We start from the raw sequence: 70454 nt of genomic DNA, 5'->3' as shown, positions 1-70454 counted from the left end.
TTCATGATGCTGGAGATCAGACCCAGAGCCTCACCCACGCTTGGCAAGTGCTCTACCACTGAGCCACACTCGAAGCCCCTGGTGGCCCATCAAAAGTGCAGGTTTAATTTCATGGCTGTTCGGTGGTAGGATTTAAAATCTTTTTTTTAGTTATACATGGGCACAATATCGTTATTTTGTTTATTTATTTTTATTTTTATATGGTGCTGAGGATCGAACCCAGTGCCTCACATATGCAAGGCAAGCGCTCTTGTCACTGAGCCACAACCCCAGCCCAGTGGTGGTAGGATTTTAATATAAAAATTTTTAGATTCTATAAAGCTGTAGCCATTACCTTATACTTATTCGAGAATCATTGTATAACTGGATTGGATTTTGTCCCTGGATTTCTAAAACTTGTCTTTAAGGAGCTAATATGGGTCTTCCTCTCATGCAATAGGCTCTAAACACTGACGCCAATGTAACATCATGGAGATGCATGTACATCCCTCATGTTGGGTGCTGGGGGCAGAAGATCCTTGGTGGTGGGGGAGTTGGGGAGGCTGGAGGGCCATGGCAGACCTTACAGGTGACTGAGCAGTACTTCCAGTAAATTTGTTTGCAGGTTTCTTTTATTTTTAATTTTTTAATTTTTAAATTTCTTTCTGGTGCTGGAACCCAGACCTTGGACATACTAGGCAAGCAAACTACCATTGAGCTATACCCTAGTCCTTAGTGGATTTGTTTGTTCAGGCTGTAGCCTTGGCATCTTTTGAATTCTCGCACAGTGGGATCCATTCCCTCTCTAGTTCTGCTGTTGCTCATAGGCTTGGGAAGGTGAGCCCTATTATTAGCAGAGACACATACTGGAGCTTAGAGTTTCAAAACCCGAAGCCAATGCGGGAACACCAGGGCTCTATAAAAAGCATGCCTATGTGTTACCGAGCACTCACACATGTTGAATGGAGCTCTCCTGAGTTGTAGACGTGCCTTGCCCCCTCCACACATAAAGTACAGCAGATCCTGCTGGAATGGGGAACTGTTTCTCTTAAACTTTAGGAATGGTTCCCCTTGTGTGTCTCTTGCAGAATAAGATGGACTAGATATGTTTGAAGTCAGTTCTGTGATGCTCTTTGGGTGGGGAGGTGGAATGAGGGATCATAGGAGTTAATGAGTTTGAAACCTGATTTCCTCTAGGACATAGCATGAGTGTTCCAAGACAGGGAGGGGGTACAAGCAGGACCATCACTCTCCAGACATTGGGGACACCACCATTTTAAACTGGGATTACATGCAAGTTTCCATTTGTAGAATCGGAATCCTCATTGCTTCTATCATGGGATGGAGGGTTTCACATCTTTTTTTTTACCCCTCTCCTGAGAGAATCATTTCTTGGAACGGTTCATACGATTCTTCTGTTTTTCCAGAGAGGTTTCTTTCACCTGGATTTTGTTAAAACTTATTAAATCTGACCAAAGGGGCTTGTATGCGTTTTCCTGAAGTGAACGTTTCACCAGAGCCAAGATGGGTTTTAGCTTTTCTGACAGCTGATGGATATTTTTCAAGGCAAGTGAGAGCCTCTAAGCACCTTCTGAATATGATATACACATGCTGGTGAGAGGAGAGCATACGGGCCAGGTGTTTGGGGAACAGTTTGTTAAAGCCAACGAATTTCGCAAATGTGTTAGAGGAGGAAAAGTTCTCAGCTTTTTTCCAGTGGCAGTGGTCAGGGCTCTGTAACTGGAGGAGATCAGCGTGAGAGAACACTTTATTTTCTGCAGTTAAGTCCCATCCATATGACCCCAAGCAACTGGATAGAAGGCTGAAAATGCTGATTCAGTGGGTCAGTTTTAGGTGGGACATTTTACCGATCCATCAGAACCAACTCTGGTTTTGGGTTTCAAAAGCTGGTGACAGGTGTCAGAACTTATTCAGATGACTTGATTATACCCATAGAAATGGCTAACTTGTTTCCCTCTCTCTCTTAGCTATGGTCTTGCAGCCCCAGGATCAGCTTCTGCCAAATAATAAATGTACTTGGTGGGATCATTTCTGGGCTATGTTGCCTCTGGCTTTTAAAGTTTGCTTTGGGCTTGCTTTTAGAACCTTTGATCTCTTATCGCTCAATGTTTGGACTTTCTTGAACACTAAAGAGCCCTCATCATCTTTTGAAAAGCACATTAAGAATCTCGAAGGTGGCTGGGTCTAGTGGCTTAAGCCTATAATCCCAGAGATTTAGGAGGCTGAGGCAGGAGGATCACAGGTTCTAAGCCAGCCTCAGCAGTTCAGTGAGGCTGTAAGCAACCTAGTGAGACCCTGTCTCAAAATGAAAAGGGCTGGGGATGTGGCTCAGTGGTTAATTTAAGTGCCCTTGATTTCAATCCCTGGCATCCACAAAACCAAACAAAACCAAAACTCTCTAAGGCTTGCTTCTTCCCTAGAAAGTCCTGAAGAAGATCTATGGCTATTTCTATTCTCGAGCCTTAGAGTCCCTTCTCTCCCCATTCCTCTGAGCTATGTTCTGAGCTCTGCACTTCTTCAATGTCAACACCAGGCCCTGTGTGGGCTTTGGGGAGTCTGTGGATGTCTGAATTAAATATTTTACCTTCCTCTGAAAATCTGGCTCCTTTCTCAGAAGCCATCACATCCCATTGGCCTCATGGACATTCTCGGGTCCCCTTTGGACCTAGACATTGGGGGCTGTTCCCAAAGCAATTCACTTGCTTCCTTCCAGGCATTGCAAACTGAGCATTTGTGAGATCCCTGCCAGCAGGGGCTCAAGATTTTCCCTTCTCTAGAGTGTCCTGAAGTTTCAGAAATATTGGTATTCTCCATGGTTTCATTTTGAAAAAATTTCCAATTTATAGAAAGGTCAAAAGAATAGGTCCATGAACATCTGTATCTCTTTGCCTCGTTTGCTAACATTCTGCTGATTTGTGTTCTTTCTCCATAAAAGAGTTGTTTTTTATCTTTCTTTCTGAGCCATTTGGAAGTAAGGTACCAATACCATGAAAGTCACCCCTGAACACTTCAGCAAAGATCTTCCAAGAATGAGAACATTCTCCTATGTAAGCAAAGTGTTATCATATGGAAGAAATTGAACACTCGCTTGCCTAATGTACAATCCATATTCAAATTTCCCCAATTGTTCCCACATGCCCTTTATGGCTTTCAAAAAAAAAAAAGTCTAGGATCCAGTCAAAGTTCACATGGTTCATTTGGTTTGATATCTCTTTTATTTCTTTTAACGGAGGAAGTCCCCCCTACTTTGCTTGCTATTTTCTCTGGACTCTTGGAAGAACCCCTATCAATTGTCTTATGCACCACTGTTCTACAATCTCTTTGTCTGTTTCCTTCTGATTAGACTCAGGTGAACCATGTTGGCCATTTCTATAGCATTACATGTGGGGCACACACTTGGCCTATTGTCCCTGCCAGCTCTGACTATGGACAGGCAGGGGCTACCAGACCTCTCATTACACTCTTTGTCTCTGTAACTAGAACTCCATGGGTGAAACTCTTGAGACCATGCATTTTATTCCCCAGCAACCTTTCATCCAATAGCTTTAGGGTGATCCATTGGTGATTTTTGCCTGAATCTGTAATCATATTGAACGTTGAAAATGATTTACATATTCCCTTCTATATTTATCAGTTGGTTTTATTCTGCAGAGGTCTTTCCCTCCAGCTACTTCAGTTTTTGAGAGTTACTCTGGACTCATGGATTTTTTTTTTAAGTGCAGTGTGTCATAATCTCTTATTGTCAGTTCTTTTTGATGCTTAAATTGTCCAAAGTTGGTCCAGTGAGGGATGATGGCTTGTCCTTTTGCCATGTCATCATGATTGTTTGAGCAATTCCCTGCTTTCTGGCACAGGATGCTCCAGGCTGATCTTTGACTCTCCTTGCTCCAGCCAACCCCAGAATCAACCATTTTTAAAGAGGTCCTGCCTGGTCTCTTTAAAGTTATCAACAATAGTGGGAATTTTTTTCAATAAAGATTCAAGAACAAGAGGTGCTCACTGCAACTGGGTATCATGCTCTATGAAATTTTACATAGAAGACCTTCAAATCTACTAATACCTCCAGTTTAGATTCAATCTCACACAGGCTTCGTCTGTACTTTTTTTTAAATATTTATTTTTTAGTTTTTTAGGTGGGCACCATATCTTTATTTTTCATTTTATTTTTATGTAGTGCTGAGGATCAAACCCAATGCCTAATGCATGCTAGGTGAGCGCTCTACCTCTGAGCCACATCCCCAGCCCTTCTTCTGCACTTTATTCTCTATTTTCCATTTTCTCTGATTCCCAACAATTTCAATATGATTCTGAATTTCTTCTGTATTCTAATGAACACAGAATTTTTCCACTGATACCACTGCTCACAATGAACTCACCCAAATAAGTAAGGTTAGGGATTTCTTTGTGGTGCTTTTTTACCCCCAATTAGAATGTATCCCCCAGGATGCACAGGGAAGTGGATTCAAAAAATAATTGTTTTTTTTTTTTTTAAACAGAGAGTGAGAGAGGAGAGAGAGAGAATTTTTAATATTTATTTTTTAGTTCTTGGCGGACACAACGTCTTTGTTTGTATGTGGTGCTGAGGATCGAACCCAGGCCGAATGAATGCCAGGCGAGCGCGCTACCACTTGAGCCACATCCCCAGCCCAGCATTTATGTTCAATAGGTACTATAAAGGATCTAGAGATGAGTCAAAATATGGGAGGAAGTGTGAAGTTTCTATGTAAAAACTATTCCATTTTAAGGAATGCTTTTTTTTTTTTAATGCCAGGGATTGAACCCACCCAGGGGCCCTTAACCACTGAGCCACATCTCCAGCCCTTTTTATGTTTGATTTAGAGACACAGTCTCTTAAGTTGCTTAGGGCCTCACTAAGCTACTGAGGCTGGCTTTGAATTTGTGATCCTCTTGCCTCAGCCTCTGGAGCTGCTGGGATTACAGGCATGCACCACCGCTCCTGGCTAACTATGCCATTTTTTAAAAGGGACATTTTAAGGGTCTGAAGAGTCTGGAACCAATCTCCTGGGGATACCAAAGGAAGTTTTAGTCTGTGGTTGGTTGGCACCATGGCTTTTGGATCTGTGATGAGGCAGCATATCTTGGCAGGGAGCACACGGAGCAGGAAAATCTGATCATCTCATGGCACAGAGTTGAAAGGGAGAGAGGAAGAGACCTGGGTGCCACTGTCCCCTTCAAGGGCATGCCCTCAGTGACCTACAGTCTCCCAGTAGGCCCCACCCCTTAAAGGTTCCACCAACTCACAATAGCACCATGGGCTGGGGACCAAGCCAGATTCAAACTATAGCAACTCATTTAATTTTTACATGTATTTATTTGTTTATTTATTTATTTGCAGTCCTGGGAACCTAACCCAGGGTCAGGCAAGCACCCTACCACTGAGCCACATCCCTGGTCCAGTGCCTTTTATTTTATTTTTTTGTGATGCTGGGGATTGAACCCAGGCTTTGTGCATGCGAGGGAAGCACTCTACCAACTGAGCTATACCCCCAGCCGAAGTGCCTTTTGTTTTTATTAATAAGTGTATATGGTTTCGAAGAGATCCTCCTCATCTTTAAAAAATGCCTGCACAGCACTCCACTGTGTGGATAGTTCATGGTTTATTCGACCCGTCTCCTACATAAGGGCATCTAGGTCATTTTCAATATTTTGCTGTGTTTAACAAACAGTGCTGCAGTAAGCAGCCCTGTGCACGTGTTGATTTGGATTTGTAGGGGGTGTACCTTCAGGGTTAATTCCCAGAAACGATCACTAGGTTAAAGGCTCGACATCTAGAGCATTTTGTTAGATACCATCAAATCTGTTTTCGTGGCATTTGTGCCATTTTACCCCCCCCCCCCATGTGGTATGAGGATTCCTGTCTTTCCCAATGGTATTGTCAGGCTTGAATTTTTGTCTGCCTTGGAGGTGACAGATGGTTTCACTCTAGTTTTGATTTGCATTTCTCTTAGGAGTGAGGATGAACACATTTTCATGTTTATGGAACGTTTGTCCTTTTACTATGAACCTTTTGTCTTTTGTCCATTTTTCTGTCTCCTCTTCATTTTCAAGAGCTCTTTATATATATATATGTATCAGGAAGATTTCTCTAGGTCTTGATCCCAGCTCTCTCTGTCCACCCTGCCTGTGACCTTATCTAGCCCATATCACTTCTCACTTGGATTAGAACAATTAGCTCCTAAAACTGGTTCCTGGGCTTGGATGCTTCTCTGTCTCTAATCCATTCTCCATGTTGGGGCTAGAGTGATTTAAAAAGCAAATCTGGTCATGTCACCATCTCCATGGAAAGGATTCCCATCGTCTTTGCGATAAGTGATTCCTACTGGACACTGAAGGCTACCTAACCTGGCCAGGTGTCTTCAGGCCCAACTCTCACTTTTATGCTTCTCTTCCATTATTCCCTCTGCCCCATTCGGTTGAACCCCTCCTACTTGGTTTTCAGAGCTCAGTCTAAGCATCATCCCCTCAGGAAGGCCTTCATTAATACCACTGTGCCATCTCAGTTCCCGGGGAACCATGACTTTATCCTGTCATTCACTGATCTTGTTTTATCCCTAGCCTATACGCTCCCTGAAGGCAGAGTTTGGGCATGGGTCCCTGCAAGGCCTAGTAGCATTCATGCTGCCACATGGACAGGTTGCTGGGTACCAGGAAAGACAGGAAGCAGTGGCTGAATGAATGAGTAGTTCTGTGCCCCTTGGAACCAGTCCAGATTTCTGAAGGTGGAGTACTTACTCTGAGAATTATTCAGGTGCCATTGAGTTTCTTTATAGTGCAACCTTTTTATTCAAAATGTTTCCCTTACAATAACCAGAAAGTTTTGAAAGCCAGTGAGAGGGGGCTCCGGGGGATCAGAGTTATGTTCCTGCTGACATTTGTTTATTCAGCAGATGTGAATAAATGAAGCCGAAGGTAACAAGGTGGATCTTAGCTTCTCTGGGCTGGACCAGAACCCCTTATTGGATAAACGGTTCAGATTTCATTCCCAAAGTGCAGCATCACTGCTGCGGACAAAGGATGCTGATTAGCATTCCCTTTAGTCATTATCATGGAATTGGAAAAAAAAAAAAAAAACTCAAATTCAGGTTAGGATGGAGAAGGGAAGAGAAGACCGGCCAGAGACCCTGCGGGGAAATCTGCTGTAGTTTTTCAGAAAACAGGCTACGTTTTTTTTCTCTTGTTGTTTTGAGAGATGCAGAGTGTTCAGTCAGGCAGCGCTTTCTGATTTACAAATTGCTCCCCTGGCAGAGTCAACAAGCAGGGCCCATCCTATAGTTAAGTGGATTGGATTAGCCATGGGCAGGATCACAGAACAAGCAATTGAAACTCCACCGAAGGCATGGACTATGCCACAGCCACTCGTAGTTTAGTTTGTCAAATCCACTGAGAGCCACCTTGGGATAGAGATGGATTTTGTTGTGGTTTGTATCTGCTGCCATCCTGGGCCTCAGACAGACTTGGTTTAGATTAGGTGTTCAGTGGATCCTCTGGGCCTGGCTGTGGTTGGATTGTTTGGTCCATCATGGTCACTGCGATACTGTATATTCGCAAACCAGGGGACACCAGATAACTCAAATCACTTTAAATAGACTTTGACATAACTAGAGCAGGGTTTTGTATGGAAATAATCACCATCAGAGGGTTGGTTAGCTCTGCTGGCTTGGCCTGCAGAGGGTTAACAGTGATTACACTCATCCTGCCTCACCGGACAATTTCTCTACTGCCCTCCCCGGCCTACCCCCAAAAGGGTTTAAATCTCTAGATCACAGACTGGGGTCACCCCAAGGGCAAGAGAAAACCCTAAGTTTCCACCCAGAACCTTGTCTCCCAACCCCCTGCCCCTTGCTGCCATCTTCCTCATAGCCAAGGAGTTTCATTCCACGGGACATCTGTTTGCTTCTGTTACTTTATCCAGCAAGCTTACACTGACCCGAGCAGGGTGACTAAGGGAAACGGAGTATTTTCGGCCAGGGGCCATCATAGTTGCTGTATCAAGTATCTTTTTGGTGCAGTGGATTTCATGACAGGTGTGTTTTTATTCAGGAAAAATAATGCACTTAATTTAGAAGGACAGACTTCCCGTCCAGGAACACCACCCTTCCCATCCCCTGCCCCCACCCCACCCCACTCCACCAGGATCATCTAAAATGATGGCAGCCACCATTTTTTTTTTTTATTGTGAAGAGACCATAAAACCGTAAGCCAGGAGGCCTGGCTTCTGGTCTCCATGTTATCTTAGTGAATGCTCAGACTCGCTGAGCCATGGTATACTCCTCAGACATTAGCCCTGCCCCACCAGCCCCCAAGGACTGGGGAGGGGATTAGCGAGATGCAGCTGTGGCTTTTGGAAAGCTGCAGTGGTCCTGGCTCTGAGATCACAAGGTGGGCTGTGTCCCTGGATTGTGTAAGGTGCCCCCTGCTGTCTGAGCACTCTTTCAGCTCAGGGACATAAAGGACAAGGTGCAGAGTGGAAAGGGGTCTGGGATGGATATTTCCTAAAATTATACTTGCCGCACAGATGGGACATCTTTTTTTTTTTTCTGAACCCTTTTTACCATCTATTTGATAGAAACTGAATTTGTAAAAATTATTATTTTATCAAATGTACATGTACCTAGATTAAAAAGTCAAATAGTGCTAAAAAAAAAAAGAACTAAAAAAACTTAGGTCCTTTCCCTTCCCCATTCTCACCACCTCTTGCTCTGAGAAGGGACCATCCTTACCTCTTCTTTGCGTTTCCCCTGGTATCCATCCCTGTATTTCTAATTGACATTGCTTTATGTTTCTTACTCAGTTTTTCCTTTGTATACACCCATTGGCTTCCTGCCACAGGGGATGAGAACTTGGCTGTCCCACACAAGTGACCCCGTCACTTCCTTCCACTCCATCCCCCCACGATGGGGTCATATCACAACTTGGTTGATAGTCAGTGTTTACTTTAGTATATGACTATGCAAACAGTGCTCAGCTCAAAATGTCCCCCAACTGAACTCTGATCTTCTCCCCAAAAACTTACTTTTGGTTTTAAAACACGTCCATAAATTCTTTGACTGTCCCCCCATCGAGAGGGGGGAATCTGATCCCCTCCGCACTTCAACATGGTGCCCGGATTCTGAGCAATGGAATGCCGCTGGAGTGAGCTGGGCTGCTTCCAGGGCTGGGTCACAAAGGGCTTTGCAGCTTTCCTCTCTTTAGTGGAACCCGCCCCTTTGGAGTCCTGAGCCATCATTGAAGTCTGGCTAATCCAAAGCCACCGCGTCTCTTTATGTGGGGAGATCACATAAACAGAGAGGGTTGCCCCAGGGAGCCCCTACTGGCCCACCCCTGAATCTTCTGGAAGAGGCACCAGATACGTGAGGGAGGAAGATTTTTGAGACGATCCCTGCCACCAAGTGAAACTGCCCAGCTGAGCCAGTCAACTATCAGGGCCGTGACAGTGAATCAATGATTCTTGGTTGACATCATTCATTTTAGATAGATTCATCAATAGATTAGGGACACATCCTTCCAATCATGGTCTCCTCATCCTTCATGGCCATTTCATTCTTCTGGTTAGTCAGATCATTGTTATTTTTTTTTTTTCATATCTACCATCCATATGTCAAGAAATATTTTGACTCTGCCTTTGAAATATACCCAGAATCCAATTGCTTCTCACCACCTCCAATGCTAGCACCTGGTTCAAGCCACCCTCATCCAATTGGGCCATCATTATTGTCTTCCACCTTCTAACTGCAATACCATCCTCCTTCTACCTATTCCCTTCTTCCGTTTATTCTCAATACACCAGGAAATGCCAACAGGTAAGTTAGATCACATTACAGCTTTGCACAGAACCCTGCAGCAGATCCCGTCTCACTCAGAGAAAATGGCTGAGTTGTCCCAGTGGTCTGAATGACAGGCATGTCCCGGCCTCTCTTATCTCGGTGACCTCACTGCCTAGCCTTCTCCCCTTCCCAGTCAGTTTCGGGCCCTCTGCTCACTAGTCCTTGAATGAACTATGCTCATTTATGTCTTAGGCCTTTTGCAAGAGTTATTCTCCTTATTTCTCTCCTGGAATTAGTCATTGATTTATTTTTTATTTTTTGTGGTGCTGGGGATTGAATCCCGGGCCTTGTGCATGCGAGGCAAGCACTCTACCAGCTGAGCTATGTCCCCAGCCCATTGAGTTATTTTTATTTAAAAAAATTTTTTTGGAGCGGTAGATAGTCAGCAAGCTTTTATTTTATTTGTTTATTATTATGTGGTGCTGAGGATCGAACCCAGTGCCTCACCCATGCTAGGCAAGCGGTCTGCCACAGGCCCTGATTTATGTCTTTTATTTGCCTGGTCATCTATTAACAATTGCTCATTTTTCTCCAGACTACTTCAGTATGTCTGGATACTATTTTCTGTATCCTCAGACAAGTCATTTTCTTTGATTCCTTGGGCACCTCCCTCTTCACCCTGCTGACCTTTTTGCTTTCCTCTGTACTGGTTGTTTTCTATCTGTTCTTCTCTTGCAAGTTCCCTCTTCACTGCTGTCCTGGGTTATATCCCATAATTCCTAGTCCCACATCATCTTTTTTAGTTGTAGTTGAAACACAGTATCTTTATTTATCTATGTGGTGCTGAGGATCGAACCCAGGGCCTTGCAGGTGCGGGGCAAGCGCTCTACTGCTGAGCTACAACCCCAGCCCCCCCACATCATCTTTATTAGTTTACTTTCTTGTTTTGTTGGTGCACATCCTGCATTAGCTATTTAAGAGGATTAATTTTACCTGTAAGGAAAATTTGCGTTCGTGTGTATCTGAAATGCTTTTATGGCACCTTCATATTACATTTTTAAAAAATATTTATTTTTTTTAGTTGTAGTTGTCAATACCTTTATTTTATTTATTTATTTTTACATGGTGCTGAGGATCAAACCCAGGGCCTTGTACATGCTAGGCAAGCACTCTACCACTGAGCCACAACCCCAGTCCCCTCATATTACATTGATCATCTAGTTACAATATTCTAAGCCAAAAGTAATATTCACACATAAATTTGAAGCCATTATTTTCTAACTTGATTGTGGCTAGTGAGGAGTCCAATGTCATTCAATACCTGGTATTTTGTGTGTTACTTTTTTTCCCTCCCTGGAAGCTTTGAAAATCTTTATTCTTTAATTTATGTTGATGCCTCTTGGTGTGGATCTTGAAGTGAGTCTGGCAATTAGTGGAGTCTTTCAACCTGAAGAATTGTATTCTTCAGTTCTGGGAAATGGTATTGTTTTTTATTATAACTTCCTTCATCCTGCTTCTCTTTTTCTCTGCTCTCTTCTTATAGAATTATTATTATTATTATTTCTTTTTTTGGTATTGGGGATTGAATTCAGGGGCACTCAGCCATTGAGCCACGTCCCCAGCTCTATTTTTCATATTTTTATTTAGAGACAGGGTCTCACCGAGTTGCTTAGTGCCTCTTCATTGCTGAGGCTGGCTTTGAACTCACGATCCTCTTGCCTCAGTCTCCCTTGCTGCTGGGATTACAGGTGTGTGCCACCATGCCCAGCTTTCCTTATAGAATTCTTTACAGTTGGAAATTGGGCTTCCTGTATTGCCTCAATTATTATTACAATTTGAGCATTCCTAATCTGAAAATCTGAAATCTGAAATGCTTTAAAACCTGAAAAAATTTAAGCACCAACATGATACTCAAAAACGTTTCTGACTTGGGAACATTTGGATTAGGGTTGTTCAACCAGTAAAGTCTATGCAAATATTCCAAAATCTGAAGAACTCTGAACTCTGAAACATTTCTGATCCCAAGTATTTTGGATAAGGCACACTTCACCTGTATTTAAAAATCTTTACTATAAGATCTTTCTGTTAGTCAGCTTTCTGTTACTGTGACAGAATACCTGAAATAAAAAACTTATAAGGAGGAAAGGTTTATTTTCAGAGGTTTCAGTTCACAGTCACTGGACCCTGATGCTCTGGACCTCTGGTAGCACCGTACATCACGGGGATGTGTGTGTGGCATAGAAGACCTGTTCACCTCATGGAAGCCAGAAGCTGAGGAACAGGAAGGAGCCAGGGTTTCCAGATTGCCTTGAGAGATGTCCCAGTGACTTAACTTCCTTCCACTAGGCTCTGCGTATTGAAGGTTCCACCACCTCCCAATGGTGCCACGGACTGGAGACCAAGTCTTTACCACATGAGTCTTTGGGGAATATTAAAGATCCAAACTGTCACAGGCAGCAAACTGGCTTTTTAATTGGAGTTGGACTCCAAAATGGCAGAATTTGGAAGTTGGTCTTTGAGCCATTTAGCTATCCATAAAGAACATCTCAAGGCTCTTATGGCTATGGAGGTGGGGAGGGGCACAGGGATGGGGGAAAGGACCAGGATAAGCCCATCGACGACGGGGCTGCTGCTGGCTTTCAGAAGTGGGAGGAGGGGGTGGAATCACCCCCAGCAGGCCACCTAGTCCCCTGGTTTTGGTTCCATGACTCATTTTTCTTAGAGTCCTCAGGACCAGAATCTGTAAACCCAGTCCCCTCTGCTTGTTGTCATCCCCGTCTCCAGGGACCTTGGTAGCAAGCCGTTCCCAGCTCTGCTGAGTCAGTTCCCATTCCTCCTCATCTTCCAAGCATGCGTAGAACTCTCCATGTTGGTCTCTTCCCTCATTTCATTTCCTAATGGGTCCGTAAGTCCTCTGTGCCCGTATTGCCGGGTAGTGGTGTTGGAAGGGAGTTGTCTGTCACGCTTGCTCAGACTTCGTTGCATTCTAACAACCCAACTGGCTGTTTGCTCAAAGATGAGGGGAGGTGGTTAGAGAAGCAACCTGTGTGAGAGATTCTCACCCACGTATCCACACATGCCTTACATGTGGGAGCCCCCGTGAGAGGAGCCGGCGCACAGAACACACAGAGGGTGGAGTGACCATGAGAATGAGATGCTCCAAACCAAGGCTTAGCATAGAGCCAGGCATTTGAGTACTCCAGTGGTAGCAATTATAATTATGCTTATGATCTTGGGATGAATTTGATAATGGCTCCAGGGATGTAGGTGAAAATTCTATGTATTTTAGTCTGTGTTCTGAAGCCAGAAGCCATTTCTGCTGACTTCTCCTTCAAAGGCCACTAGTCATGGAGGTCTTTGATTTGAGGAAGCAGTGGGCCCTGGCTGCTCATCCCAACTCACCTGGAATATTCTTGTTTCTTGGCAGGAACCTATCTCTGCAATTACTGTCACATTGTATCCTTCCCCTTGGAGCTTCTAAAGTTTTCTTTTGTCCGTTTCTACTCATATATATCTTTTGCAACACAAATTTTGTTACATTAATTTTTAACAAAGAGGACTGGATTTTGGTTCTGTCTTTGCCACCAACCACCTAGAAGCAGCTCAAACCTGACATCTAGATTTTATTTGCCTGGTTCGAATCCCAATTCTGCCATTGAAGAGCTCTATCCCATCAGCAAATGCTCAATCCTCTAGGGCCTTAGTTTCCTCATCTGTCAAATGAGGATGATAATAATAGTGCCGAATTCAGAGCTACCATAAGGATTAAGGAGATAATCCATGTAAAGCACCCGGCCTAGTACTCAGAGTTCAAAAAAAGCTAGTGATGGCTGTTATTACCTTTCCCAATTTAACCCTCCTGCAAACTTGGTAGCTCCAGGCACAACTGCAGATGAGGACTCTTACGGGTAGGAAGCTTTTCCAAGGGCTGAAGCAAAGGAAATGTGATCTCCTTGATTTTGTTTGTAGCATCTACTAGATCACATAGCAACAGAGCAACATAGCAACTAAATGAGAGCAATTCCATTTTGTTCCAAGTCTGTCTACTTGCCTTTAAAAAAAAAATCATTTGGACTTAAAAAAAACAAAAACAAAAACAAAACAAAACCCAAAACTTCTTGAGTAGTTTTCACGTCATGCAGAGAAACTCTATAAAGTAAAGGTGGTATTTCTCATCACAAATTTAAAAACTCTGATCAAAATTCCCTTCCTCTGCTCTTCTGAGCCAACGGTCTTAGAAACAAGTTGCTATACTGCCCTCTAGTGGAACATGATGATTTCTCTGAGTTTAGGTCCTGGCTTAGATTTTAGACTTCCTTATTTGAACTCTAAAATCTTCCTTATTTGAAGTCTTATTTGAAGCTCCAGTATTAGGATTTGGATCTGGAATGTTCCCCAAAGACTCAAGTTGAAGATCTGGTCCCTAAGGCAGCAACGTTCAGAGGTGGGAATTTGGGGGAGTGACTGGATCATGAGGGTGTTTATCAGTGGATTAATCCATCAAGGGATTCACATTTGCTGACATTATTGGGAGGTGGTAGAAACTGTAGGCAGTGGGACTTACTTGGTGGAATTAGGTCACTGGGGTGTTCTCTGGAAGGGCATATCTCTTCCCTGCCCCTTCCTTGCTCACTCTCTCTCTGCTTCCCCTCTGCCATGAGACGATCACCTTTGCTCCACCATGCCCTTCCGCCATGATGTTTCTGCAATGGAAACGGCAAGTCAAACTAAATCTTTCTTCTTTCAAGTTGACTCTCTCAGGTATTTATCATAGCAACAAAAAGCTAATGCACACGGTTTATCTGTATACATCACAAGACCATTACAAATGACCTATTTAAGTCATTTGAACTATGAGATAGTTTTTAACCAAGATTCTGTCCCTAAGGAGTCATCCTACCTGATGGACACATCAATTGTTCTTCTGTAGCTTCCTCCAGAGGGACAAGGCCATTCATAAACCAGTTTACAGCAGTCAGGGATGGTGGGGAGACCAGGCCTCACCAGGGCACAGGCCAGACCTTCAGCCAAGGGTTGTGGTTAGCAATCAAAGAAACTGCCCCAAAACTCCCTTTTGTTCCAGCCTTGTCCAGCTTCTCCCCAGCTGGATGTGCTGATGATAATAACGAGGCTCAGAATACACCATCCTGAATGTGTCATACTGGCAGAAGGATTATTTTGAGCTATAGGCAATAAAGAAACAGATGTAGGGAAAATTTGCTGCTGTTCCCTGCTCTGCAGAATAGCAGTGCATAAATTCTCCTTTGAGGAAGATGCCCCTGTGTACTAGGAAGAGGAGACTGACTCTTATCTCTGGTGATGGGGAATTACATTGAGCTGAGTCTGCAAAAGCAGATCCTACCAACAGAATCCTTGTCTTCCATTAGTTCCATATATTTCCTAGGCACTTTTCTATAATTTATTGCCAATCCCCTTCTCTTTTTTTCAGTCATTTCTTCATAATGTATTACATTTTGTTAAAATGGTATAAAAGTCCCCAAGGCTCATCACAAGGTCAGCAACCTTGGCTCCACTCTCTAGAAGTGCATCTTGGAGTCGATTCTGCTCTTGACTGTTACTACTTTGTCAGATTCAGTAGCATCAGCTGCTGTGCCTGACAAATGGCAAAAAGACAAACCAACCACACAAAGAGTCCAGCATGCCCTTTCCCCTTTCTCATCTTGACTTTCAGGTGGCTTTATGTGCCTGTGAAATGGTAATCCTCAAGGGTGAAATCTAAGCTGGCTTATTCTCAGAGCCACCAGGGCCAGCTATGATGGTGAGCAAAGAAACACTGCATTTCTTCCCCTAAAATACAAGGGATCTATTCAGCGGACTCATGGTCACAGCACAAAAAGCCATTCTTGAATCAGATCAGCAAAGGAAACTGGTCCAAGCACAAAGGCAATTTTAGATTTATGTTCTGTTTCCTGTCGAAAAGTGAAACCCAAGGGCAGGCCACTGGGAGGAGAGGGCAAACACCCCTGAAGGTGAAGCATTTCTTAAACTCAGCTTCTGATTCAGCAGGTTTGCAGGGCAGCCTGGGAATCCATCCTTTTCACAAGCACCCCCTGGGGGGTTCTGATGCTGGGCGCTGGAAGGCTGCCTGCATTCTTAGAGACTTTGGGTGCTGTCTGCCAAAATTCAACAGCAGACACCATTAAAACTATGAGGAGACACGAGGCTGGGTCAAAGAGGAAGAGGATAAATATATTTTCATTTTCCAGGGTTCGGCCCAATCAGACTTGGCTTGGCCTACATCACTGCCAGATGATAGGTATTTACAAACAATAAATATGTGTTTAGCACCCTGAGCTGTACTTTTAAAATAGAACATTAAGAAACTGTCATGATTTGTGCAGTTCGTAATCCTTTAATTAACATTTAAGAAAACTAACAATTAACACATAATTTTTTACTGTGCAATTCTAAGTTTAAAAGACCTTTCATAACACCAGGGATATGGCCTTGTTCAAACTTTTGCAGAAAGTCTGGCTTGCACCAGTATCCATTACCAACTCCTGGAAACTGGACCTTCAGATCTTGTTGATGTGTCTGATAATTCCATCATAAAGAACAAAGATAACTCTATACCTGGACATCGACTGCCAGAGTGTGGAATTCTTCTTTGTGAAATCTGTTAAATACAATTTTTTTTTTTTTTAGTGAAAAATAAAAAGAAGAATGTTCTTCAAGAGAAAAGAAAGCCCTCAAAATTGACTTTTCCTGGAAGATTCCAATATTGGTATTAGAAAATTCAATCCAGTTTAGCATATAGTTTTAATTTATAGGCTCATTAATTTTAAAAAATTACTAAGTGCCCATTTTATGCCAGATCCTCTTCTCAGTATTGGCCTAATTGCATCTTTGGAGCAATTTTCAGTGAACGTACTTTATGCTGATTATATCTTATATGGTTTCCTGTGATTAATAGAAAATGAATATTTCTTTTTGGTCCCTGCTGAGTTCCGTAGGGGTGGCCTTCACACACTTGTGCCCTTGGATGCCCCAAAGCCCATCCTTCACCTGGTCCCTTTATCTCCGAGGCTTTGGAAGATCAGGGAAGGGCTGTCTCTGCCTCCAAGCCAATGTCAGGATCAGAATCATGGATAGAAGGCGCCTTCAGCTCAGCCTGTAAGCCTGTACCTAGAATCCTTTACGGCCCTCTCTCTATTTTTCTCATTGCGTTCTGGGATCCCAAATCTGGCTTCTCTTGGCCACTTTTCATCCCTGTGGGTCTTGGGAAGGCCTATTTTCTGTCTTCCCAGATCAACCCTGCCCAGAGAGGTCAGGATGGAACTACCTCATTTGGCAAATTAGCCCCAAGTCGGAGCATTGAATCACGGTTCCTATCAGACCAGGCATCATCTCTGAAGTCTCTGGAAATCCCGATCCCTCCATTCCTCAGCTGCTTTCTCAAGGGAGTCCCCACCCCCACCCTGCCACCCCTGCCCAGTCTCACTAGAGGGAGCTTTCCAAAGTTCTCCGCCAGGGAGACCCCCTTCAGCTGTGTGCATGTCCAAAAGCTTTGAGAAATGGAGATGAGCCAGAAACCTCATGGGGTCTGTCTCCCATGGTGTCCTGTCCAACATGGGGCTACCCTGACCCCCGCTCTCCCAGGCTGCCCACCAAGGGCTTAATAGGGCTAGGTCAGTCCCACATGGGAGACAGGTTAGGGCAAGTCTTTGTCAGACTCCATCTGCTTATGCAAGATAGGGTTTGGACTGCTGTCCCTTGTATGGGCATTGCAGACTCTCTCTCTCTTTGCTATCCAGGTGTGTCCTGCCACCTGGGCCTCCAGCTCCTCTGAACTTTCCAGAGCCCTGTGCCAAGCCCTTGCTTGGTGCCAGCACCTCCTTTCCCTCTGTCTCCATCTTCCCTGGAGAAGCCTGAGCCAAGCGTGACTCGCGAAGCTTTTCAGCACTACCCCTGGGTTCAGCCCGCCACTTTCTTTCTACAGCAAACACCATCTCCACCATCTTAGCCTAGAGAATCAGCCTGAGGGGGCTGGGAGAAAATATTGACACAGTGAGCAAGGAACAGCTTCTAGCCAGAAACCTCTGCTCCGAGAGCCCACCTTTCTTCATCTTTCCCATGGATGGCTTTCGGCTTGACCCTTCCGTCTCCCATGGGGACAGAATTCTAGGAGCACAATTCACTGATCTTTCCCTCCGTTTTACATTGCTAATAATGGATGTTAATCTTGAATCCTTCAGCATCTCTTCCATTGAATTAGAATGGCTTTCTCATAGATGTTCAATATACTAAGGCAAACCAGAAAAAAAAAAAAAAAGAAAATGGAATATTAAAAAATTATTTTGTTGAGGGTCATTTTAGTAGAAGTCCTACTTCCTTTTCCTTTATGCAGAGCAAATATGTTTTCCTCTAATCCTGAAGGGCAGAGACAGTGAGTGGCCAGGAGAGAATTCTTTCTCTTCATGAATAAATTGGAAAGCCAACATTATTCTAGCATCTGAAGGTCAGGTGGCAAAAGTGTTCTCATACCCTAATCGTTGCCACCTAAAAAGTTCAGGAGCTTGGCTGAGATCATACCCTTTAAATTATATGCTTACAGAATGAGGCACTGCAGAGAGATCCCAAAATTTCCAATTAAAAAATATGCAAAAAGGCATATTGGTGTCTTCCTATTCAAATCAGCAGAATATATGCTGTTCCCATTTACATTGGATGTATGAGATAGTTTTCAAATGATAAATTCCTAATAAAGGTTGAAATTTAAAACTGCTTGAACAGGGCTGGGAATGTGGCTCAGTAGTAGCTTGCCTAGCAGGCATGAGGCCTAAGTTTCCATCCTCAGCACTAAAGAAGAAGAAGGAGAAGGAGAAGGAGAAGGAGAAGGAGAAGGAGAAGAGGAAGAGGAAGAAGAAGAAGAGGAAGAAAAGATGTAATGAATAAAGGGTAAATGAATAAAGGGATTTTAAAAGATTTAAATAATTTTATTTTGTGAAGATTATTGAGTCTCGTTCTTTCTGCTTCACATACTGGCTCCAACTAAAAATTAAATAAAAGTGGAAAATATATATTTTTTTGCTTTGATGATATCTGTGATAAAAACTGGACATAAAGGAAAATATATTCATAATGAATGAGCAAATAGGAAATTTCATCAGAAAAATAGAAACTACTAAAAGAACTGAAACGGTGGAATTCTAGAACAAAAAAACATATAATATCTGAAATAGGCAATTTATTGGATGGGCTTCTAGCACAATGGAAGTGACCCCCTCCCCAAAGGTCAGTGAACTTGAAGACAGATCAGTAGAAATTACCCAATTTGAAGAATGCAGAGAAAAAAAAATTGTGAAAAATGAGACATATTTTTGGAAAATTTTTGGCCCTTGGGAGGGAAAAAGGAGCCAGGGGCAAGGAATAGGAAGTTTGCTTTTTATCGTATGTTATTTGAAACTTTAGGGCTGGGAATGTGGCTCAGTAGTAGAGTCCTTGCCCAACGTACAAAGCCCTGGGTTCAATCCTCAGCACTGCAAAACAAAAACAAAACAGAATTTTTAATCATCAGCATTTATAATCTACTTAAATAAGAAATAAGTACAGCCTGTATCCATATGCCTTATCCTTAACCTTGGTGTTCCAACTGAGTAAGTCCAAGAACTGTCCAAAAAGGTTTTCCATTGTTGTTGATATAAACTGCTGGTTAGGATCTATGGTCCTTTCCTTACTGGAGTGGGGCTCTTGGGTCCAGAAACTATGGAAATGAGATGACACTTGGAGGAACTCAAAACACAGGCAAGGTTGTACCCGGGCTTCTGCTCCAGCAAGAAGGAGATGCAGCTCCAACCAAGAATGTGTCAGGCTGGATATGGCCCCAGCAAAGAAAGGGACCAGTTTTTATTCCTGGAGGAGGAGGGCTGGAGTCTTGGAATCTGCCTTGGTTTGGGGCATGGTTTCAAAAGGTGTTTTCTTGTTTTGTCTATCATGGTCACTGGGACGCTGTATTGACATTCATTCTGACCTTGAGGAACGGGCGGTCAGCGTGGAGCCCAGAGACTGCTCATTCCCCCCATTGGTACCCCATCCTGCATGAACATCCTGGTCCTGGGATGAGGGTGAGTTGCTGCAGCTGGCAAGAGAGCACATAGATGGGAGTGGGAGAAACACAAATCACGTGAGTGACAGGTGACCGGCCCTGGGGATTGCCTTTAGCCCTTTGTGGCCATCCCCACAGGTTTATTTTTTTATCCTGTTCTTCCCGGATTCCTTATGGCGAGGGCATCCTGGCTTTAATGATGCACCTGGTTTTTGAGGTTGATATGATTGTTTGAGAGAGCGAGAGAGTTGGGGAGAGCACATGCCATACTTTTAAGGGGAAACAGCTAGGAGTTAGGGTTCTTAGAGTGTGTGTTCTCTTTATCATGGGGTCCCTGACTGTCTCACTATGATAAATGCCTTTGTATCACTTATTTGTTAAATATATGGCTTTTTGAAAGAATCCTCCAGAGCACACAAGGACACCAAACACTTTGCAGAGAAATGAAGGACGTAGAATAATTTTTTGAGCATCCATAGCCCTTTGCACACACGATTTCTTTTAATTCGTCGGATACCCCTGTGCTAGACATTGTTTTGACCACGTTTATGAATGAGGACACTGAGATGCACAGAGATCAGTGACTTGTCCACGATCTCACAGCTGGTGGGAGCCTGAATTGGACTTGAACTCAGGTCTGAGACCAGAGGCTGACCCTATGGTACCTATCCCAAAGCACCTAGAACAATACTATGCGGTGAGTGGGTTGAAGCAAGCATTTGTTGAATGAATGCCTGAATAATAGAAGAACTTCCTGAGATGTAGGCACTTAGGGATGGTGCGGCAAGTGTCTCCCACCAAGGCCCATTTGCTAGAGGCTTGGTCACCAGCCTGTAGCGGTATTGGAAGGTGGGGCTTGGGAGAAGGAAGGTAGGTCACTAGGGGTGTGCCCTTGAAGGGGCCATTGGGATATAGGTCCTTTCATCTCCCTTTCTGCCTCCCACCATGAGATGAGCAGCGGTCCTCCACCCCTCCACAGCCACAGGCCCAAAGGCAATGGGGTCTAAGGATCATGAACTTAAACCTCTGAAACTATGCACCAATTAAGACTTTCATCCTTATTTATGAAGCATGTATTATATGCCAGGGAATCTGCGAAGTGATTTGTAGATATTATCCCATTTAATCTACGTGATAACTGCCATGGTTGAATGTCCCCTGAAGACCAACATGTTAAAGGCTTTATCCCCAGGGTGGAGCTACTGGAAGGTGGTAGAAACTGTAAGAGATGGGCTCTCATGGGGGGAGTCTTTAGGCCTTTTGGAGGATGCCCTTGAAGCGGATGGTGGGATCCCAGCCTCCTCCTCTTTCTCACTTTTCTGAGGTGAGTGGTTTTGCTCTGTCACATGCCTCCTCCATGATGTGCTTGTCTTGCCACAGGCCCAAAGCAAAGGGGCCAATGGATCATGGACTAGGACCTCTAAAACTGTTAGCCAAAATAAAACTTTTCTCTTTATAAATTGATCATCTGAGGCATTTTGTTACAGTAACCAAAAGCTGGTTAATACAATAACCCTTTGTAGAAATTGAACAAACAAAAACATTCTTGTCATACCTATCTACATTTCTGACTTAGGAATTTACAAAAAACAAAAAAGTTGAGAAATATTTAATCAAGAATTTTTGGGAAGCAGGATTTTCATGCCTTTCTGGTTTCTGCTGGATAATTACACTTGCCTCAGCAATCCGAGCTCTAAATCACAAAGAAAATGATGCCAGTTTCTTATTTTCCCTTTCAAGTGTCTGAAGTGATTGCTCAAGAATTCAAGTTGCCAAACCTACAGACTGAAAGGAAAGGAAAAATAGCAATGTTTCTTAATCTATAGAAGGCTGCAAAGGGGTGTGTTACACAGTGCAGAAAACAGACCGAAACATGAAATATTCAGTCATTCGATGGAGTTGGTTGCGTGACACTCCTTAACCAGTCCCAGGATTTTTTCACTAAACTTATCCAATCAACCAAGTGTTTTGCACTCTACCACGAACCTTAGGAGACCTGAAGTCTGTACTAGCTTTTTTGTGTGACTTTGGATACAGTCCTTTACTTCTCTGTCTCCTTTTCCTCATCTGCAGCTCCACAGGGTTAAATGACATGATTTCTAAGACTTTCTTTCCTTCCTGATTTCATTTCTTAAAATTCAGTGTGGGTACTCTTACAGCAGAAGGGAATTTCTTGTCATAGAAACAGAAAGAACTTCTTGTTTTCAACCAGATCAGTTTTGAAAACAACAGTGGACTCTTTAGGAGCCCAGAATTGTAATCTGTGGGATTCCCTTCTAGAGTGGCGGTTCTCAAACTGGGACCTGAGTCAGACCTGGCTGGAGGGGACTTGTTAAATACAGGTTATTGCACCCCTACCCTGCAGTTTGGGACGGGGTAGTCTAGGTGGGGCCCAGGAATGTGCATTCCTAAAGAGTCCCCAGGGGAGGCCCAGCTGTTAGTGGGGCAGGGCTTTCCCACCCACAGGTACAAGTGCTTCTTGGTATGATATGGGTCCTCCACTCCTGGAGCTTTAAATCTTACTGTTATGTTCACTGGGACAGAATGGAATGGTGGTGTCCCTGGAATTAGAGCCGGCAGGACATTTAGAGATCAAATCAATTGCTTATGATGTGTCCCCCTTTTTTGATGTCATTGTTTTAGCAAAGGAACCTCTTTAGTTGTTTTTTTTTTTAATTGAAATCTTGTGTAAGACCTCAACGTATAAGAGAGATAAAGGGGACATGATGTTATTTTATAGAAACTCAAATTTATAATGTAAGAATGATGAAGCTATTCAACAAATATAAACTTTAAATGAACTTCATATTATAGGTAAAAATAATATTTTTATGAGCTCTATTGTGCCTTAAGTGCTATTGCAACTGTTTTATAAGTATTAATTCACAAATATTCATTGCTATCCTATGAGTTAGTGCTTTAATTTTTTATTTACTCTTTAAATATTTATTCTTAAGTTTTAGGTGGACATAGTATCCTTATTTTACATTTATGTGGTGCTGAGGCTCGAACCCAGTGCCTCATGAATGCTAGGCAAGCACTCTACCACTGAGCTACATCCCCAGCTCCAAATTATGCTCTCTTTTCCCTGTTTTGCCCACAGTCCTGCATTGCTTAAGGATGGGGATGTGTTCTAGGAAATGTTAGGAGATTTAATTGTTGTAGGAACACTGTAGAGTGTATTTATGCTAACCCAGGTGACATGTCCTACTACACACCTGGGCTATGTGGTACACACACACACACACGCACACACACATACACAGCATAGTCTCTTGGCCCTGTGGAGACTATAAACAAAACAACAAGACTGAACCAAGCACCAGAGAAGATGGTGCAGACAGGCACTTGGATGTAAGAGGCTGCTGCCGGCAAAACAAGGCCTAGTTTTACAGCAGACTTTTATTTTTTTTTATTATTAGAGATAAATTCTAAAATAATGATAAAACCATAGTGTGGTAAATACATACACAGTAACAGATCACTACCCCAGCCAGTTATGCAGCTATTATCAGAGGTTTCTTTTCACCATAAGTCTGCGTTGGTTCTACTGTTTCTTGTAGCCAGTGCCTTCCTCTTTCTGGATTTTTTTTTTTTTTTGATTTATTGTTTTCAAAGAGGGTATGCTCGACTTTTTTTTAGAGCCAGCATGCCTACAAACAACTTTATTTTGCTATATGGGCCAAAGTAGACTTTTCCTCCTCTAAGTTGCTCTTATTAGGTATTTTGCTCTTATGTAGGAGTTGTTTTGACTTGGTTTTATACAATTCTAGATTTGGAATAATTTCCACTCTCGAATTTTGAAGACATGATTCTAGCATCATTTCTTACACTCTCTGTTAGAGACGAAAATCTTGATATTGCTTAATTCTTTTTCTCCTTAATCTTGAATTTCCACCAGAATAGGCGTATGTCTGTATTTGTGTGTGTGTGTGTGTGTGTGTGTGTGTGTGTGTGTGTGTGTGTATGAGAGAGAGAGAGAGAGAGAGAGAGAGAGAGAATGAATATGAATTTCATGGGTCTTTCAGCCCAAAAGCTTGAGTCTCCAGCTCAAAGTGTACATTCCCCTCTTTCCTATCATCGTTTGGCTATTTTGTTGCCATTGGTAATGAAGTATCCCTCAAAAAACTTATGTGTTAGCTAACACAGGAATGTTCAGAAGTGAAATGATTAAATTATGAAACTCTAACCTCATTAGTGGATTAATCCACTTGATGGATTAATAATTTGAATGCATTACTGGGTGTTAATGAAGACAGGTGGGTGTGAGTGGAGGAAGTATGCCCCTGGAGGCATGCCCATGGGATCACATTTTGTCCCTGGCTCCTCGGACCCTCTCTGCTTCCAGGCTGCTGTGAGAGCTGAGTATCTTTCCTGCACAGTGCCCTTCCGCCATGATTTTCTGCCTCACCTCGGACCCAGAGCAATGGAGCTGGCTGGCCATGCACTGAGACCTCAGAAACTACGGGCCAAAATAGACTTTTCGTCCTCTAAGTTGTTCTTATCAGGTATTTTGCTCACAGAGAGGAAAGCTGACTAGCGCCATTCATTGTTGTTTTACCATTTTCCCCCTTTCCTTCTGGAAGTCCTACTGATACTGGTCTTGAGAGATCAGGTCCTCGCCCCACCCCTTCCCTGATGTTGAAGCTTAAATACCAGAGAAAGGCCGAGGCAAGAGTAGAAAGTAAATTTTATTTAAGGGATAGGAGAGAGAGAGAATCCTGGGACCCAGAGCTGGTGCGTGTGGGAGTAAAGGTGTCCTGCCCCTTTATAGATTTAACTTTTCCTTTCTTCTCCTGTCCCCTCCTCCTCCTATGTGCCTACTTGACCAAAAGGCAGAAAAGAAACAACAACAACAAAAAAAAAAACCCTGCTAAAAGCCTGGGGGATGGGGTGGGGGGGTGATCCCTTGTGTTGGAAAGTGTGATCCTTCTCCTCCCCAGGAGGTATTAGCAACCGGGTTGACGGTTGGGGGGGGTGATGTTAAATACCCATTTCCCTTCTTTGATAACCCATTATCTGTCCTTTGTCCCATCTCACTACTTTAGAAGTATTAAATCTCCTGCAGTGGTCTTCTCTGGCTTAATTTTTCTCCCATACTTCCCACCTCCCAGTAGATAGAGAGGGATTTTGGGGGTACTGATAGAGTGACCCATTCAGGCCTCCAACACAGAAGAAAACCAGTCATGGTGAAAGACCCCAGCCCCATAACCTAAGGCCTGATTATGAAAAGTAGAAAGTATGTAGTAAACAGGTGAGCTCACCACATGACCTGTTAGAAAGGGCACCCTGACCACATCACAGGACATGCTTGAGCAGACTGGGATCATAAGCGGGAACAGGGAGGAAACACAATGTAAACCTGTGAGATTTATGAGTTTTTCGGGAACCTATAGTGAAAAACAAGTTTACCATAGTGAAAAACAAGTTTACCCTTTAAGTGACGTGTATGCTGGATTCAAAAACATCTGTTATTGTACTAGGTGGAAAACAACTCCTTTTTCCCTATAAAAGATCTGTACCCCAAAGCCCGGTGTGCCAGTTCACCAAAGCTTCGGCTGAGGTTTTGCTGTGCACCCGCAGGCGCCTGTGTATTAATAAACTTGCCTCTTGCTTTTGCAGCCAGTGTGACGCTAGTTCTTTTGGACGGGGGATTTGAGGGTCCGGGGGTCTTTCAATGGAAACCTATACAGACTCTGGAGGAAACTCATTGTCGCTTAAATAAATGACTAAGTTGGTTTCCTGATTTTAACTTCCACTTCCAGGGTGAAAGTGTTGAGAGGTGAAGTCAGATTTGGGGTTCACCTTCTCTGGTTCTTCTATGCTTCCTGAACCCACAGGAGGATTAAATTTATCAGCTTCCCACTGGATTAAAAAAAAATCATTTTGATCTTTCTAAATAGGTTTACTAGTGAGTTGGGATCCTAGTACTGATAAACACCAAAACTAAAAATCAAGTGATCTTTGCCAACATCAAACCAAACATCTACGTATTATAAACAAGTTCATTCTCCTTACTGAGGAACTTGGTTTCAGATGTAAATTTTTAAATAATAGGTTAGGTTTGTCATTACTTTTGTTTCATTGTTTTAAAACAACATTCGATTTTATGTTGCTTTGTTTTATTTTATTTGTATTTATTTATGTGTTTTATTTTATTTCTATTTCTATCACACAGGTGATATTAATTTTCCATTTCCAGTAGTGATGCAGTCTCCTTTTAAAATAAATATGCTACATATAAAATGAGTGCCTTGAAGAATAACATCAAAATAATTTTACAGGTAGTGCATTGACAGGATACAAATCAAAGTTGGTGTCGGACTGGGAGTCTAGCTCCGTGATAGAGCATTTGCCTAAAGGAAAAAAAAATGGTATAAAATGCTGCCCATCTGGAAGCCTAACTATTCCAATCCACAAAAATCTCAAGATCACATAAAATTGAAATACACCTTGCATTTTTTTTTTTTTTTTTTACTTTGAGGAACAGCTTTAGCTGTATGCTCATTCATTTAGTAAATTCTAAGTCTTGTGCTGCATATCTGCTTGGAATCCATTCCTACCCACGTACTGGTGTTAGCTATGCATTGTGTATAATCCCACACCTGCAGCTGCGCTGTGCTAGGATCCCCCCAAGGTCCTGAAGCTTCCTTTCTAAAGTTGAATGTCTGAAGCTTCTTCTTCCTACCCCGTGATAACCCCAGGAATCTCCCTTGCCCCCTCCACCTGCAGGGCTGACTCTGTGGCTGGGTGGTCCTGCACCCGCTTGCGCCTGCGCTCTCCAGGGCCTGGCGGTAACACCCAGCCCGACCCCACTGTACACCGGGGGAATCCGAGACCTCGCAGGGACACAGCGACCCGAGGTGACCCAGAATTCGATGCTGGTCACTCTGAGTGGTGGATTGCGAGGGCCCAGGGTCTGCCCCCACGGCTCTCGAGGTCCGCTGCATCCCTAAGTCTCCGGCCCGGGGACGGTAGAATTCGCGCTTGCGCAGTGTCTCCCAACTCGGTGGGGGAACCCGCCCCCTTTGCCCCGGCGACGCGTCACCAGTTGTCATGGTGACCACCTTGTTTCCCAGTTTTGCAAGAGCCGGAAGCTCCAGTTGGGGTAAGGAGGTCCCCATCTCGAGCTTGTTTAATAGTTCTTTTTGGCGCTGAGGTAAGTAGACCCAGGCGGGCCCACTCCCCTCCACCCACCGCTCCTCGCTACTTGTACACTTGGGCCGGTTGGGGTCAGCCCTGATTTTAGGTCCCCACCCTCTGAGGGAGGGCTACCTAGACGGAGCCAGGAGACTTGGGGTAAATTTTGGGCCTCACACTAGGACAAACTTGGGAGAGGTCATAGGAGGGACTGGACTAGGGAGAAATGGAGAGACCCCAAGTGTCTGAGGGGCTGGGTGGCCTGAGGTGCTCAGCCTAGCTGAGATCTGACTTGGCTTCCAACTTTGTGTGAAGGATTCAGAAATCCAGAGGTCTCTGAGGGCAGGAGCTCAGATTTTGGGGGGGCTGGGGGGCACAGCCCAGCCCTGTTTGGAGAAGGCAGCTCTTAGTCACCCACAGCTGTGTGCTGAAGAGGCGGGTACCTTTTAGTCTTGATGTTGCTGCTAGAGATGGGTAGGGAGGGGGGAGGTAGGGAGGAGTTAGCTCAGTGGAGCATTTGCTTAACCTGAGACAGACCCTGGGTTCAATCCCCAGCACTGGGGAAAAACAATGTTGGAGACATGTTACTGCTGGCCTCTGCTGGCTGCCTTCCTTTGAATTTCCCTTCTTGTTCTTTGCCTTGGGAAGTTTTTTTATTTTATTTTATTTTTATTTTTTTGGTGCTGAGGATTGAACCCAGGGCCTCATGCATGCTAGGCAAACACTCTACCACTAAGCCACATCCCCAGCCTTCAATTCTTTTATCTGTCGAATAGGCTCGAGACTGAGTTGTCAGTTTACACTAATCACACTTATTCATTAAAAAAAAATTTTAATTGTAGATGGGCACAATACCCCTATTTTACTTATTTATGTGGTGCTGAGGATCGAACTCAGTGCTCCACGCAGACAAGGCATGTGCTCCACCACTGAGCCACAATCCCAACCCACATTTATTCATTTTTAAGGAAACATTTCTGGGCTCATCTGTATGGTAGAACTTAATTCCATGACTCAGTAATTTTAATGAGTCATAAAAAAGAACATATGCATTTACCAAAAGCTGCACATGAGAATAGTCATAGCATTCTCATTATACTATAAAGTGGAACAAGCCAAGAAAAAAGCAGTAGAAAAAGATGAGTTTTGATGTATTTATACAATGGCACACTACACAACAATGAGAAAGAACAACCTCAACTATACAAATAATACAGATGAATCTTATGAATATTGAATGAAAGAAGTCAGATGCAGAAGAATGCATAGTGTATGATTCCATTTATATTAAGTTTGAAACCAGAGGAATAATTTGTAGTATTAATGTTCAGGTTAGTGTCACCTTGTGGGGCTAGTGACTGAAAAGAGGGTTGAGATGTTCCTTGATCTGGGTGCTGGCTACACAGATGCGTTCATTTTGTGTGCATGGTTTGTGATGTATGCACTTTTTGATATGTCATACTTAAATAATAATTTTAAAAGGAAAAAAGTTGCTTTTTTAACCTAAAAAAATGTCTGCTTTTGATCAGGTTTTGGAAATCTCAAATGGCTAAGCTACTACAATCTCCACCCAAGTTTCTGCCCCCAGAGTGGCACATCTCTAATAAGAATCAGTACCACAGGGCAGAGGCCCAGAGGTCCCAATCGGAACGCCTGGTGGCAGAAAGCCAGAGGCTTGTGGATGAAATTGATAAGACCACAAGGAAATCTCAAAGTGATGTGAACAAGAAAATTGGTAAGACCTCCCATATTCAGATGAGGCTACTGAGTTTTGGCTATAGTGTCACATTCAAGTGTGGCAATGGAGCACTCTTGAAGTATTAGGTGACATCCTGTATATTCTCCAGGCTCTGTGTTTTAGCTCACTGCCCTCAGACAGACACATAGTAACTCTGTCTGATTTTCAGCCATCTGCCAGCCATCATTGATTTGGTACACGTTTAGAGATCTGTGGATCTATGCCCTGGGAATGATCAGAATCTCTGCTTTTTAGGGGCTCCTGGTTAAAGAGGAGAAAGATACAAAAGTTGGTGTTCAGACTATAACCAGATAGGTGCTGGAATAGGAAAATTAAAGTAGGGATGGGATAGGAACTGGAAAACTGGGAATGTTTTCCTAGAGAGAAACATTTGAGCAGGGTCTGAAAGGAAGAATAATTTTTCTCTTGACAATTCCATACTTAAAAATTGTATTTAAAGAATAGTACCCCTAAATAAGTAAGAACAAAAATAAATATAAAGCAAAACAAGCAACATCTCCTGAACACCAAGAGATGATAGGCCAGAGGCTACAACTCAAATATCTATAGTGGCCAGGTAGATAACAAAGGGGTTGTCCACCACGTGACCAGCACGCTGGCTTCATACAAGAGGTTCGTAGCATAGAAGTTAACTAGTGAGATCAAAATAAATACACAAAACTCAATTGCCTTTTTCTTTGACCAGGTCTGAGATGGCCCTCCCTCTGGCTCCTGCCTCAAACCACCCGGTGGGGCAGCAAGGCTTACTCAGGACTAGCGAGAGAGAGAGAGAGAGAGAGAGAGAGAGAGAGAGAGAGAGAGAGAGAGAGAACACAGGGAGTGGCCTTTTATTGGGGAACAAGAAATTCAGGGGAAAATTCCATCCAATGAAGGTCGAGGGGGACAGCATTCCAAGGTTAGGGTCAGTGATTGGTCTCAGGGTCAATGGTCAGTCACACCCCCACATGGACAGGTTCTCGCACCTGGAAAGGGTGGGGATTAGTTCCGACCCAGTTTAGCCAGAACGCCTCACACCCAATCAGGGAGGTGCCCAATCACGTGCGAGAATGGCTTCCTACAGGGTTGGATGTAAGACCATAGTGAGTGGTGACAACTGATTTTCAAGCTCTAAATTTTAATGTCATTGATTCATTGAATAATTTAGAAGCTTAGCCATTTATAGTGTCATTAAAAAACATCAAGGGCTGGGGGATGTAGCTTAGTGGTAAAGCATGTGTTTTGCATGTAGAAGGCCCTGGGTTTGATCTCTAGCACTGCAAAAACACAACAATAACAATAACAAAAATCACATGCTTAGGAATAAATCTAACAAAAGATGTGCAAGAGTTCTACACTGAAAATTACCACCCATTATTGTAAAAAACTAAAGTGGTTATAAATAAAAGCAAGGATATATGAGTTAATGGATTAGAAGAATCAGTATTTTAAAGATGCCAATTCTCCCTAGGTTAATCTATAAATTCAGTGCAATACTAATAAAAAAAAAGTCTCAGCAGAATTTCTGATGAAATTGGCAAACTGCTTCTAAATTCATGTGGCAATACAAAGGGTCAAGCATAGACATGACTAAGTTCTAGAAGAACACAGCTGGGAGACTGTGGATTATAAGACCTATTCTTATAAAGCAATGATAATTAAGGCAATGAAATATAGGCAAGGATAGACAAATTGACATAGGAACCAATTGACAAGGATAGACAATGAGACATAGTGGAGAGCTGAGAAATAAACTTATACATTTATGTTTATCTGATTTATGATAAAAGCAATACTGTAGTGTGATGGAAAGGGATCGTCTTTTTTAATATTAAAAAATATTTTAGATGTTGATGGACTTTTATTTTATTCATTTATTTATATGCGGTGCTGAGAATTGAACCCAGTGCCTCACACATGCTAGGCAAGCACTGCACCACTGAGCTACAACCCCAGCCCCAGGATCATCTTTTCAATAAATTGGCCAGTTGGACATTCACATGAAAAAATCATATCCCAAGCCCTACTTCATATCATGTATTAACAAATCAAATTGAGGTGAGTGCATATCTAAATGGGAAACATAAATTAATAAAACTTTTAGCAAACATCTTAATGATTTGGAAAAGGAAAAGATGTCTTATTTAAAAAAAACCATAAAAGCAAAAAATAATAAATGAGATTAAATTAAAGGGTACATTTGTTTATCAAAGACATAGGAAGAGCTGGTTGAACTTCATTAGTCATTAAGGACATGCAAATTAAAACCACAGACTGAATGTCATTACACACACACAGTGACTGAACTGAAAAAGCAGAGGCGATCCAAAAGAAAGGAAAAAGAAAAATCTAAGCATTAGGAAGGATGTGGAGTTACTGGAACTCTCTTCTGGTGGAAGTATAAATTGTTATGACCACTTAAGAATGCTTTGACAGCATCTACCAAAGTTGGACATGTTTAACCTTTCACCTTACCATTCCATTTTGAGGTACCAGAATCCGTCCATTCATCCATCCGTCCATCCATCCTTTCCTTTATTTCTTCATCCGTTAAATAGGTCCATCACACGCTAGATTTACCAGAGTATAAAGCTGAAGATAGACACATTTTAGTAATTGTAAGATATAAAACACAAAAGATGTTAATAAAATTATTCCATGTTAGCCTGGATTAAAGCAATGGTTGGAAAGATGAAAAGCAGACGTGGTCAATAATTAGCATGTTGGATCCGTGAATTAATTTTAACAATGGAAGTCAAGGACAAAATAATAAAGGCAAGATGCAGGTGGCATTTATGGGGAATGAGAAGAGGTCCAAGTTGTGGTACCGAGTACAGGAAGGAGAGCAGCCTGCTGGAGATGAGTGGATCTGAGTGGGAGTCAAGACTGAACCCTGGCTGAGGGAGACCTTGAATTTGGAAGGTTCAGTTCAGTAAGTAGCTATTTAGAATTTAGGAGGCAGCATTAGGAATCTAGAGACATCACCTTAAGACAGGAAGTAGACTACTCAAAGAAGATGTTGAAAGAGAAGAAAAGAGGGCAGAGAATGAAAAGGATTTGGGGAAGTGTTGGGGAATGAGAGCTTGGGTAGAAGAACAAAAAGATCAAGGTCAGGAAGTACAAAAGACGGGGGCTCTGTGGGCGAGGAAGTCTTGTGTTGTATCCAAGTCTGTCTAAATGTCAAGGAGGCGGAGAGTTGAACAAGAAGGAATCTGAACAGGTGACTTGAAGATTATTGGGGACCTTGGAGATAACAAGTCTAATAGAGAAGGTAGTGAAGGATGCAAGGTGGGGGTGGAGGTAAACTACAAAGTAAGCGGGGAGACTTCCTTTTACAGGGTGGATGGAACACAGGCAATGGTCTCCTCTCCCTTTTCAACTTCCAACAAAAGCAGTAAAAGATTCATGCAAGCTATGTCTCCAGAACAAGGAGATAGGTGGAAGGAAACAATAGTAGCCTAGTGATGAGAAGAATTTGGAAGCTAGAAAGCAATAAGTCAAGGGTGATACACTCAGGAATTGCAGAAGGCCAGGTGGGGTAGAGGAGAGTGAGAATGTTGCTGATTGGTGCTGCAGAAGCTCATTCAAAGCAGTCGATTTGCCAGGTTTCCATGAAATTGTTCACCATTGGATAGATCCAAGTTACTTCTGCAGGTGGAGCTTCAAGATAGAACCAGAAACCAGATGGGTTGAAAGTCTTTATCAAAAGCCCCTTCTCCACTCCACAGAAAGCTCAAAGCCAAAGGACTCAATGAGAATCTACTGCTGAATGGTGGTTCTTCCTGCTAGCTTCCAGGACAACGGTAGTGCAACTTCTTCCCCCAGACAGGGGAGACTGAAAGGTTTTTCTATGGAGAAAATAACTGGTCCCAAAAGAAAGCTCTACCAATGCTAACCTTTGGGCATTCTCCAGTGAGATTCCTGGACTCTGCCTGATCAGTTTGTACAATAAAGCATTCTGGTTGACAAGTACTGTCCTCCATAGGTGGAGCCCCTGGTTAGCCTTTTAGCACACCATTCTTAAATCAAATAAGGACCACTGTGCTAGTCAGCTCTTTGTCATTGTGATAAAAATACCTGAGGAGAACAAATTAGAGGAGGAAAAGTTTATTTTGGGCTCATGATTTCAGGGGTCTCAGACCATAGATGGCCATCTCCATTGCTCTGGGTCTGAGGTCAGGCAGAACATAATGGCAGAAGGGCTTGGTTTGGTGGAGGGAAGTTTTCAGCTCATGGTAGCCCAAAAGGAGAGAGAGAGAGAGAGAGAGAGAGAGAGAGAGAGAGAGAGAGAGAGAGAGAGATATCATAGATCCAGAGAGTGAGAGAGAGAGAGAGAGATCATGGATTGAGAGAGAGAGAGAGAGAGAGATCATGGATCGAGAGAGAGAGAGAGAGAGAGAGAGAGAGAGAGAGAGAGAGAGAGGTCATGGATCCAGGGACAAGATATAATCCCAGGACATAACCCCCATGACCTCCTTCCTATAGCTATGCCCCACCTCTTATAGTTACTACCCAGGAATCCATTCAGATTATTAGCCCATCAAGTTGATTAATCCACTGATGAGTTTACAGTTCTTATCTTTGCCTAAAAGTCCCACCTCTGCACCTTACTGTACTGGGTACCAGGTACCTAAATCATGTGCTTTTCAAGGGGACATTTCCAAATCCAAACCATAACAATCACTAAACGTTTAAAGAAAACCTCTTTCACAGAGCAGACACCAAAACAGTCAAGCAGATGGAAACTTGGGAAATTGATTGCATTGAACAAAACACAAAATATACTATAAGCTCCTTGAGTATCAAGAGAAGATATTGAGTTGAGTACAAGTTAAAGAATGGTTACTAATGTCTAGACGATCATTGTCCAATGCATGGAACAAGAAGAGGAATCTTGAAAAAGAACATTCAGTGAAAAGTTATTGGAAATTAAAAGCATGAGATCAGAAAAAAAAATCTTAGACATCCAAATAAATGTTGAAAGATAAAGTTAAAGAATCCTCAGAAAGTAGGGGTAGGAAAAGGCCAGGCACGGTGCATGCCTATAGTCCTAACTATGGTTGGGAGGCTGAGGCAGGAAGATCCTTTGAACTTAAGAGTTTAAGACCAGCCTGGGCAATAAACTGAGTGAAATTCCATCTCAAAAACAAAAACAAAAACAAAAACAAAAAAGTTTGAGAAAGTAGGAGAAAAAAGAAAGAAAATAGTTAACAGGAGAGGAAAGATAAAGGAATTAGAGGAACCCTTTGGAAGGCTTAATAATTAATTAATAGAAATTCCAGAAACAGCATAGAGAAAATGGAGGGGAAGAAATCATCTATGACAGAATACAAAAAAATTTCCCAGAACCAAAGGACCTAAGTTTTCAGATTAAAAGTTCATGCCTGGTGTCTGGTACAACTAAATAAAATTGGCACTAGTATGAAATTTTAGAACACCAATAAAACAGAGAAATCCCTAAAAGTTTTCAGAGTGGAGAAAACAGATTACATAAAAAAAGTCAGGAATCAGAATGGATTCAGACTTCTCAACAAAAACCCTAGGAAGTAGAAGAAAATGGAGCCAAGCCATCAGAATTCTCAATGGAAAGGATTTACAATCTATGAACCAGAGCATAGTCAAATATCATCAAAGGGTGAGAGTAGAATACATGTGGGTTTAGACTTGCAGGTTCTTAAAGATTTTAACCATAGAGGCATCCATTTCTTAGGAAGTTGCCAAAGGATGTGCTTCTGCAAGTTGAAAGGGTAATTCAAGGAGGAGGGAGGAATGCAATCTAGGAAATGGGAGTCCAGCTCATGAGAAGTGTGAAGCAAAGTCATAAGATGGTAATCCTTCAGAATGTTTTGGCTAGATTGCAAAAAATCACCTAGTTGATCTGAAGGCAGGAGACAGAACCATTTTTATTCACCAAATGGCAGTCTGGATTCATCAGTTGGAGGGCTGTAATGCCAGATTCGTGGGACCCCAACAGACCTCCAGGAGCCAAATCCGATGCAATCACACAAGAGTCTTTATTGCAAGCTCGAACCTGGACTCACAACCGTTTCCGACGCAGTGGTCCCTGGGAGTGAGTCCCGTCCTTTTTTCAGTGAGGATTTATAGTTTTTTGGGAGGAATACTCTATGCGTCACAACATCACACAGCAAATCATTCCATACAGAGGGAAAATCAAACAACAACTCTTAACATTGATTAGCACATTCACTGGCGGGAACAAATTGGGTAGGAGTGATTGGATAGTACAAGAGGGGGATTCATTTGAACTGATTGGTTTAAGCCACGAGGGGTATACGTGCCGAACTACAAGGTTTCCCAACATGTTATCAACCACCATAAACTACTGGGGGGTCATCTGGCATCCCAGGAATTTTCCCTGTCTCATTCTGATTGGTGGTTGGTAGGGGGTTGCTATGGATCCTCACCTAGCCTAACTGAGTCAGGGACACCTGGTGCTGCAGATGTCTCCTGTTATTTACAGACATACAACTCAGCAGGGTGGCTATCTGCCTAGAAAGGCTCTGTGGGTTTTTCCAAGGACAAGGGTCATGCCACCTTCCTTGAGATAGAAGCTGCTGTTATTTATTTTGAGATAGAAGCTGCTGTTATTTATTTATTTTCAAAAGTGGAGTCACATCAGTTTCTCAGGCCAAGGGGCAGGCTGCAAGTCTACACCCTTCAAACCCCTCTAAGGGTTAGAGTACACATTTATAGTCCCAAACCACATTAAGTGTAAGTGGCTGTTGCTATGGTTCAAGACCATAAACAAACATCATGAGATCTAAAATCATCAGCAGAATGGGAAGTGGGTCAAAATGACCCTAGTTGAGTACAAGTTAAAGAATGGTTACTAGCATCTAGACAATCATTGTCCACGAAAAATGGGAACCCAAAAGAGAACAATTTCATATTGTATAAGAACTGCCATTTTGTGTTGCCAAACACACTAGGCTAAGCAACCATTGATGGGCACAGAGGCGGGGTGTTGCCATGGGAGAAGCATTTCTAACATGACATAGAGTCTCAGGGTAAAATGGAGTCTGTTTAGTCATTGCCCACATAGCCTGGCCCATAACAAGAAAACTAGAGAGCCAGAAAGGGTTCTGGGAGAGATGCCTCCAAAGAAGAAACAAAATGGATTGGAACATATTCAGAGGATACTTAAGGTCCTGTCAGAAAGTTTGAGAAGTTAATAATAAATAAATAGAAAGTGAAACAATCAATACCATGACCATTTTGCTGTCTCTGTGTATCCCACAATACAGTGTAAACTTCAAATATACATAATCATATGTACCTAAGAAAAATAAGAGTCATTTTATAGAAAGGAAAATGATAGTTTTACAACCAATACATTATGAATTTACAATTCGAATACCAAACTGCTCATTCTGAACTCATTATGTACTATGTGGTTTTCCTACTATAATCAGTTATCTTTTAATTAAAGTGCTTAGTAAAAAAATGGAATATTGTAAGAAATTTATTATAGCACAGTATACTACATGATTCAGGTGCAAATGATATTTACAAACTTACAAAAATATGACTAGACAATAAGTCATTATTTAATTTAAAGGTGATGCAAATATATTGGGAGATGGAAGGATCATGTTGTTTGAGTTGGTTAAAAGCAAATCATGCCAGATGTGGTGGCACATTCCTATAATTCCAGCTACTCAGGGGTCTGAGACAGGAGAATCACCAATTTGAGGCCAGCCTGGGCAACTTACTGAGAACCTGTCTCAAAATAAGAAATTAAAAGGGCTGAAGATGCACCTCAGTGGTAAAGTATCCTGGGTTCAATCTGCAGTACATTTAAAAACAAACAAAACCAAAACAATCCCCCCCCCAAAAAAAAATCCCAAAAACAAAACAAAGAAAAGAAAATCAATATATTTCATCATAGGAAATCAATAGATTCAATATTAAACTGATAATGTATAAATATCAGTGTAGGCAAATGCTAGAAGAAATAATAAAAGTGTTTAACTTGGTTGCTCCCTGAGAGTGGGAGTAGGTGGGGATGGGTCAGAGAATTGTAATTTGTGATACTTGTTGGACTTTTCAAGCAATATATATTTATATCCTTGATAAAATGAAAAGTTATTCCAAACAGTGGGCATTGAAGAATTAGTGTAGAATGATAAATCTGATGTTTAATGTGGGAAGAACTGTCTTCCTTTCTGTTAATAAGCATCTGTAGCGATAAAAAAAAAAAAATGCTCCAAGAAGCACTAAGAAGAAATGAACATGTCTCAGGTGGTTTCTCAATAGGCCTCTAGGTTCGAAGTCAGTGGTTGGCTGGGGCTGGGGTGCAGCTCAGTGGCAGATTGCTTGCCTATTGCCTCACATGTGCAGGCCCTGGGTTCCATCTCTGCAAAAGCAGAAAAGCTCACAGCAGAGAGAAACATGCAAGAGAAATATACTACCCACTGTAGGGGGAAAGAAGAAAAGTGATCTTTTGAGAGTCCATTAACCCTGGCGTAACTTCTCTGTGTGCTTCAGAACAGAGACTCGAGGAAGTCAGGTTCTGGAAGAAGGAGTTAGATGACAAACTTGAGCAGCTTGTGAATGAAACTGATGATCTCCTCAATTATAAGATACGAGTGGAAAAATCCCTGGAGAGCTTTAAAGAGCCCTTGTTCATCACCGAGAGGTGTCTGGCTTACAGGTAGGAGGGGAGTTTCCTCAATGAGTCATCTGCTCTGGGAAGCGCCATGCTAGGTAGCAAGAGCTGATTGTGCCAGGTGGTGGGTTAGAGTGATGCAGACGAGCAGGTGTTCCTTTAGCACCTGCAATTGCCCATGGTGCTGGGCAGTGGGAGAAGTATTGGGTTTGGTTCATGTCTAAACTCTGCTCTCAAACTAACTTATTATAAGTTAGGACTAAATTTGGTTGTGAATATCAGAAAACTGTAAAATGACATTAGACTCAAACAAAAATAATTTCTGTCTTACATTTAAGTGGTGTAAAAGTGGTCCATTCAAGTTGGAATGATATGCCACAGTTTGAAGATTCCAGGCTTTTTTTCTATATTGTTGTTTCTCTGCCCATGGTCTTAGTTCCCCCAGATTACTTCATGATTTAAGATGGCAGTTGGAGATCCAGCCATCATATCTACACTCTCCAGCAGGTAGGAATAAGTAGGATTTGGCATTCACCATTTCTCCTTGCATGCCACTGACCAGAACTTAATCACACGGGCACACCAGTAAAAGCTAAGAAGTGATTGTATTTATTTCAGACAACCAGGTGCTTAGTTAAAAAAAAAAATAGGGGTTCTATTGCCAAAGAAGAAGGTGAGTACAGATATTATAGCTCCTGGGAGACAATAAACCTGCTGTGATCCAGGGAGCCACACAGAGGCACTTAGTAATCCAGAGATCACTATACACGCATACCTTTTTATTATTATTTTTTTCTTCTGTAAATCTGAGTCAGATGATCCTCTGACTCTGGGGAGATGCCAATTTCCAGACCTGTTCCCTGTTGGCAGCCCTAGCTGGAGCACCCCGACAGGCCTTCTAGCTTCGAGGATAGCCCCGTCAATCTAGCATATCCTCCACACTGGCTACATTTTCCAAATGGAGGTTTGTATAGGTCACCCCCATGCTTCAAACCTTTTAGTTAGAATCCCAGGCCCCAATGGCTTCAAAATAAAGCTTACGCTTCTTACCATATCAAACAAACGTCATCATGATGGGGTCCCCAATGACCTCTCCAGGCCACAGTAGGGGCTTAGGAGTGCTGAGCGTTTGCAGTTTCCCAAATGTACCGTTCCCTGTTCCCTTCATGATCCAGGCCTGTGCAGCAACAAGGCAGCAACACCGGCCTCCCCCCCCCCCCCCAGCCAGATTTAGAGGCATGTGAAACAAAGGTGAGTGGCAGCTGACCAATTTGCTCAAGCCCACACCCAATTTGCTCATGTCTAATCTAATGATAATGTAGAGGTTGTTAAATTTACTTAGGATGTACTTACTATGTGCCAGGGACTGTACCGTATGCTTTTTATCTCGTTTGCTCTTTGATATACCCCATGAAGTACTCAGAGTTATCCCCATTTTACAGAAGAGGAAACGAAGGCACAGTTATGTAATGTAATGAGTTATGTAATGTGCCTCAGGACACACAGCTGGTGGTTAGGAGAGCTTTCCTTCCAGCCATGATCATGCAGGATAGAAAAGAATAAAATATGAGCAGTGGAGTAGGTTTTGGGAATGAAATAGCACGGTGATTGAAAGCATGTGTAATGCCCAGTTTGTGACACTGGGCAAGTTACTTAACCTGTCTGAGACTCAGTTTTCCTGATCTGTACTTGAAAAGGTTAAGCAGGAATATTTATATAAAAAATCCAGTGCCTGTCACTGTGCTCCACTCACTGAGGTAATATTGATATAAACTCAATATTATAATAATATTTATTAAAATGTTTATTAAAAGAAAACATCTCACTAAATTCAATTCCTCGTCAAAGATGAGGATCAAGGAAAGAAACACATGTCGGAAATTCTAAGTCAAAAGACAATGTTCTCTCCGTGTGTGCTGGCCACGCCTGTAATCCCAGTGACTCAGGAGGCTGAGGCAGGAGGATCACAAGTTTAAAGCCAGCCTCACCAATTTAGTGAGACCCTCAGCAACTTCATGAGATCATGTCTCAAAAAAAAAAAAAAAAGATTGAGGATGTACCTCAGTGATAAAGTGCCCCTGGGTTAGATCTCCTGTACTCCTCCCCAAAAAGACAATATTTCCAATGAATAGGTAAAAGGATGAGGCTTCAGGATCAATGGCCAAATTAAGGGGGGGGGGGAGTCCATTTGACACTTTTCAGACCCAGTGGCCAGTCCGCATTCAATTGTCCTTCCTTGGTTTTTGGGTATTTTGAAGTGGGACAGACACCAACTAGTGTCCATCTTCAAGTGTGTCACCCGGAAGGATCTGGTGATACCCAAGTCGGTTGTCCAGGTACTTTTACAGGTCCTGATGTGGGCAGATACCGAACTGTCCCTGCATGCATTGGCTGACCGGCCTCTCCCCCTGGCCAGGGAGAAGCGTGTGGGCATCGACCTGGTGAATGACGAAGTGGACCAGGAGTTGCAGAAGGAGGCGGAGATCATCCGGGGCGTCATGTCCCTGCTGACCCGTACTCTTGAGGAGATAACAGAGCAAATTAGGTATCGCCTTCTGGGCCTGCCCTCCGAGTCTCCACTGTGAATTTTGAGAACAAGTGGTGCCCACCAAGGCTAGCTCCAGAGGACTGGGGTTTACCACTCCCCCCTGGGGTGGTGGGGGAGGGTGGGCTGGTTTCACTGGTGGTGATGAACTAGGGGACACTGGAGCCCACTGCTGCCAGGCCTGACCCCTTATATAAAAAAATGTCACCGTGGAAGGGAAGATCTTGAAGTCCAGGTTTGGTTATGTCAAGTCACCAAACATCAAATGGCCACGTGGGTGTGTGTTGGTGGGATGGGGAGGTGGGGATGGAAGTGTGGCCACCCTGTCGCAGACCTGGTCCCAAGAAGCTGTAGGTGCCACTTGGGATTTCCAGAGGGAGAAACCCAGCTTACGCTCTCCCTTCAGGCTGAACCGTTCTGCCAAGTACAATCTGGAAAGGGATCTGAAGGACAAGTTTGTGGCTTTGACCATTGATGACATCTGCTTCTCACTCAACAATAACTCACCAAACATCAGATATTCTGAAAACGTCCTGAGGATCGAACCCAAGTAAGTGAGGCCCTGATGCTGGCCTGGTCCCTGCTGGTAATGTCCCAGACCCCTTCAGGCAGGCAGGACCTGACCAGAGTGGAAATATTTACAAAGCATCCTACCGACAGCCAGGAGCTGGGGAGAGGCAGGCTCAGGGCAAAGATGGGCACTAACCAGTGCCCACCCAGACACAGTGCCTAGAGGCTCCTCTCTCTGAAAAAGTCTGCTGTTACTCCTTCTTTTACCTATTTATGTTTTTAAAAAGTAAAAGATCCTAAAAACATAAAAGATGAGTTAATAATTTCCCTCTACCTTTCTTTTTCCATCTTTCACCCTCCAAGATAACCAGTGTTACCTGTGGGCTCATACAAATAGTTGTATGCACATTCACCCACACAAGTATATTTTGTTTAGTTTGCAAGGATGAAAATATACTTCATACCTCTTCTGTAACATCTAACTTGCAATTTTCAATTAATATTAAATCACAGACCTAACTAATTCTGATTTTAAAAAATCACTTTGAAATAACTCTACATACAGAAAAGTACACAATACTGTACAGTTAAGTGGATTGTATTATAACAATACAATAATATCTTTTGCTGTATAACAGTTTACTCCAAAATTTAGCAGCTTGAAACAATAAACATTTTTTCCCCCATGGTTTCAGTGGGTTGAAAGCTGAGGCACTGCTTAGCTGGGTTGAGGTCAAGCTGGCTGGTGGGGCTGCAGCCCATCTAAGGTCCACTTCCAAGATGACTTGTGATGGCAGGCCTGGGTTCCTTGCCACACAAATTTCTCATGAGATGACAGTCTCATGACATGACAGTGGGCTTCTCCCACATTGAGTGATCTAAAAGAAAGAAGAGAGGGAGGGGGCCAGGGTTGTGGCTCAGTGGTACAGCGCTTGCCTAGCATACGTGAGGCATTGAATTCGATCCCTGGCACCAAATAAAAACAAATAAAATAAAGGTATTGTGTCCATCTACAACTCAAAAAATAAAATAAAGAGGGAGGTGGAGGGAGAGGGAGAGAACCCAAGACAGAGGCCACAGTCCTTTTTATACCCTAATCCCAGGGCTGACATCTCATCTTTCTACTTGTGAGAAACAAGCCAGGTTCCTCCCATACTCCAGGTGAGGAGACTACACAAAGATGGGATGACCAGGAGGCAGGGATCACTGGGGATCAGCTCAGAGGCTGCCTCCAATCACAAAGTGGACAATCCTCATGTAACCAACAACCAGGGCAAGAAAGAAAATATCTCTACCCCTTCACCACCACAGAAACCCTTCCAGTCCCCTTCTGATCAATACTTTTATCTTTTCCCTAAATATAGCCACTCTCCTCTCTTCTAAAAGGTTTGTTTTGTCTGCTTTTTATTACACAGCATTATATATATATATATATATATATATATATATATATATATATATATATATATATATATTCCATATCTGTTTTCTTGCAATTAACTTTGTTTTGAGATTCGTCAATGCTATCAAAGTTCCTCATCAAACTAGCGATTATTTCTCCCTCCTCCTCCTCCCCCTCCTCCTCCTCCCCCTCCTCCTCCTCCCCCTCCTCCTCCTCCTCCCCCTCCTCCTCCCCCCCCCTCCTCCTTCTTTTTGTATTTGTATGGGCTCATGGTTTCCTATGTTATCTAGTTTGTTACAACCCGTTACTATTTATTATTCTGATGCTCAATTTGTTCTTAGCTGTGTGATCTAGACCAAGTTACTTCATTTTTCCAAGACTTAGTTTGCTTCCTCTGTAAAAAAGGGTTATAAAAGTTAGCTCACTAGGCTGTTATGAGGATTAAATGAGGCAATGTCTATAAGATGCCTGTCCAGTGGGAAGTTTCCCAAAGATATTGCCATTGACAGACCACTGTTCTCTCTCCCTGGAGACAGGAAGAACATTCTAGGTGCTTCTGCTGGTGAAGGTAGACTTAATTTCCAGAGCATTTCCGGGGCTCCGGCCCCTCCCTGCCCCTCTTCCCGGGTCCAGACGTGCTATGAATGGCTGAGCTTGTGGGTTGGTTTCAGCTCGGTGAGTCTGGAAGACTGGTTGGACTTCTCCAACACCAACGTGGAGAAGGCTGACAAGCAGAGGAACAATTCCCTGGCCCTGAAGGCCCTGGTGGACAGCATCCTGTCCCAGACGACCAGCGACCTGCGCAAGCAGTGTGAGGTGGTGGATTTGGCATTCGAGAACGGGCTGAAGGTGATCAAGGACGCCAGGGACAAGCTGGCTACTCATCTGGCCAAGGTGAGGCCCCTAGGGGTGGGGGACAGAGAAGAGTGGATTTGGGAGTTTTGCCATGGAACCATAAAGGCCATCTGGGCTGGGCCACTGTCATCCTGGTTTACCTCATGAAGTAGGGTCATTTGCATCTCTTCATCTTAGCAGCAGGCTTTGGGTGTGGGGGGACTGGAGTGCGACCTTTCCTCACTCTGGCTTTCCACTGTCAGAAAGCAGAGATACGAAGAATACAGCACAGAGGCAGGAGATGGGAGGCTTGGGGGGCCGGCTGGCTCTCTGACATCCCAGGCTTCAGCCCTTTTTATGTGACATGGAGATATGAGCTGCCTGGTCTCAGACATCTTTTATGACTCTGAACTCCCATGAGTTGATGCTACCGGCTTCTCCCAACTCAGCTGTCACTCTGGGCCTCTGGCCAGTTGTCCCTCTCATTATCCAGGTGTGCTCGTAAACTAGCTTTTGGGGTTGGGGGCAGGAGGGGAAAAAGGCTCTGAGTTGTGGAATTTGCAGATTTCCATGGTGTAAATATTTCCACTGTGGTCAGTTTTGAGCTACCTATTTAACAATGGGCGGGCAGAGTTGCTGAACACCTAACAACCAGGCTCCAGCACAACTTCCTCACCATCCCATCCTGGATCCTGATGACCAGCACCCCCGACCCGCACCCCAGGCTAAGCCATCTAGAGGAATGGTGCTATATTTGGTCCAAATGTAAGAGATGGGGGCCAAACTCCAGTCTGGTGATAGCTAGCTGGGTTCCTTTAGCAGACACCTCAAGCTTTCTGAGCCCCTTGCCTCAACTCCAACAGGGGAGTTGGGGCTCTGCATATTCCAGAGAAACAGAGTCTAGGGAACCCGAGTCCAACACAGTGCAGGCCATACACGTCATTTTACATTTTCAAGTAGCCACTTTTTAAAAAAAGCAAAAAGAAACAGGTAAAATCAATGTAAAAAAAACCCCAAACAAAACCCTTTTACTTCAACATATCATCAACATAACAAGTGATATATATTAATTTGGGGGGGAATAGGGCGGGGAGTGCTGGAGTTTTAGCCCTGGGGCTCTTTACCACTGATCTATATCCTCAGTACATTTTAGCTTTTGAGACAGGATCTTGCTAAGTTGCTGAGGGCGTCACTAAAGTTGCTGAAATCGGCCTTGAACTTATGATGCTCCTGCCTCAGCCTCCCAAGTCACTGGGATTTCAGACACGCACCACTGTGCCTGGTTATTTTACCTTTTTTTTTTTTTTAAACCAAGAGGTGTATAGCCATCCCTTGATATTTGTAGGGACTTATTGCAGGACCTTCCTTGCATACCAAAATTTGTGGATGCTGAGTGGTTTTATATAAAAATGGTGTAGTATTTGCAGCTAATATACATACATCTTCCCATATACTTCAGTTCATCTCCAGATAATTTATAACCTATAGTGGTATAATACTATGTAAATAGCCGTTACACTGTATGGTTTATGGGATAATGACAAGAAAAAAGTCTGTATGTACTCAGTATAGACATGATTGTTTTCCAAATATTTTCTATCCATGGCTGGTTGAAATTGGTAGATGCAGAACCTGAGGATGCAGAGGACTGTCATTTGACACTAACAGCACAGCTCAGTTAGGGTTAGGCACATGTCACACGCTCAGTGGTCCCATGTGACCAGTGGCTGCTAGGTTAGTCTTCACTGTGGAAGGGTGTAAGAAGGTTCATATAAGAGGGATGGGCTTAGAGACTGTGGGCATCAAAAGTTAATCCGAAATCATTTTAATATTCAGAACAGTTGTGGTGTAAGAGAAAGAATATATATAATATGTGTATATACATACATATATATATGTATACATATATATACATATGTATACATATATATACATACACACACACACACACACACACACACACACACACTTTTTTTTTTTAAAGTTGGATTTCATCAAATGTAAAGGCCTGAGGAGTTAACAGGGGAAATCACTTAGGCCTCCTAAGAGCTAAAATATTCAAAATCCAACTAAGAGACTTAGCTACCTGGAGGGGGTGGCATTGTTATGTGAACTGAAGGATTAGGGAATGTGTGCTTTGAATAACTCTGAGGCCCTTCACCCTTATTTGGAGGCCACCAACCTAGGTTTTATAAGAAAAGAGTCTGCCTGGCTGTCATCTTGCTAGAAGCCTCCTTGGTCATGGGAGACTCACCAAGCTCAAAAGAAGACCTCCAAATTAAACACAGAATAACCTTCACTTTGTTTGTAATGACACAATTGTTTTCTTATAGAGCAAAACGTATTTTAACCTCAGATTTACAATTAAGTCTAGAATTTTTTTTCTTTTTGGGGTACTGGAGATTAAACTCAAGGCCTTGTCCATGAGAGGCAGGCACTCTACCATCTCAGCTATATTCCGAGCCCTAGTCTAGGAATTTTTAAGATAATGTAGCACAGAGGTAGCCAACTGTTTTGATGAAAAGGTCAAGTTGGAAGTATTTTAGGCTTTATGGGAAAAGAGGAAAAAAATAAAGGATATTATGTTGATATTTAGTAAGAAAGAAAACAAATTTCCACAAATTCATTTGTGAAATTCAAAACAGAGTAGTAATAATGACACAAACACAAACATATAGTAATACAGGTCTACTAAGAAGAAGAAGGGAATTATGTTTTAGAGAGAAATGTAACATATTGCTTCGTTGGGATTCAAAGTTAATGTTTTCTATAAATTCGTTTGCAAATATTCATCTGTTAATGTTGATCTGTAGTGAGACTTTACATAATCCATCTCTGAAAATATCTTTGCATTCAGATAGGTACTGCCAATTTATGCTAACAAGTTGTGAGCATATGATTTTAATTGAACATATTCATTACTTGGAAGGCATTTATAGAATGCTGTGAGAGTCTTCTGGTGTTTGCTTTTTAGCATATCATTCATTACCTTTCAGATTAATCACTTCCCATTGAAGATGAGGTAGAAGCTCCTTAACTGAACAAGTTAAGTGGATTTTGAAGTATGAAATTTCCTTTGGACTTGCTGTGAGGTCCAAGAAAACAACACTGGAACTTGGAGAATATTTGTTGCAGATTTCTGTGGGAGTAGTGGTCTTGCTTCTTGTTTTAACATTTGTTAGCACAGGAAATGCATAAAGCAGGACATCATTTGTAATTAAAATCATGGTTAGTTTTTGAAATGACTTAGGTTGGAATCCTCAAGAAATATGAAGTCTGTGGCAAAAGCTAATTGAGGGTATCTTTTTTAAAAAAATTTTTTAGGGTGATTTTTTTTAAATGTCAATCTTGGTCCTGAGCTAAAATTAATCACAAGAAAATCTTACCACTACTGAGACATTGAATTACTGAGTGGTAGGACATACTAGGATATTCAACGTCTATTTCTGACAAAAATTCACAGAAACATAATGGTTGAGAGCTAATGAAGTTCACTGTTGTGGATGCTGGCTCAATATCACAGGATAGATCCAAATATTTTCTTAGAAGTTCCTTTTGATGAATAATACAATGATAGGCTCTAAATAACGTATTTTTCGCATGCTCTATAAATTTGTTCAGCCAAGCCTTTTTCTGTTCAACACCACTTCTTAGCAGATTCCACTTCATGTTGTACTTAATTAACATTTTCTCTACTTTTTGGAAATACTTATGTCATGCAGAATATATTCATAGAGCTATTTATCTAGTTACTTCAAACTCAGCATTGACTCCTTGAATAAAGGTCACTAGGCAGTATCAGAACACCTGTCAACTCATTGAGGAGAACCATCTCTAAATGACTTGCCTTTTTTCTTAATTGATTATTAATCTACTCCCTATGCCCTCAACACTTTGCAATCGTTTTATAGAAAGACTAATGGTCTCAAATAAGTTTATATTCTCTGGACACATTTCCTTAGTCACTGCAGTCAAACATAATTTCATTAGCTAGCAAATGACTTTCCTTGCCTGCCTAACGAATGAGCCATTGGGAACTTTAATTTGATTGCAACCTCATTTTCATTTTTGAGATGCTCTGCAGTGATGAGATACTCTATTTTAAAATTTTCTAATTTTTCTGATCATTGCTTTCCTGTGAGTTGAGATTATTGCGATCAATGCTTAGTCTGAAAACTTATTGTACTTTTTCGGCACAGCTACAGTGTCATCGGCTAATACATGCACTGATTTGACATCTAATTCATTAACAAAACCTATGCTCCACTGGGCCATTAAAATGCATCACATGAAGCCCAATTTTCTTGTTTTAACATGATGGGTATGCTCTGTGCTATGGTTTGACTGTTTAATGACCCTTCCAAAATTTATTTTGAAACTCAATCTCAATCAACAGTGTTAAAAGATGGAACTTCAGGAGCGATCCTAATGGATGGGATGAAAGCCTTAATAAAGAGCCAGATGGAACTAGTAAGGCCTTTTTGCTCTTCTGCCATCCACATGGATGGGTGGTCATTCATCTCCTCTTAAGGTCTTTGCAACAGGGTACCATTTTGAAACAGAGAAAGTAGCCCTCAACAGACACTGAATCTGCTGGTGCCTTGACCTTGAACTCCCTAGCTCCAGAATTATGAGAACCGAATTTCTGTTCTTTATAAATTATCCAGTTTCAGGTATTTTACAAACAGCAGCAGGAATGGACTAAGACATACTGGAAATAAAACAAGAAAACAAGATGTCATGGTATGTGTGGTGATACGTGGCTGGAAAGCTCTCAAGTTACATCCATGTCACTGTGATTTGCAGTCCTCTGGGCAACAGTGCAAAGCAACCACATACAGTCTGTTGCAACCCCTTGGCTCTGCCACTGTAGTTCAAAAGCAGACAGAAATAAACACGTGAGCATGGCTGGGTTCCAATACCACTTTATTTATTGACACTGAAAACTGAGCTTTATGTAATTTCCACATGACATGAAATATTCTGCTTCTGATCGTTTCAACCATTTATAAATGTAAAATAATAAGCCACAGTCTCAGGTGAAATATTTGCAGGGAACCTATCTGATAAAGGACTGTTATCCAAAATATACAAAGGACTCTTAAAACTCAACAATAAGGAAAGAAACAGCTAAAAATGGGCAAAAGATCTGGACGGACACCTTAGCAACAAAGATACAGCAGTGGCAATTAAGCATATGAAATATGTTCAACATCATATGCTATTAGGAAATTGCAAATTGAAAAAAAAACAATAAGATACCTCTATATGCCTATAGAAAACTCCAAAATATGGAGTAAACATCAAATGCTGGTGAGGGTTTGGGGCAATAGCAACTCTTGTGCAGTCCTGGTGGGAATGCAAAATGGGACAGCTGCTTTGATAGACAGTTTGGCTTCTTCTTACAAAACAAAACATACTCTTACATTATCAATCTCATGTTTTAAGTATTTGCCCAGAAGAGTTGAAAATTTACGTCCACACAAATTGCTGTACATGTTAGTAGCAGCTTTTTTTTTTTTTTTTTTTTTTGGCTTTTACTGGTGCATTATAACTGTATATAATAGTTGGGTTCGTTTTGACATAATCATGTATGCTTGGAATTTTATTCCATTTCAGTCCCCAGTGCCCCTGCTTTCCCTCCCTTCCCCCTTACCCCTTTTTCCTTCTACTTTAATGGTCTACTTTCCACTCATTTATATATATATATATATATATAAAATTCACTGTGGTATATTTATACATGCACATCACATAATTTTGTCAAATTCTGTATTTCCTCCCCTTTCCTGTACTTCCTCCTTCCCCCTCAATCTCCTTCTGTCTTAGAAATATTCACCCATGTATCTGAGACTGAAATGACATATGATCTGGGATTTGCTTTAAAATAATTAAGCTGATGGATGGAGGACCTGGGGAGAAGGAGATATGGATGAAACAAGACTGGCTATCTATTGATTACTTTTTATATTGTTATGGGTACATGAGACTCATTAGTCTATTTACCTTGGTGTATGTTTGGAAATTTCCATGGGGGTACAAAGTTAAAAACAAAACAAAACAAACAAACTAACTCAAGGAAGAAATGCATTTTTTTTTCTTGGTGGTACTGGGTCTTTGGGCATGCTAGGCACATGCTCTAACAATGAGCAACATCCCCAGCTATAACTAAATAGTATTCTTTTATATATATATATATATATATATTTTTTTTTTCGTTGTAGTTGACACATACTTTTATTTTATTCACTTATTTTTATGTGGTGCTGAGGATCGAACCCAGGGCCCCGTATGTGCTAGGCGAGCGCTCTACCGCTGAGCCACAACCCCAGCCCCACTAAATAGTATTCTTAAAAAAACAAGTAACTTGTGAGTGATGTTTCTGTGCACAAAGCCACTCTCAAAAACACTGACCAAAGTTCAGGTGGCTCTGTCACACTCTCTCCCCAGGCTTCAGGAAGACAGAACCCGGGGGGAGTTCATAGGAAACAGTCTCTGCTCCTATCTGAAGGTGCTTTGTATTCAGGTAGTGAGGCCTGAGCAGGCCTGGCCTTTGCTGAGGGCCTTCTCTGGGGGTGGAAGCTGTTTACATCACACCGTTGGGCTATGAGGTGACAATAGTGAGGTTCTAAGGTCAGATGAGAACCTCGCCCAGCAGCAATCATTGCTTTGGGGAAGAGAGATCAGCCTTATTTTGGGGTTCTGCTCAGACAGAAATCTGAGTTCCCTTCTCCCTAACCCACATAATCACAACAGGTCTGGCTGTGTGCTGTTGAGTTTTGGGGAGTACAACCTGGCCTAATTCTTTCCATAAGGTCATGGAAGAGATTGCTTCCCAGGAGAAAAACATTGCACTTCTTGAAAAAGCCATCCTTGATCAAGAGGGGCCTGCCAAAGTGGCACACACACGCCTGGAGAACAGGACCTACCGGCCCAACGTCGAGCTGTGTCGTGATGTTGCTCAGTACCGACTCCTCAAGGAGGTTCAGGAGATCAACCATAATGTTGCACGGTAGGGCAGCAGCCAGGGGCAGAGAGGCCCAGAGTGCCACCCAATCTGGATTGTAACCCTAACCTGGATGGCAAGCAGGGACCAGCCAGTGGCCTTACAGGGAGAAACCTGCTCTGTATCAGAGATTTCCTTCCTCTACTAATTCCAGCCACAATTGTTGCCATGTGGGAAATGGATCCCCATGTTGAGATTTTTTCCAAATCCAGATGTTTAGGTAAAATCTGCGGTTTTAAATATTGGCATTTTTATGGAAAAGTCATGAATCTGGCCTAAGGCCACCAATCAGAAATATTTATTCCAAAGAGAGGGGGAAGGGAAGAGCACATACTAATTTGGCTCCCAGTTGGATACCCAGACCCCCCCCCCAAACAAACAAACAAACAAACAAAACAAAACAAACAAAAAACAAACAATGATGCAGAAAGAGAAATATTCCTTTGTGTTCTCCTTCCTGCAGATTAAAGGAAACCTTGGCCCAAGCTCATGTGGAGCTGAAGGGGCTGCACCGCAGACAGCTTGCCCTGCAGGAGGAAATCCAGGTGAAAGAGAACACCATCTACATAGACGAAGTGCTGTGCATGCAGATGAGGAAGTCCATTCCGCCTCGGGAAGGCGATGAACTCTCGGGCTGGTCCGGGGGCAGCTGCCCTGAGGCCGTCTGCTAATAGTAGGGACAGTTCAGATTTTCATTAAACTACATCATTAAACATTATAAAGAACTCTGATTTCAGGTCGGCTGCGAAACTTGAGTCAGCCTGCCACAATTTCTGGGGAGGTGGGGGAGGGATTCCAGCTTCCTTGCGGGCCGAGATGCTGGGGTGAGGTGGTGGTGGTGGGATTTGGTGGGTGGCGAGGTTCAATTCTGCCGCTGCTGGCGTGGTGGGTGCTTAGCAGTTCAATGCTAGGCGCAGGCCGCTGATAGTATCACGGGACTCAGGGTGGGGGAGGGGAGTTCAAGATGTTTTAATTGAGGTTCATTTTAATAGAGTGGCTGGGCTGGATCCCCTATCCGGGCAGGTCCCTCTTACTCAGGAGATGGGTTGCTACTATTTCTCTTGGCTCTCAAAATCCCTTTTCCCTAGAAAGCAATGTAGTGATTGCTGACCTAACCCCTCCTGGCTGGTCAGTGGAAAGTCTACTCAAAACTTAGGTGAATGAGAGCAGTCCTGGATCTGGAGCCCGCCTGAATGAAATGAAAAGGGATTAGGGACAGGCTTTAAAAATTAGATCTAGGATGAAGAAGGGAGGGGCCAGGTTGCTGAGGTTCTGGGGTCATGGGTAAAAGAGTGGGACGTCTCTGGACTAGGAAGCCAGGACCCCTCTGCACATCTGTTGCGGGATGGGCGGGGCTTGGCTTGTGCACCGACCTGTGGATTGCGGGTTTGGAAAAGAACCACAACTGTTCCTGGGCTCTGGAGGCGTCTTCTACTGGTGAAGAGTGTCCTTTAGCGCCCCCACGCGGCAAGGAATTATATACATACGTTCTTTTTAAGAGTGTGTTTGGTGTTGGTTTCCAGACCAATTAGTAATCATTGGGAGTATATTTTCCCCTATAAATAATCAAGTAATAATAAAAGAAAGGAAAAAAAACCCTCCAAATTCTTGTTACTGCTACACCTTCAAATCTGTGGTTAAGAGTGTAGATTCTGGGACTGGGTGTGTAGTACAGTGGTAGAGTGCTTGTTTGGTACATGTGGAGGCCCTGGATTTCCTCTCTAGCACCAAAACAAAACAAAACCATTAAAGGTTCTGGAGCCAGAAATCCCTGAGAAATCCCTGTGGCACCTACCTCATAGGGCTACCGGAGGATTGAATGAAATAATCCACTTGAAGGGCTTCATGCAGGGGCTGTGTCATATGGACAAGGGATCAATAAATATGAGCCATTGGAAACAGTTCCTACCCTATACCAGCATGCTTTCTGCACAGTTATTCTCATGGCATAGTCTCAACTTTGTATAATTATTTTCTTCCTTAATTGTATGTTGCAAGCAGTTTTCCATGTTGCTATGTCATTATTTTAATGCTTACAAACTTCTTTAAAAGTTTCCACTAAGCTTATTTCCATATACTCACTGTTTCTTTAGCTCTGCTTATAGCCAACTGCCTTCTGCTGAGCACAGCAGCTCAGGAACGTGGCTGGGTGGTTGACAAAGGAAGACCTTTTGCTGTTGGCAATTGCTCATTCATTATTTTTTAAATTTTTTTTTTAGTTGTTGATAGACCTTTATTTTTATTTATATGTGATGCTGAAAATCGAACCTAGTGCCTCACATATGCCAAGCAAGTGCGCTACTGCTGAGCCACAGCCCCTGCTCATTCATTCTTCCCATAGCAAAAGAGCACTTTCCAAGAATGAAGCTCTCTATCAGTGCCTTGTGTGGAGCTGTTCCTATACTCTGTGCCAACGTTTAGTTGCTAGTGCTTATTGGATACTTGGTGATGAGAGCACAGCACCAGCTGGAAGTCAGGAAATCAAAATTCTAGTCTCTACACTTCCAGGAAAGTCCCTCCCTCTCATCGAGTTATCTGTAGTGTAAGAGGATTAGACTAGATGGTGAAGAACCCTTCCCATATCTGATGTTCCCTAAATCTGGCTGCCTAGCTCTAGGTGTGCTGTTGTGGGACACAAGGACAATGTAGGATGTGAACCTAACACCTGGGAGGTTAGGAATCTAAGCGTCCACTGATCCCATTTTAGAATCTAAGTGTCCATTGCTGTCAGCAAGGAGTATTCCCAACCTGGGGTGGAGAAATCCTCTCTGAAGCCAAGAGCATGGGCTTAATGCTGATCTGTGCCATCTTGGTTCTGCACAAAAACCTCTCAGGGTGCTGAGCAAATGGGCAGCCCTGCCCATGTCCTGAGCAAGACGGGAACCCCATCTTTGCCCCTTGGGAAGTCTCTGGGTGCTCTTTTGCTCAGGCATTGAAGGATCCAAATATCCCTCCTCAGTTTGGAGAAAAGATCTCAGAATTTGTGCTAACTCAGTGTGGCTTGTGAGCCTGCCCCAATGGATGTAGCCCTCAAGGTTCTAGGGGAGACTCCTCCTCTTGAATATAGCTCTGAGGGTCTGGCAGGCTCCGAGGTTAGTTTAGTTCACAGGTTCTGTAATGAGACTTGGTTCAGAATAGCTCCATCACCTGTGGTGGATCCAGAACAAGGTACTCAGCTTCCCTGAGCTTCAGTTGCCCCATATGTGAAATGAAACTTAATAAAGCCTGTATCTGAGAGCTAGGCACGTCAGCACATGCCAGTAATCCCAGCAATTTAGGAGGCTTAGGCAGGAGGATCCCAACTTTGAGGCTAGCCGTGGCAATTTAGTGAGAATCCTTAGCAACTTAGTGAGATTCTGTCTCAAAATTTAAAAAGAAAAGAAAAGGACTGGGGATGAGTGATAGAGCGACCCTGGATTTAATCTCCAGTACCTGCCTCCAAAGCCTTATTAATCTGTGGCATAAAATATGTTAAGCCTCTCAACAGTATCTGGCATGAGCTATCTTTATGGGAAATATTATTTTGGTGGCTGAAGCTGTTTCTCAGTATGTAGATACCAAGTACCAAAACATCAAGATTTCACGAGAACAAATTTCTATAGGCAACCTGGTTCACATACTTCCTAGCTCTCACTTGGCTTCCGTGTTTTATTAATGAAATAGTATCACTCCATATTTTATTGAGGGCACTCCAACTGTCCCATAGTTGCAAAAGCCTTTGTAGCTAGTAAGTCCATCCCTTCCAACTTATGCAAGCCAAATATTCTTTCAAGACAACAGAAAACCTTATTCTTAGATAAAAAAATTTTTATTTGTAAATGTCATTCTTTAAAATGGGAGTCATTTAAGCATGGATTTTCTCTAGTTAGAACCAAAGTTGATTTGTCTATCACCAACATAAAAGAAACACAGCATCAAAGTTTTACAACTTCAGGGTTCAGTTAGCAGCAACAAGTGGAAATTCTCCCAAGCAGCACAGAATTGGGCATGCTGGGAAAAAAATCTCAGGAAGTTTGGGCCTGTCTGGGTCATTTTATAAGTGAGGAAACAGCATTGTGGATGAATTCTTGTGTCATTCTGAAATTCATATGTCGAAATACTGTCTCCTAATGTAATGCTGTTAAGAGTTTATAAGGATTAAATGCAATCAAGAGGACTGTAGCCCTTCTGAATAGGATTAAGTGTTTTGAGAGCTAGCTTCTCTCTGCTACGTGAGGACACAGCAAGAAGGAACCATCTATGAACTAGGAAACGGGCTCTCACCAGACCCTGAATCTGACCATGTCTTGGTCTTGGACTTCCCAGTTTCTAGAACTATGAGAAATAAAGGTTTGGTTTGTAAACCTATTAGTCTATGGTATTCTTAGTCAGAGTTGATGAAGTCATAGAGATTCAGAGAGAAATGGGGAAAAGAATGCTCTGTGTCTCAGGTCACCCTGAAGTTTCGGGACTCTTGGCCTTAAATTCATGGTTGTTTTCACTGTGGCTTGAAATCACTTCCCAGGCCCCAGTAATTTCTTCTCTGAGAGCCACACTACAAGAGGACTTTCCAACCATGTCCATATAACATGACTTGCCCTCCCTGGCCACTACTCCTTGACCCAACTTGGGCTGTTCTGATTCTGCCTGAACAGGATTTTGAAATTGAAACACACTGAAGGTGGAAGTGACTAAAAGGGGGGGTCACAAACTCCTTACTAGAGTGGAAGAAGCCTGGGTTCTCTCTTTCAAAGAGTCGAATGACTAACCTTCCAATGAAATGTCCCAATGTTGTTCCTTTCTTGGCTTAAGCTTCCAGAAGTTTCTGTTCTCTTAGGAACCTTCACCAATAGAGGTTGAAGGAAAGAGAGTTGGTGGCTCTGTTGGCACCAGAGAACGTGGGGACATTGCTTTTGAAAGTGAAGCAGGACTCTGAATAGGTAGCAGGGTGACTTGCTTATCTTCAAACTCCTGCACTCCACTGTGAAAGAGTCCCCTCCCAGGGACCGTTCCTGCCCTCTACGGGATTCTGCAGAAGCCACCATATTGCCCAGTCTGCTCTCTCTCCTCCTCACCTGTTGATTGGATCAGGAGTGAGCTGCTAATGGAAATTGGGTCAATGGCCCCTCTCCTGAGGAATTTGGACTTGGGACTAGGAGATTTCAGTTCTACCTGGCTGCTCTCTTGAATAGAGGAGATGTCAGCTTTGGATTGTGGATGATCGTCATCCTTTGTTACGTAGACAGGAAAGAGCCATTTTGCAACAAGAGAAAAAGTGGAAGCCAAATGCATTAAGACAAAGAGAGGAGAATTACCTGAAGCCCCTGCAGCTCCCTCTTCCTTGGCTCCAGAAGCTTTCTGAGGCCCTTGGGTGCAGTGACACTCAAGCATCCTTAGAATGCACCCCTCTTTCCGCTCACTGACTCCCAGTGGTTCTTCCAAGGCTCCCACCAGAGAGAGCAGCAACTCATAGGCCATCGCTGAGGAGTGGGTTGAGGGTAGGTGGGAGCAGGACCACCCCTGCAAGGGGATCTTGAGGGAGAAACAGATGCTGGCCTGGCGGAAACAGAGGGGGACATTCCCAATAGTGGCACAGCATACACAAAGTCAAGGGGTCTCAGTTAAATCTGTTTCCCGAGCAGTCAAGAATGGGGTGTGGGTCCCTACAAAGGATGTTACCATCTCAAATCAAAACCAAGGAGGGCTTTTTATATAGCCTTAGGAGACAAGTACCCTGTTGGCAATGTTGATGATCATGACAATCATGACAACCACTAACGCACTGAGAGCTTTTGAGTGTAGTGCAAACGGTTATTCCCATCGTACAGGTGGGGAAACTAAAAGCTGGAGGCTTCACGAATAGCATTCAGATTCAAGTAGCCTAATGCTAACTCACACACTTCTAAAACCATGATAGCCCACCATTTAGAAGCCAGGAAAGATGCTCTATGGAGAAACTGAGGCACAGAGCCAATCACTTGCTCATAGTGACTCAGTGTCAAGATACAGAGGCCAAGCTAAAGTGTTCAGATCTGTCCTGAGGTTTTAATACCTTAATCTTGGGAAATCTGTTTCCTGTGATGACTTAGACTCTATCCTTTGCCTCAAGATTTGGAAGGGGCTGGGTAACCACAGGTCCCAGATGAATGCCAAAAATGGTCTTTTGAGAAACCGCAATCAGTGACTCCACTTCCCAAATGCAGAAGAGAAGCGTTGATGGAAATTATGAACTCAATCCCATGAGCTGATTTGGTCTGTGGATTTCCTAACCACCCTGCATCTGAGGGGACTTGCACTTGATTGTGGCTTTGGGGATACATCCTGTCGGTGCACAATCCCTCCCATGCTCTGGATGGTCAGCCACACACAGATCTCCCAGGTGGGGAGGACACGGCTGACTCAGCATCCATGCAACCTCTGGGGTCTCCCTTGCCCACCACAACCGTAGATGTTACAGGAGCAAAATTCATTCTCAGTCTTCCTTGCAAACAGGGGTGGCTATGAGATTCTGTTCTGGCAAGGGGGTAAAAGCAAAAGTTGGCTGGGGGATTTTGGAAAAGCCTGTGCTGCTGTCCTTTCCTTCTCTTCCTCCTGCCTTGACAGTGGATGAATGTTTGGGGCTACAGCAGCCCCTGAGAGACCATGGGGAAAGGCCAAGAGAAGCACAGAGTTGAAATGCTGGTGCCAACCTTGGGGAGCCCCCAAAGTAAACCAGCAGCCAGTCAACTCTAGATTTCCTATTAGGAAAAAAAAAGCCTTCATTTGTTTAATCCACAGGTGAGTCTGCTTATCTAGATTGGAGTATATTCTGACTGATACCCCACTTCAGAGGATGGACCTGGAAGTCAATCAGCTAACCCAATATTTTTGTTCTCTCTCTTTTTTCACTCCAGAAATTTTTGTTGAACAAAATCTTATGGCAGAATTGACTTTAAGAGGTGGCATCTAATGGGAGGTTCTTAGGTCACTGGGGTATGTCCTTGAAGGGGGACTGTGAAACTCCATCTCTTCCTCCCTCTTCTCCTGGCTCCCTGGCCATGAGGTGAGCAGGTTTACTCGGCCACACACTTGCGTCAGTGCTGCCTCACCCAAAGCAACCAGGCCAACTAATCTAAACTATGAGCCTCTAAAACTGTGATCCAAAATAAACCTTTTCTCTCTATAAGTCAATTATCTTAGATATTTGTTATAGTAACAGAAGGCTGGCTAACAAAGGGGGTGTATCCACATTTGTTTATTCATTCACACACAAGTATTTACACGGTTTCTATTTACAGAGCGAGGGGCTGTGCTAGGTGCTGCCATCAGGGGTGCATGAGAGCTCTCTGTCCTCTTGGAACGCAATCCAGAGGCTGACCGTACTGGTGAACAACAAAGCCATTCTATTTTTTTAAAAATTGCTTCTAGTTTTTAAATACACGACAGCAGAATGCATCACAATTCTTATTACACATATAGAACACAATTTTTCATATCTCTGTTTGTATATAAAATATGCTCACACCAATTCATGTCTTCATACATGTAAAGCTGAACAAAGCCATTCTAGATAGTGCAAAGTGCCAAGATGGAAATAGGTGATGTGATAGGTGGGCAGGTGGCAGGCCAAGTGCAGGGCCACTTGAGACTGGTGGTCAGGGAAGGCCTTTCTGATGGACTGACACTGAAGCTGAAATAAAGGTGACTAACAAGAAGAGGTGGTCATATGAGTATCTGGGGGAAACTGTTTCCTTTGGGCTCTTTAAGTGAACAGCCAATGAGGCTGGAGAAAAGGGAAGGTGGTATGAGACGAGATCAAAGAGGTAGACTGAGGTCAAATTATGTAGACCCAAGAAAAGTTCAAGCCAGCTCCTGGAGGTAGCTAAAGATGAATGGGTCCTTCAGCCCATTGATCCAAATACTCCTGGGAGCTGGGCATGGTGGCACAAGCCTGTAATCCCAGTGGCTTGGGAGGCTGAGGTAGCAGAATCGTGAGTTCAAAGCCAGCCTCAGCAACTTTGCAAGACCCTGTCTCTAAATAAAAATATAAAAAAATGGCTGGGGATATGGCTTAGTAGTTAAGCACCTCTGGGTTCATTCCCTGGTACAAAAAAAAACAAACAAAAAAAAACAAAATAAAAACAAAAAACCCTCAGGAGGATGAGGGGCATGGCCTGAGGCCTGGACTCTAGCCAATCAGAGGCTGGGGGTAGATCTAGGGGCCAGAGGGTCCTGACCTCTCTAGCCTATCTCATTTCTCTTCATGCCCTCTCCCACCTGCCCAGGAAAGGAGCCCTGCAGGGGCTGCAGGGAATTCTTTATTCCCCGGTTTCCTGGACAACCAGAAAGGAAACCCTGGTCTCTACCACGCGGCCCGCGCAATGGTTTCATTAATGAGGTTCTAGGCATAAAGTTAGTTAGAAGAGATCGAAATAAAACACACAAACTCAGTTACCTTATTTCTATTGCTAGGTCCGAGACGGCTCACCTCTCTGGTTCCCACCTCTAGCCGCCCAGCAGGGCAGCGAGGATTACTCAGGGCTAGCAGGAGAGAGAGAGAGCGAACACGCCTGGGAGTAGCCCTTTATTGGGGAACAAGAGATTCAGGGGAGAATTCCATCCAGTGAAGGTTGAGGGGGGGCTGCACTCCAAGGTCAGGGTCAGTGATTGGGTCCCCGGGGTCAGTGGTCAGGCACACCCCCACACGGATGGGCTCTCTCATCAGGAAAGGGTCGGGAAAGCTTCGACACAGCCAAAGCGCCTCAGGCCCTTAACGGGAGTCACCCAATCACGTGTCAGAATGGCTTCCCACACTGGTCTTCCAGCCTCCCATCCTCTTCCTGCAAGGAGAAGGAAGGAGGAGTGGCCCTTGAGCTGGAGATAATGGCTCCCACCTGTCAAGATAGCTTTCCAGCTTTCTCCTTGCTCAGGTGGGGTGGTGGTGGTGGCCAGGATGCGGGGTGGGGGCTATGGCGAGGAGTGTGGTGAGCTCCAAAGGCCTGAAGGGCCTGAGACACCTTGGTTGGCTGGTTCTGTGGAGAGAGTCAAGTTCTGACCACGACACTGACCTCATGGTACTGTGGTACTGAATGATGTGTTGGAGTTGGGGTGGGGTGGGCAGATCTTGGCAATCTCCACCCAGCCCACCAGCTCCTATGTGCATTTACTTCATATGATGCTTTTTTTTTTTTTTTGCTTGATAGTTATACAACTCCATATAGTTTTAAAAAACATAAATAGTATTGATCTAGATGTATTGTCCTGCAACTTGCTTTTTTTCATTTTGGATATCCTGAAGGATGTTCAAGTGAAGACACGAAGATCCAACCTAGTCATTTACTTATCACACGACAGGGAATTACCAGCTTTTACGTCACCCATTCCCAGCAGATGAACCTTTTAATTGGTTGTAATTTTCTGCTCTTAGTAACCGCCCTTCAGTAAACATCGTTGTCATTCTCTCCTGAATTGTATTTCTCTATGGTGGTTTTAGTCTTCAACCACAGGCAAGCTATCAATTACATGGATTAGTGATAAGGTTAAATTGGGATCTAACAAGGTTCTGATGGGGACGGATTGGATGGAAGGGAATCTGGATAAATTCTCTAGGGATGGCTTTGGTTCACAGAGCAAGCAGGCCTGGGCTCATTCCTGGTTTTGGTCTCAGCTGTGCTAGAATCTTAGTGTAGGTAGGTCCCCTCCCTGACTGGAGCCTTATTTTTCTCATGTGCAAAGAAAAAGCATTGAGGTTGGGTGAGAGGGCCTAGGGAAGTGATTTGTAAGGTTTCTGCCTGCTGAACATTTTTTAAAAAGACAAAACAACAACAACAATAACAACAACAAAACCAAATAGTGAATGCTGCCATTGTTTCTAGAACAGTTCAAGGCCCTGGGACTCATGATGAACAAAGCCAAATTTCATGCTTCCAAGGAAGTTACTTCCACTTGAGCATTTAAGATTGTGTATGTGTGTCTAGATCATATTTTAAACATCTGTGCTTTTGCAAATACAGAGAAATATTCATCCGATTAATTTTCTAAGCATTACTCAGGGAAGTCCCACAATGTGATTCCTCTCCCTGTGTGTGTGATATTCAACCAATGAATATAGGATTCTGTGGTTTCAGATTGCCAATTCAAATTTCTGTGGGTCCTCTCTCTGCCATAGCTGTTTGGGTAATATGCATAAAGGATTTAGGTCCATCAAAGAAAAGGGATATTTTATGTTTATAAAAAAATTGCTTCTTTCAAGTTGCAGTTGGTGTTGTTTTTTTTTCCTGAAACAATGACATCCATCATTCTTAACTCGTCATAATTTTCAACAAAATCGATGGAAGTGGAGGACATTATGTTAATGAAAAAAGCCAGACACAGCAAGACAAATATTGTGTGTTATCACTCATATGTGGAAGCTAAAAAAAGTTACTCTTGAAGAAGAAAGAGAGAAGAATAGGGATTACTAGAGGCTGAGAAGGGTGGGGGCAGATGGAGGGAGGTTGGATAATGCATATCAAAATAGAGAGTTAGGAGGAATCAGTTCTAACATTCCGTAACAGGGTAGGGTGACTATGGTTTACAACAACCTATTATTTGATTATTATTTTTAAGAACTTAAAAAGAGAAGTTTGAAGGCTCCAAACACAAGAAATGATAAGGAGACGGAAATGTTAATTATTCTGATTTGGTGATTATACATTGTATACTCGTATTGAATTATCATATTGTACCCTATAAACATAAATATATTTGACTTTTATGAGCTGTATCTGTTTTTTTTTTTTTTGTTGTTGTTGTTGCATGATTCCATTTACTTAACAGTTTGGGAAGTGAAAACTGTACGGATAAAAGACATTCAGCAACTGTTAGAGGTCATCAGTGAAAGAGGGTTGGGCTACAGTGGCAAAGCACAAGGGAATTTTTGAGGTGGTATAGCTATTCTGTTATCTTGTTTGTGATGGTGGTCACATGACTTAATGTTTGTCAAAACTCATTGTACTATACATCCAAAAGAATAAATATTGGTATATATTAGTTAAAAACAAATTCAAACAAATCTGGTAATTTTCCTGTATCTCTCCATTACATGTGACTTTCTTCACTTTTGGAAACCCAAATTTTCTTGATATGCCTACTGTTCTAAAATTTCATATTATTATACTTTGGTATGCACATTGCTTTAGGCTCTATGAAGGTCTTCAATCTATAAATGAACGTCTGTCTTTCTTTCTTTTTTGATTTTATTAAATTCATGTCTTTCTTTTTTTTTTATTCTTTTTTTTTAATTGGTTGTTCACAACATACAAAGCTCTTGACATATCATATTTCATACATTAGATTGAAGTGGGTTATGAACTCCCAATTTTACCCCAAATACAGATTGCGGAATCATGTCGGTTACACATCCAGATTTTTACATACTGCCATATTAGTGACTGTTGTATTCTGCTACCTTTCCTATCCTCTACTATCCCCCCTCCCCTTCCCTCACATCTTCTCTCTCTACCCCATCTACTGTAATTCATTTCTCTCCTTGTTAATTTTCCCATTCCCCTCACAACCTCTTATATGTAATTTTGTATAGCAATGAGGGTCTCCCTTCATTTCCATGCAATTTCCCTTTTCTCTCTCTTTCCCTCCCATCTCATGTCTCTGTTTAAAGTTAATCTTTTCTTCCTGCTCTTCCTCCCTACTCTGTTCATAGTTGCTCTCATTATATCAAAGAAGACATTTGGTTTTTTAGGGATTGGCTAGCTTCACTAAGCATAATCTGCTCTAGTGCCATCCATTTCCCTGCAAATTCCGTGATTTTGTCATTTTTTATTGCTGCATAGTACTCCATTGTGTATAGATGCCACATTTTTTTTATCCATTCATCTATTGAAGGGCATCTGGGTTGGTTCCACAATCTAGCTATTGTGAATTGTGTTGCTATGAACATCGATGTGGCAGTATCCCTGTAGCATGCTCTTTTAAGGTCTTCAGGGAATAGTTCAAGAAGGGCAATAGCAGGGTCAAATGGTGGTTCCATTCCCAGCTTTCCCAGGAATCTCCATACTGCTTTCCAAATTGGCCGCACCAATTTGCAGTCCCACCAACAATGTACAAGTGTACCCTTTTCTCCACATCCTCGCCAGCACTTGTTGTTGTTTGACTTCATAGTGGCTGCCAATCTTACTGGAGTGAGATGGTATCTTAGGGTGGTTTTGATTTGCATTTCTCTGACTGCTAGCGATGTTGAGCATTTTTTCATGTACTTGTTGATTGATTGTATATCCTCCTCTGAGAAGTGTCTGTTTAGGTCCTTGGCCCATTTGTTGATTGGGTTATTTGTTATCTTATTGTCTAATTTTTTGAGTTCTTTGTATACTCTGGATATTAGGGCTCTATCTGAAGTGTGAGGAGTAAAAATTTGTTCCCAGGATGTAGGATCCCTATTTACCTCTCTTATTGTTTCTCTTGCTGAGAAAAAGCTTTTTAGTTTAAGTAAGTCCCATTTGTTGATTCTTGTTGTTAACTCTTGTGCTATGGGTGTCCTATTAAGGAATTTGGAGCCCGACCCCACAATATGTAGATCGGAGCCAACTTTTTCTTCTATCAGACGCCATGTCTCTGATTTGATATCAAGCTCCTTGATCCATTTTGAGTTAACTTTTGTGCATGGCAAGAGAAAGGGATTCAGTTTCATTTTGTTGCATATGGATTTCCAGTTTTCCCAACACCATTTGTTGAAGATGCTATCCTTCCTCCATTGCATGTTTTTAGCCCCTTTATCAAATATAAGATAGTTGTAACTTTGTGGATTAGTCTCTGTGTCCTCTATTCTATACCATTGGTCCACCCGCCTGTTTTGGTACCAGTACCATGCTGTTTTTGTCACTATTGCTCTGTAATATAGTTTGAAATCTGGTATCGCTCTACCGCCTGATTCACACTTCCTGCTTAGAATTGCTTTTGCTATTCTGGGTCTTTTATTTTTCCATATGAATTTCATGATTGCTTTATCTATTTCTACAAGAAATGCTGTTGGGATTTTGATTGGTATCGCATTAAACCTATAGAGAACTTTTGGTAATATTGCCATTTTGATAATGTTAGTTCTGCCTATCCATGAACAGGGTATATTTTTCCATCTTCTAAGATCTTCTTCTACTTCTCTCTTTAGGGTTCTGTAGTTTTCATTGTATAAGTCTTTCACCTCTTTTGTTAGGTTGATTCCCAAGTATTTTATTTTTTTTTTTGAGGATATTTTGAATGGAGTGTTTTTCCTCATTTCTGTTTCAGAAGTTTTGTTGCTGATATACAGAAATGCCTTTGATTTATGCGTGTTGATTTTATATCCTGCCACTTTGCTGAATTCATTTATTAGTTCTAGTAGTTTCTTTGTAGATCCTTTTGGGTCTTCTAGGTATAGGATCATGTCGTCCGCAAATAGTGATAATTTAAGTTCTTCTTTTCCTATTTTTATGCCTTTAATTTCTTTTGTCTGTCTAATTTCTCTGGCTAGTATTTCAAGGACTAAATTAAATAGAAGTGGTGAGAGAGGGCATCCCTGTCTTGTTCCAGATTTTAGAGGGAATGCCTTCAACTTTTGTCCATTCAGAATGATGCTAGCCTGAGGCTTAGCATAGATAGCTTTTACAATGTCAAGGTAAGTTCCTGTTATCCCTAGTTTTTCTAATGTTTTGAACATAAAGGGATGCTGTACTTTGTCGAATGCTTTCTCTGTGTCTATCGAGATGATCATATGGTTCTTATCTTTAAGTCTATTGATGTGGTGAATAACATTTATTGATTTCCGCATATTGAACCAGCCTTGCATCCCAGGGATGAATCCTACTTGATCATGGTGCACAATTTTTTTGATGTGTTTTTGAATCCGATTCACCAGAATTTTATTGAGGATTTTTGCATCTAGGTTCATTAGAGATATTGGTCTGTAGTTTTCTTTCTTTGAGGTGTCTTTGTCTGGTTTCGGAATCAGGGTGATGTTGGCCTCATAGAATGAATTTGGAAGAGCTCCCTCTTTTTCTATTTCCTGAAATAACTTGAAAAGTATTGGTATTAATTCTTCTTTAAAGGTTTTGTAAAACTCCGCTGTATACCCATCCGGTCCTGGGCTTTTCTTGGTTGGTAGTCTTTTGATTGCTTCTTCAATTTCATCCATTGATATTGGACTGTTCAAATTGTGTATATCCTCCTGACTCAGTCTGGGCAAATCATATGACTTAAGAAATTTATCGATGTCTTCACTATCTTCTATTTTATTGGAATATAGGTTTTCAAAATAATTTCTAATTGTCTTCTGTATTTCTGTAGCATCTGTTGTGATATTGCCTTTTTCATCCCGTATGTTAGTAATTTGAGTTCTCTCTCTTCTTCTCTTCGTTAGCATGGCTAAAGGTCTGTTGGTCTTATTTATTTTTTTGAAGAACCAACTTTTAGTTTTGTTAATTTTTTCAATAGTTTCTTTTGTTTCAATTTCATTGATTTCCGCTCTGATTTTAATTATTTCTTGCCTTCTGCTACATTTGCTGTTGTTTTGCTCTTCCTTTTCTAGGGCTTTGAGATGAAGTGTGAGCTCATTTATTTGTTGGTTTTTTATTTTTTTGAGGAATGACCACCAGGCGATGAATTTCCCTCTTAAAACTGCTTTCATTGTGTCCCATAGATTCCGATATGTTGTGTCTGTATTTTCATTTATCTCTAAGAATTTTTTGATTTCCTCCTTTATGTCTTCTGTAACCCATTGATCATTCAGTAACATATTGTTCCTTTTCCATGTGATGTAGGATTTTTCCTTCCTTATTTTATCATTGATTTCCAGTTTCATTCCATTATGATCAGATAAAATGCATGGTATTATCTCCACCCCTTTATATTTACTGAGGGTTGCCCTATGGCATAATATATGGTCTACTTTTGAGAAGGATCCATGTGCTGCTGAGAAAAAAGTATATCCATTTGATGATGGTTGATATATTCTATATATGTCAGTTAAGTCTAGGTTATTGATTGTGGTATTGAGTTCTATAGTTTCTTTATTCAACTTTTGTTTGGAGGATCTGTCCAATGGTGAGAGAGGTGTGTTGAAGTCACCCATAATTATTGTGTTGTGGTCTATTTGATTCTTGAACTTGAGGAGAATTTGTTTTATGAATGTCGCAGCACCATTATTTGGTGCATAAATATTGATAATTGTTATGTCTTGTTGGTGAATGGTTCCTTTTAACAGTATATAATGTCCTCCCTTATCCCTTTTGATTAACTTAGTCTTGAAGTTGATTTTATTCGATATGAGGATGGCCACCCCTGCTTGCTTACGAGGACCGTGTGCGTGGTATATTTTTTCCCATCCTTTCACCTTCAGCCTGTGTATGTCTTTTCCAATCAGATGTGTCTCCTGGAGGCAGCATATTGTTGGATTTGTTTTTTTAATCCATGATACCAGCCTATGTCGCTTTATTGGAGAGTTTAAGCCATTAACATTCAGAGTTACTATTGATATATGGTTTGTACTTCCAGCCATGTTTGATTATTTATCCTTTTTAAAAAAAATTTAGTTTGTTTTTCCATGATTATCTTTCCCCTCACCCTCTGTCTTTTCCGAGGCACTTCCCACTGATAGCTTTGGTTATTGTTTTTCATTTCTTCCTCGTGTAGTGTTTTGCTCAAAATGCTTTGCAATGCTGGTTTTCTGGCTGCAAATTCTTTTAACTTTTGTTTATCATGAAAGATTTTTATTTCATTGTCATACCTGAAGCTTAATTTTGCTGGGTACAGAATTCTTGGTTGGTATCCATTGTCTTTCAGTGTTTGAAATACGTTGTTCCAGGATCTTCTCGCTTTCAGCGTCTGTGATGAAAAATCCGTTGTTAACCTTATTGGTTTACCCCTGAATGTAATCTGCCTCCTTTCTCTTGTAGCTTTTAATATTTTCTCTTTGTTCTGTATATTGGATATCTTTATAACAATGTGTCTTGGCATTGGTCTACTGTGATTTTGTGTGCTCGGTGTCCTGTATGCATCTTCAATTTGTATATCTGTTTCCTTTTTTATTTCTGGAAAGTTTTCTGTAATTATTTCATTCAGCAGGTTACTCATTCCCTTGGTTTGAATCTCTGTACCTTCTTCTATCCCGATGACTCATACGTTTGGTTTTTTTATGTTATCCCATAACTCTTGGATGTTTTTCTCATGATTTTTTACCAGCCTTTCTGAGTTGGCTAGACTCTTTTCAAGATGATATATTTTGTCTTCATTATCTGACGTTCTGGCTTCTACTTGCTCCACTCTGTTAGTGATACTCTCAATTGAGTTTTTAATTTGGTTTATCGTTTCCTTCATTTCTAGAATTATTGTTTGATTATTTTTTATAATCTCTATCTCCTGATAAAGATGCTTAACTTCTTCTTTTATCTGTTTATGTAATTCATTCTCAATGTGTTCTTTCGCTGCTTGAATTTGCTGTCTTGTATCCTCTTTAAGGTTCCATTCCATCTGTCTAAGGTGTTCCTTGAGTTCTTTATATGACCATTTTTCTGATGACTCTAGGTCCTCCTGAATATTTAGGCTGTCCTGCATTGTTTGTACTCCTTTTCTTCCTTGCTTTTTCAAGTTGCTCATGTTACTTCTTGTTCTGTTTGACTGCTGAGTTACTGTTTACTCCTATAAATTTATTTGATGCTTGGGAGGAAAGGTATTAGAAGGGAAGGGAAGAAGTCACTAAAGAGAATAAGAGTAAGCAGTTAGAATTCAAGGAAGGGGGAATAAGAAAATTGAAAAGAAATGAAAAAACAAAAGAAGAAAAAATAATAGGAAATAAAAAAAGAAAAAAAATTTTAAAAAAATTTAAAAAAAATAATTAAAAAAATTAACATTAAAATTAGGAGAAAAAAAATTTTAAAAAAATTTAAAAAACAACAAGAAAGAAAAATGAAAATGAAAGAAAAAACCCAAATCAAAAAAAAGAGAAAAAAAAAAACTAATAAATGCAGTCTTAGAATTTGATTAAGTTCTCTTCCAGTAGGTGGCGCTGTGCCCACCAGGCCAAGTTTCTCCTGTCAATACGCAGGAACCAATCACTGTGCAGAAGCTCTTCCTCCCAGACTGGGCGAGTCTCCAATCCTGAGTGCCTAGGGCCTCCTCTTGTGTCTAGTCACTTCCCCACTTTTCCTCTAGCCAGGCCCCTCTCATGGGTGCCGCTCACCACAATACTGGCTACACGCCAGGTCTGCTGCTCCCGGGAGCCCTGTTTTCATGGACGACTGGGCACACTCTCACTGTTTGCCATTCCCTCAGACCCTAAGTTTGTAGAACTTGGGGCTGAGAATCCTCAGCGAATTTTACTTGCCCTCCGGTAGCCATGCCCCCAGTAGCTGGTGCAAGAGACCTCAGTTGTCAGCACTGGTGAGAGCAGTAGCCAGGAGTTCCGAGCCACGGGTCCCGCGCCACGTCTGATTCCCTCGGTCTGGCTATCGTGCTCATGGGAGAGCTGGGAGGGGCCCTTAAGGTTTCCCCGATGTGTGGAGAGGGAAGGCTAGGGAATTACACACCTGTAGCCGCAGGTTTCAATGAAGTTATCTCCTCCGCCGCAGTCTGGTGACGTCAGTTCTCTGCCATGGTGGTATCTCTTGCAAATGGCGACAGTTCGTTTCCCTTTGCCGGGTGACCAATGCAACGGGTGGGTCCTTACTGTCTCTCCCAAGCCCCGTTTCAAACCTGTGGCCACTACCTATGGAGGCTCGGTTGGCATTTACCTCTGTAGGAACAGAAGGGCCGACCAGTTGTTTCAGCCGGATGGATTAGTGCTGAGTCACAGCTGTTTGTCTGCGGGAAGCAGGGGAACGGGAGCTTGAATTCATCCGATCCGGGCTCAGTGTGTGTTCTGAGAGGCCCAGACTGATCGCCCCAGATCCACGTCAGTTCAGCATTGCCTAGTGATCCTGAGCAAACAGAATTTAGATTGTTTACGACTCCCTATGCCCACACAGCTGAAGAGGTCAGAGACTTGATCTCTCTGCGCCCGCCGCCATGTTGGAATCCTCCATGAGCTGTATCTGTTAAACCAAAACTGTTTGAGACCAAGGGATCTCTGAGAGTGTTATAGTTTGGTTCTGGAATGTTCCCTAAAGGCTCAAGTGTTGAAGGTTTGGTCTCCAGTGCAGCAAAGTTTAGAGTGGGGCTTTGGGCAGTGACTGAATCATGAGGGCTCTCACCTCATCAATGGATTGATCCATGGAAGAACTCAGTGTTGAATGGAGTGCTGGGAGGTGGTAGAAACAGGAAGTGTGACCTAGTTGAAGGGAGTGGGTCCTTGGGAGTTATGCCTCTGGGGACTATATCCTGTCCCTGGCTCCTTCCATTCTCTCTCTCTCTCTCTCTCTCTCTCTCTCTCTCTCTCTCTCTCTCTCCTCAGCCACCATGAATTGATCAGCTATGCCCCACCACACCCTCTCTATCACCATGTCACCATACCCTCTCCATAATGATGTTCTGCCTTCCCACAGGCCCATAATGATGGAGACAACCAATCATGGACTGAAAACTCTGAAACTGAGCCAAAATAAATCTTTCCTTCTTTAAGTTGTTTTTCTCAGGTATTTGGTCATAGTGATGAAAAGTCAGCTAATCCAGGGGGTTTATTGAGCCATAAACCAGGTCTGGGACAATTCCTGCAATGACCAGCAGCGGGGTTAAGTGGTAATTAGAAAACTGTCCACTGGAACCAGAGCTAAAAACAATTTCATAATGAAAATTTGGGAAAGCAAGTACAAGGCATTTATATCTGAATCTACATTGGCTATAGATGAGAGGGGCAGGATAACAGGAAGCAGGAAAAGGTTGGAAGAGGAGCCATGGTTTCTGGATTGGTTGAGATTGTAAGCAGGATGAGGTAGCACTCAGAGAGTCATCAATCTGGGATTCTGAAGTCAGGGTTTTAAGATCCGTTCAGGAGTGTGGAATAAGCTCACTCCATTCTCTGAATAATTTTCCTTAAGTCTTTCCCTCCTCCTTCCTCTGGCTCTTGTAATTAAATGGAAGACTTCCCAGAATTTTTCCGTTATTGTATTTTACACAGTAGCATTTCTAGGCTAAACAGAAATCAAACAGAAATTTTCACTGAACTTCTCTTCCAAATGCTCTTGCACTTAATGGAATTCCAGAGTAATGGATTCCGAATCTTACTGTGGGATGCAACCTGTATGTAGTGATTAGGAGGTTGGCTCTGGAATTGGGGTGGGTTTGACACTCACTTTTCAGCACATTCTACACGACTTCAGGCAGGTTAGCCTTGCAAAAACTTCAGTCTCCTTATCTCTAAAAGAGGGGTGATGGTAGTCTCTACTTTCTAGAGCTGCTGTGGGGATTACATAGAACTGTGTGAATTAACACATAGCATGTACCTGCTCAATAGGAGATCACTTTAATTACCTGTCTGACCCGGGCTAGTGAGGGAAAGGGAGGAATTGAATTCTTCCCATTTTATTGTTTATGTAGAAGAGCAATCTCTGGGCTCTGAATCAGGAAAGTACAGTATTGGTTCTGCCACTGGTAGACTGTGTGGCTCTGGGCAAGTTACCTTCCTGTCCTTCTTCAAGTTTATTTTTCCATTTATTAAACAAGATAAAAACCAACATTCATTAAATACCCATGGGCCAGGGTTGTGTATTGTATCATGTGCATTAATTTATTCTTCTATTAATATATTCCTCTCTATACAGAACAGCTGTCTAGGAGGTTAAACATTCACCCCAAGGATGCAGGTAGGTGGCAGGCCAGAACTCAAAGCCAGGCTGCCTTGGTTCTCAAGGCCAGATGCTTCAGGCCACTGCAGCCCTTCACATCCATGCTCAGCCTCCCAGACCTGTGTCCCAAGACCGACATCTGAAGGACCTCAGAGATAACAGCATTTCTCAGCTCCTCCCATTTTATAAATAGTGAAAACTAAGGCCGAAACAGAGTAAGAAACTTAATTCAAGTTCACACAGATGGCCCAAACGGTCTGCAAATCTAGGCCTTAGGCTTCATCTAGCCCAGAAAATCAAAGGTCCATCCCTGAGTCTTTTCAAAAGCAAAAATCCGCCCTTATATTGTCAGTTGGTCAGCAGATAATGATTTACGCTCTAGTTTGATCAAATCCCTACTTTCCATACATATTTGTGGTTTCAGTCAGTTCAGGCTGATATCAAAAGATACCACAGAGTTGAGTAGCTTGTGAACAGCAGGAATTTATTTTTCCCAGTTATGGAGGCTTGGTGGTCTTAATTAGCATACCAGCATGGTTGGGTTCTGGTGAGGGCTGTCTACTAGGTTGCAGACTGATAACTTCTCTTTGTATCCTCACATCATACTAAGAGAGTGAAGAGGCTTTTTGGGGCCTCTTTTATAACGTCACTAATCCCATTCATGAGGGCCCCACCCTGGTGACCTAATTATTTTCCAAAGACCCCACCTCCAAATATCATCACCTTGGGGATTACATTTTATAATACATAATTTTTGGAGGGTATACAAATGTTCAGTCCATTACAACTTGGATATGCTGGGAAATTGACCCCAGTCACTTTGTCACCAGAGCTGCTTCAGCTATAAGCCAACAACCCAAGGAGATCCTAGAAAGTCAGTATGTGTCTCTTGCTTCTAAGGCTAGGACCAGGAACACATTGGAGCAGTCCTATGTATTTCTTCAAAAAACAAAACAAAACAAAACAAAACAAAACAGGTGCTCTTTGCAGACCCTTAGCCCTGTGAGCCATGTGGGAATCTGTCCCTCCAACTTCTTGCTTTTTATTGGAGAACAAGGACAAGTATAAAAAAAGAAGCTGTTAGCCCTCTCCTCGGTCT

At 42.4% G+C, this 70454-nt stretch overlaps 1 protein-coding gene across 1 annotated transcript; it reads left to right on the top strand.

Moving 5' to 3' along the window:
- Positions 1 to 28521: 28521 nt before the first annotated feature.
- Positions 28522 to 50323, top strand: TEKT1 (tektin 1; the record flags this gene model as incomplete). The annotated part of the gene is made up of 7 exons (XM_081272463.1): positions 28522 to 28726; positions 37235 to 37400; positions 39772 to 39900; positions 40307 to 40450; positions 42484 to 42706; positions 49462 to 49658; positions 50116 to 50323. The coding sequence occupies exons 1-7, from the start codon at positions 28537 to 28539 to the stop codon at positions 50321 to 50323; spliced, it is 1257 nt and encodes a 418-aa protein (XP_081128589.1). The 5' UTR covers positions 28522 to 28536.
- Positions 50324 to 70454: the final 20131 nt, after the last annotated feature.

The sequence above is a fragment of the Spermophilus citellus genome (genome assembly GCF_964194105.1).
Source record: "Spermophilus citellus genome assembly, chromosome: 17".
Classification (NCBI taxonomy): Eukaryota; Metazoa; Chordata; class Mammalia; order Rodentia; family Sciuridae; genus Spermophilus; species Spermophilus citellus.
The sequence above is the reverse complement of the archived record's forward strand: the minus strand, read 5'-3'. Positions and strand labels throughout refer to the sequence as shown.